The sequence below is a fragment of the Poecilia reticulata genome, chromosome 10, assembly GCF_904066995.2.
Source record: "Poecilia reticulata chromosome 10, P_reticulata-male-v2, whole genome shotgun sequence".
Classification (NCBI taxonomy): domain Eukaryota; kingdom Metazoa; phylum Chordata; class Actinopteri; order Cyprinodontiformes; family Poeciliidae; genus Poecilia; species Poecilia reticulata.
This window is the reverse complement of record NC_088839.1, coordinates 21,606,608-21,673,846: the sequence shown is the minus strand read 5'-3', so window position 1 is coordinate 21,673,846 and position 67,239 is coordinate 21,606,608. Positions and strand designations below refer to the sequence as shown.

Here is a 67,239-nt window from a genome sequence, read left to right as displayed (position 1 = left end):
TTTTTATTTTAAAGAAATATGTGTCGCTTAGCAATAGGGGAGCCAAAACAAACAAGAAGTCTGATCCATAGCGAAAACAACAAGACAACATCTGTTGCCTGCAACCCAAGTATGGATTTAATTACACTTTTATCATATTCTTCCCAGAAATTCTCCAAGCTCAATTTCCTCTGAAGCCTAAAATGAAAAAAAGTCTTTAATACATCAGGACACTGTCATGTAACCCCAGAAACATTTCTAAAGTGTCTATTGACATCATATCAATGTCTATTGACATCTATATGATATCTATTGACACTAGGGTCTAGTGGCCCCTAGTGCCCCTCAAATTAGGGCCACTAGGGGCCACTAGGGACACTAGCTTTATTCCCCTAAAGCTAGTGGCTGGCTTCCCTACCTTTAGGGAAAGCCAGCCACAATTATCATATTTACAGCCTTAATTCCAATTAAATTAATCAGTTTTCTTCTATAATTCAGACATCTACTTGGTAAAAAGTAAAAAAAAAAGAAGAAATCAAGGATTCCCTCTCCACTGCAATACACAGTGATCCTACCAAGGTGTTCCCAGGCCAGACAGTATGGCTTTTGGAAAGTTCCAGGTCTTTCCTGTGGTCTCACTAAAGCAGAACATAAAAAGTAGGTGTCCAGAAGAAATCCTGACTTCTTTCAATGTGGAGGCAGCAAGAGTTAACTCTGAGGTTCACAACCCATTTCGCTCTCTGTCATAAGAGACTGGGCCAACTCCCTACTGCAGACGAAGCATTAATCTGTCTATCCATCTCATCAATCGGTCTATCCATCTTCAGGTGGATAAAGACGAAGAGAGTCATGGAGGAATTGAGCCAATCTCCACCATTGAGTGGGACTGAGGTGCAGCACATCCTGCAAGATCTGCAGTCACATAGTAGGCAACCCAAATCGTAGAATCTCCAGAACAGGGCCTTTTTTGTTGTGCACAAAAGTACTGACAACTACACCACCATGCAACCCTGTGCTGATTTGTAGGGTCATTAGTAGTTTCAGTGTGAAATATGTATTGTTTGAGTTTTAGGTAACTCAAAAAGGCTGAAAACTATAAGGATTTAGATAGAAAAAAAATTAAACATCTATTTTCTGAATTAACAAATCAGATCAGGAACAAGTATTTACTAAAAATCTTTTCTTGGTTCAGTTTTTTATTTTTATTTAATTTTTTTTTATGACTGTCATTTGAAACCAAGAATATTTTTCCTGTCCTGAAAACATAGTTATTTGCTTTTGATCTATTGTATTGCGTTCCATGTTTTGAATTTGAGGTCAGTAACCAGGATTTGCTACACAGAAATGTGACCGTGACCAACTCCTTGTTTTCTGTGTCTGCAGAACCTAAAGTCTCCAGACTGTCAAAGTGGTTTAGACTGAGGTGGCCACTCAGGTTGAACTGTTTGGATTTTCTCACGCTGATCTGTAATCTGCTCCACAATGACCTGCAGACTATTTATAGAGCTGTCAGGGCCTGAGTTTATATTGGGATCTGCAGCCGGTCTGTACAGTACTGCACCCTGACAAAGTTTGAACATTATCGCCCCCCCGCCTCCCAAACTCCGCCTCTCCCACACACACTCGGACGGCATCAAGGCTGGAATGTGAATTTGTGTGTATTTTTAGCATGTTGTCGTCGTCGTGGCAGAATCAGGAGTAGCAGTTGTTGTTTTCAGCGTCACATGAAGTTTCCATCCAACAACAGCTGCTTCATTTTTTGTGATGGTTGCTGTAAAGCTCCACCCACACCGACCTCATCATCCAGGGTTTAACTGCCGTCTGCTTTACGTTAGAAACATCAAGCACAACTGCATCCAACTGCTTTCAAATCTAATAAAAATGTAACAAAATTGGTCTTGCAGTCTGACAAGAGCACTTTGGTAAGAAACTAGCAGATAAACATGAGATTATACGCAGATTTAATTGTCATGTTCGTGAGTGAAGATTACATAAGTATTCATGTGATAGTACCCACAATATCCCTGCTCTGTTGTCTATTTTAACACAAAAACATTTCCTGTGCTCAGAAAACTCTCCTGAAAATATTCAGTGTTCCTACTACTACCCAGTGTGGGATTGGGATTATATTGAAATAATATCATCCCAGGATAAAGACTGCTGGTCTAGACAGAGCTCATTGAGGGATTTTGCAATAAATAAGTTCCTATGCTAAACCAGGGCTGTTAGTTCAGGGTTCTTTGCCTGTGTTTCTAATTTGTTCCATATAAATATATCAAAAATATTAAATTAGTTCCCCAAATGGAGAGAACCAGCTCATTTGCATGCCATTTCACATCTTAAGAGAATCACAGTTCAAGGAGACAGAGATCACTGGATTTGTCTTCTAGAGTTTAGTTTTAAGTGGAAAGTGCTGTTTGTGAATGTTATCCCCTTCAGTATTTAAGCAGGAGTTCCCCATAGTGTTTTGGTCAGGATTTGTAAACACAAACCAGTGATACTATAATTACAAGTTCATTGGTACAGCTTAAAACAATAAATGGGAAGACAGCTAATCTGACTTGTTCATCAGTCTGAACAGTTTTTACTCTGAGCCTAAAAAAATTAAGCCAGAATATTATTTTGTGTGAAGTGACATCGCATCATCTTCTTCTACCTCTTCTACAGACTGTTCATAAATACTGTAACCAACATACTGGCCTAACTCATCATACGAAGAATTAACTGGGATTGATTTGGAAATCTTGGTTCAGTGGCCACACCCTGTTCTCATTGCTACCAAATGTTGATACCGGTGTGTATGAACGAGTGCATGTGTTTGCAAATGGAATGGAAGGCCTAGTGTAAAGCGCCTTGACTGAAAATGCGCCAGATAAGTCCTTACTATGGTAAGTGTTCCTAATCCAACAATAAGAAAGGACCAAAACAAAGAATGGTCATGATGATCGAGTTCCATGGCAAAACTATTGCTATCTAAAATGGCACAAAAGCCATTCACGCCCCAAAGAAAACCATCTTGGTAATCACTAAGACTTTATTCCCTAAGGACAAGAAAAAAGAGGAAGACTTTGGGTTGTGGAATAACAAGTGCAGCAAACAACAGCTTTGTCACGTAGAGGCAGGTTGATTTGCATAGTTTTTTTCCAACTTAATTAATAAAATGAAAGAGTATTTATACAATGGTCTGATATTAAAATGTGACACTGTGAAACATGTATATGTGACAAAAAAAGCAAATAATAATAAAAAAAAAAAACCTGGAATAAATCCATAAGTTTGAGTAGCTTTTTTCACAGCACTGTACTTGTTTGCACATGGAGTGGATGTGTTTAATCTGTTAGGTAGGTGCGTCATTCCTAGCGCTTTGATAAGCAAGAAGTAGCATATTTCTCTCTGTCTTATGTTGAGAGGGAGGCCAAGTATCCTGCAGTAACTGGGGTCAGCTGAGGAGCAGAACATCTGAGGGGAGCTGAAGACTCTTTCAGTCCAGTTCTATCAAACAAAACCTTTGTCTCAAGAGTCATATCTTTATAAAAGTGGGGAAAATCTGTAACAGATCCATGCCTCATTTAAAGTTCATAAATAAGCACTGTTTGCTTTAAAAATAATTATGTCTCTCCAAGGCAACAAGCCCTGAGGCTGAAGTAATATCACAAGGGAACTTTCAAGGTTCTGCTTCCTCCTCTATCTCCTCCGATAAAACTGAGTCCGAGATCAAGTACCAAGAATTGCGAAGATTATCTAGACAAATATTTTCACCAAAACATAAGAGGAATTTTACTGAGCATTTGCTGCAGCAGATAAACTTTAATCTGTTGATTGTGTCCCTTTAATGTTGTGATGTAATGATTGTATCTCATGAAACTGTGCAAAGGTTTGAGTTGGCAGAACAGCTGGAGATAAGGAAGTCAGAGAACGTGAGAAGAAACAGAGGGGAAACTGGTGGCCACTGTTTAAATGATCAGTCCCTTTTTCATTGGTATTTGAGACTGAATTTATATTCCATCCATCTAACGTACCAAGATATACTTAAACTCATTTGGCAGAAATTTATTACAAACATTTAGTGAGCATTTCACATTTTTACTGAATAGAACCATAAGAGAGGAACTCATGTAGACTCTTTGATTAACATCTGTAAAGTTGTTGGTATCAAAGCATTAGCTTAAAATGATCACTTTTAAACTAATACCTTTATCATTTTCAGTGGGCATTGATTTTTGATTTTGGTTATGTATATTTTTATGGCTATGGTAGTTAACCAATAAATCTGAGCACATCTATGGAAATTACATTTATCACGTAACGTCTACTGAATTGCAGTAAGGAAAACTGTTTCGAAATGCCTGTGACTTCAGCTGGTAGCCATGTGGTGAAGTCATTGTTTTCATGGAGCCAAGCAGAAAGATGTCCAACTTGACTGTGCAGCTGAAGCTGCACTTTCAGGCATCATTACTCAGGGCTGTGTGCTTGATTCACTCAGATATGCAGTATTTTTACGGCAATATTATTACAGTAAAGCCTCACAGGTGACTCATGAAGACAACTGCAGCTCAGGTGAAACTAAATGACAACCTGCTTTGATCTTTTTCCCAGAATCTCTGCACAATAGGTCTTTGAGAACTTTTCCACCAGGAAAGACTGGGATTTTCTGGCTGATTTCATTTTTTTAGGGTAATGATGATGTTAATTATTTTAGTAGGCAATAAAGTATGAAATTAATAAGTGCTGTTAAAGGCCACTAGAAAATTGATCTAAACTTTTAAAGGGCCTGTGAAGAAATATTTTAATTACAATAATCAACTTGATTATTGTTTAACTTTGTCGCTATGGCCACTGTTAGAAAAAGCCCCTAATTTCACAGAGTCCTATTGAAAATCACATGAGGCAGCTCAGATGCTTTTGATATCAGGGTAAATCAGGAATGTCTGCTGGATAAATAAGCTTTTTATTGTCTTGAACGTCACACCATCCCCACATGCTTTTATGATTAGTTTAAGGTTTGTAGGAAACAAACCGAACAACCTTCAGATGGGAGTTTTGAGGAGCGTTTTTAATCTCTAAGGACCGAAAAATTATGCTACTTTATCGTAACCGCTTTCACAGACAAAAGAGGCACGTTTGCGCATGCTCAATTTCAACATGCCACTTCAGGTGCTGTAAGAAATTAAACAACTTTCAAAGCAATTGTACTTCCCACAGTACATTACGACATTAGTACTGTGGGAAGAACTATGAACTTTTTATACCGATGTATTGGTAAAAGTTAAAGATTTTTTGTTTTGTTTTTTGTTTTTTTAAAACAAACAAAATACATTCTTCTAAAACTGGTCAAATACAAGAACTTAAGCTGAGTGAAAAGATAACAAAACTTTAACAAAAGATAACAAAAGCCTCTATCGAGGCTGGGGAGATAATAACCAAAATGGAATCAAAAACAGTTTGTGAGTAAAACAAACAAACATCAAATGAATTAGTCATGATTATAAATAAATAAATAAATAATATGCAAAGAAAAAAAATCTAATACCTATAAATTATGTAAAAACGTGAAAAAAATAAATTAATTCATACCATAAATAAAACTATTTTAAAAATAAAATAAACAGAACGAAAGACATTAGAATAAAGAAAAACTAGTAATAAAATATTAATGATATTAGTCTGGAAACAACAAAACAGCAAAGTAAATAATAAACTAAATAGGACTAAGAAGATATGCTTAAAAAATAACAGATATAAAAAATACAAATCAGACAAAATTTTATATAATAAATATCAAAAGGGTGGTGTTATGTAAATTCGACTTTTGTGAGCTTTATATCATGTTATAAAGTTATTCAATAATCAAAAACCTTGCCTTGATTTATTGATTTATGGATTTTTTTATGCATGTTTAAGAAATTCTTTAATCTATAGCAGCCAATGCATAATGTTGTGCAAAACGTTTGGGTGGACTGAGGCGCAGCTCTTCCTCACAGCTGGATCCTCAGCCTCACAGAGCAGTCCTCCTCCCTCATGACTTCTGCACTTAGCTTCTTCAGACTAGCCAGCAGCAATTAGCTAACACCTGGTGGAACTGCTCATCTTCTTGGCATATTTTAAGAGCTACTTAGTGCAATACAGGTGAAAACAAGTTAATAGAGGAGTGATGTGATGACTTCCTGAAGGCAGAGTTTCACAAAGAGCAGGAGTTTTTAGATAGACAGAAGTCAAATTTTAATTTGTTAAAGTATGAAGTCAAATTCATTTTAAATTGTATTTTACATATATAGCATTTTTATAACAACTGAAGGTAACATAGTTCCTTGATTGTGCTATTAAAATGACACTATGTCCCTGGAAAATCCGTGATACTTTCCCTTTAAATTAAGTAACATAATTCATTAAAAACATACATGAAAGAATCAGACTGAATGAAAGACAAAGTAAAGAAAGAAAGGATGGAGGAAAAAAATCAAACTCCGCTCGGCACGTAATATAAAAAGCACACAAAATAAATACGTAAATAAATGTATAATACTTAGATTTACCGAGTGTCTTTAAATGCACCACGATAAGCCCCACCCCTTGGTCAGTGTCTACCGCGCTGCGTTCAAGTTTTTTTTTCTTCAATTTGAAAGTTTGTCATCAGCAGATCCGGAGCACCGGGACGGAGCACCGGAGAGAAGCCAACAGCAGAGCTCCGAGGTGGTGGAGGAATGGGCTGCAGCCACAGCAAGGTGAGAAACTCCGCTGCAAAGGATTAAAGCACCGCGGAGAGTAACAGGGGGAAGTTCGGGTTGTTTGTCAGAAGGATGCTTCTTAGCGGGCGGTCAGCGGCTGCTGCAGCTCCCGGTAAGCGGCGTCCAGAGCTCGGTTTGAGCCAACATATGTCAACCTTCATTTGTACCAGAACCAGGCGGACATACCGGAGGCTTTGGTCGGTTTCTGTCCAGCAGATAAAATGTGGCATAAGATCTGTGAACATCTGTTTTCAATCAGCTTCGTGTTTGAATCTCAGGGTTTTCCCACGCCTGCCTCCCCCCAGTCTCCTCTCCATATCAGTACTCCAGACACAACAAGTACGCTAAAATCTGTAAAGACAGCATTTTTTTTGAGATGAGGTATTTTAAAAATGAGAAATAAAGATGTAAAATACATTGCATCAACCTCGGCTTTTTCCTGCCTTGTTTTTAGTCTATAAATCATAAAACAAACCAAAACTCAAGCTCTCACTTTGGACTACATGTGGCCAGAACCTGAATGATACTTAACTTGATCCTGGGTCTATGGAGGAGTGAAAAAGCTAGTTTTGAGCCAAACGTCGTCCTCTTCTTCAGATTTTAAAGACCTCTGAAGGATCTGTAGTGGTGATAACGTGCTCTCCAATCTCCTACCCTCATGCCAGACTCTTACAGGAAGTTGTCATGGTTTGCAGACCCTGGCCTGCAGGGCTCCTGGCAATAATTTCTCCTCTCAGAGGGAAAACATGAAGTTTGACAGCTGCTGTCCTCCTCTGGTTATTGATAGAAAGTGACTCCATGTGGTGTCCAAAACTAGGCCCGTGGACCTGTCGTTGTAGCAGAATCGGACTTTGATTTAGATTTATTTGGATCTTTTCTGATATTGAACAGCTTCCATCAATCTGTAGTACTGCATTGTTCCTTTAAACAGCTTCCTATCGGTTTCATTTTATTCAAAAGTATTTTTAGATCATGTTTACTTCCTTCTGGAGCCCAGTGGCCCAGCTATATGTGAGATTGGAGACCTGAGAAATCAGACCTTTGTTTTAGGAAATGTTTAGGGTTTGATACATTGATGCAAAACTGTGGACAAAGTTGCAATTTACTGTTGTATTCAAAACTGTAACTCCTATCAAAATATCTGTTGTCCTCATTTATTTAGTGGATAACAGTCCACAGAAACAAAAAAATAACGTTGTATGGGTCAAAACTGGAATCAGGATGTCGGACTTCAAGGAAAACTAGATTTTGTTACTAGCTAGTAAGACCTTGATTGCTACATCTCTAATAGCTTCTTGTATTTCTTTCCAGACAGGCCTTTCTCTCCAGCGTTTTACATAATAATGTCACAGTTCAGTCCACAGTCGATGCAAATTCACTAATTCTATATTTCTGTGGATTAGAGTGTATTGTTTTTCTTTACTGTCCAATATTTTTTAGCACAGTTGAAGTGATCCTGCTGGCTTCACAGCACAGAGCTCCAGCATGTACCAGAGATTTTTGCAGCAGAGTGTGAGGCAGCTGCAACGAAGATTAGCACCTTGGCAGTCTGAGCTCATCGTGTTCAGGTGGAAAAAAAATAAAAATAAAGTGTGTGTATTCTCCTCTTTGGGCTGTAATGAGTTACTGCTCCAAGTGGAGGAGTTTTAGTACCTCTGGGGCTTGTTTATGAGTGGAGGCAGAATGGAGCTGGGGATTGTTGTATTGAGGTTGTAGTGCTCGTCTATTGTGGTGAAGAGATAGCCGAGCAAAAACGCGAACCTTTAATTTGCTAGTAAATCAATATTTCAACTCTCTTCTGTGGTTAGGAGCTGTGGGTTATATCTTGAATACAAACAGCTAAAATGATCTTCCTCTGCTGGGTGGATCGACTCAACCCTTCAGGTTTATTGCTGATGGGCTCAGGGTGAAATCACTGAAATATCAACAGGAGGCAGTAAAATGGTCTCGTTCCTCGTGAACGGCGCCTTGTTGCAGACCCTGCTGGCATTCAGATCAAAAGGTCAGACATGGATGGAGAAATATTCTCTTCTGTTGGATGAAAATAATTGCTTTTCTGTGGAAAGGTAATAAACAGCTTTTGTTTTTGAAGCTTTAAGCATCTTTGAATGTTGCTCTGAGAGTAGTTGGAACACACACACCTGAACTCTTGTGTATTTCTCAACCAAATCTGGAAACGCTAAACAAACCGACGATTTTCCACAGTTTGTCCTAAAGGAGGAACAGACTTTGTTTGGATACCATATGGAAGCTTCTGTAGTCTGGATGAGAAATGACCACGCTTGTCAGATCAAGAATGTTTCCATGCAGACTAAATTGATAAGAGAGAGCAGGGGTAAGATTGGGAACAGCTGCTTGATTTGGAACAATGCATCAGAAATCTCAGGAGATCTCTTGAGGAAAGGCATTTTTCTGGAACAGAATTGTTTTTGGGCGGTGAATTGTGAGGATCTGTCTTCGAGTTCAAAAAGTTTAACTTTTGTCTCTGTCACTTTAAGGTTGCACTGATAGATGCTCTTTCTCCTTTTTTGATTTGTTGACATACTGATTTGGCCACTTGGAGGCTTTTGTGCACATCTGCTTCATGATGATAAGTTTGAGAGCTTCTGTGCCGAGTTTCCAGAATGTTATTCTGGAGCACGTTGATTAGAAGCTGGAATAAACAGAGAAAATGTTCAGAAACCAACACAACACTCTTTAAACTTGGGTAGTCTTATTTGAATGTGATTGATCAAAACAGCTGAAGTTTTTAACATTTTATAATCCAGTTATCTGACGTCTGGAATGATTGAGCATGAATGTTGACCTGCTCTAAAAATTCCCCAATAAATCAAAATCCATTGATTATTTTTTAATCATCACTGATCAATGAACAATTTAGGTCAAACACTGAGTGGAAAAAAAAAGGTTTTCTTATTTATTTAATGCATCAAAACTAACTATTCAGAGATGGCTGCTTTGTTGCATAAATGAAAATAATCTTGTAGTTTCCTAATCAATTCAACCTGTTGTAAATTAAAGAAAAGAGGAAATCAACGTCTTCCAGGGAAAGCCTCATCTTTTCAACACCTTAAGAGCCGACAATTAGCGGGAAGATTTCAGTTGAAGAGAACAAAAAGGGATAATTTAGCCCTTAGCCTCCCTCCAGACTTATTTCTTCATCAGAGAAGCCGTCTCCAGAAGCTGTTGTGTAACAGGAAAGCCGGGTAAATCCTTGATAAGCTGAGAACAGAAGCAGGTCGGTCCAACAGGCTGATCGTCCCACCCTGGTGGATTTAACGGGATTATTCTTTGAAACAGACCAAATAAGTTCTGACATATTGGATGTAAACACAGTGCACATCACTCCTGCTTTAAAAAGGTCAGGCCCCTGTGACCCTAAAGGTTTTGGTGCATTCAAGTCCAGTCAGGTCAGGGAGACTGACGTCCGCCTTGGGTTAGCAACCTGGACCACATTGGAAAACCATGTATTGATCAGACATGTTTACCTTTAGGTAACAGTTCCAGCCTGGAAGTTTAATCCCTCTTGGATTGCATTTATGTACAGTCTGTCTGGTTTCCAAACAGAAACAGAATGCAGAAATCTTACATGAATCTTGGCAGACTGTGGGTTGATTCAGACCTGTCCAGCTTTTGTTCCTTGAATGCGATTCTGTTGTCACTGTTCCCAACCTGAAAACTATCTCTTGTCTCTGTTTGGGTCGCTGCTCACCAAATTGTTTAAAGAGAAACAAGACTTGGGCTTGAAGAAGAAGCTTGAAAGCTTCAAAGTTAAACAGGATGAATAAGTTTGGAGTATTGGGCTTAATTGATGACCTTGAAACTCTTCAGTACAGGAAACAAACAAAACAGGAAGTTTGACATTTCTTAGAGAGAATACAGACTTAATCATCCAACATGGAGGAACTAAAAATATGTGGGTGTTTTAGTCAAAGTTTATGTCTTGCAGCCATGTTTAATTTTTTCAGTACTACTGACCCATCTTGTAATATTGTCCTTTGAGAAAAGGATATTTTGATGATGGAACCACTTCACTTGTCCTCATTAAAAGGATACGTGTCTAAAGGAAAGTCATTTTTTTCTGATTTATCATCAGAGAAGTCTCTTTGCTTTAAAAAGCCCTTCATTTCTAAAGGTGAACAAAAGCATTTTATTTCTCAACTCATGGATAAACAAAATTAAAAATAAGTGTTTAGTTGTGATAATTTATGCTTTTACCACAATTTACTCTTATTGTTTTTTTATTATTTGTTTAAACATTTTAAAGTGCATCTATCCAAATATTTATCCATCTGTTGTGTTCTGCTTGGATGAGGCCAGGTAACTGTAGCAACAGGTTCCAGAGATCCCTTTACATAATTCCTCCTGGTAAATCTGAAGGCGTTCCCTGACCACGAGGAATATATACAGTAGAAACCAAATGTTTACACAGACAGTATAAAAGACATGTTGTTTTTTCTCACTGTCTGATATTAAATGAGACTAAACTTCCCCTGTACTTGGTCATTTTAGGTTAATATGCATGTCTGGTTTGAACTTTAGTCAGTTCCTCCAGAAAGCCATGAATCTTTTCTGATGTCCTGTCTTTTTGGGTTCTGCTTGGGAAACATGCAAATGTAAGGACTTATGTTACATCCTGCTTAGATTAGCCACTTTAGCCAACTCCTCTTCATGTGGAGAAGCGGTAACTAGACAGGATCAATCTTCATCCATGAATATACCAAGCTTTGCCTTTCAGAGAACATACAGAACTACCAGTAAGTTTGAGGATATGGGTGGCTAAAGCAATAATCATGCAAATGTAGAATTTAAAGCAGCTGTCCTCTCAGAATAAAACAGAAACCAGAGTAGATGCACTGCTGCTCCCTGATGTGCTGATGTCTACATGTTGAAACGTGTCGCTCCCCCTCTTCGTTCTCCCTCAATGCAAGACGACAACTCTTCGGGTCCTCTGCACTCACTGAGAGCTCAGACGTTTGGGAACGTTGTGTTAAAACCAAGGATTTGATCCCCTCAAAAAAACTGCAAAAATTTGTTTCTGAAAACAGCCCCAATTTTAGCTTGCAGTGTTGCACATAACTGCTAAAACAGCGTCTGAATCCTACATAATATATTTGGGAAAAACGGGAACAAAACGTCTTTCATCTTTTGAAGTCACCTACTTCAAAATATGTTCTTACAGTGGATTTAATTGTGAGAACCTCTGACACCCGAACTGCTGATTGTGTACAGACAACCAGCAGGGAGATGTTGGTTAGTTTGTGATGATGCTGGCTCAGAAGCTCAAGTTGTGAACCAGAACATCTGTTGTTTAGCAGATGTTTAATAATCATGGAGCAGATAACTGCTAGTAAACTCTGAAAATAATCACACACAGATATTCTCTAAGTGCTGAGCTTCTGTTCGGTCATAACAGGGGACCTTGTAATTCTTCAAAAGGAGCTGTGAATGAAGCCAAGCTGCTGCTTGATCTGCTCCGATTTTAACTCACCCTTTGATATATTTGACTCATCTTACGATGAGCTCTTAATGACCCAACAGTAAAACCTCTCGCAGTGAGCTGAGCCAGAGTTTTTATTTCTTTGTGATACGTTTCCTCTGAGTCACTGAGCTAATGCATCAGATCTCAGCAGGATGCGGTTCAGACTTTAATTTAGCCTGGAAGTTCTGTTTACTGTTTTCATTTGACTAAGCCTGCCCTATTAACCAATTAATCAATTAATCACATGGTAAAATAAAATGAGCTCAATAATTTCTATTCTGATTATTTTTGAAGAGCGATTTTGTTTAGTGACATCATGGGTGGCGTCGACTAACTCGCTCTGTCCTTGGTTACCTAGCAACAACCTCTTGAGTCACTTTTGCAACAGCAGTTTACTGTTTTTCCCTCGTGCTTCATAACTGCTTAAAAATAGACAAGCTGAAGTGAAAACTGGATAAAACAGGAAAGCTCAAATCATTAGTTTGGCAATATATTTAAACAAAAAGACATAAATAATTATTGATATTGACTGATATGCTTATGTTGTGATAAGTTTATTAGCCATGTTGTTTCATTTCTAGTAGTTAACATGCATTGAGTTAAGTCAAGTTTAGATACTTTAAAGTCTAGTTTTTAGTAAGAAGCACAAGCTAGATCTTGTTTTTAATGACCACTACAGTTATATAATAGTCCAGACTAAGTGAATGGAAATGTTTCTCTGGTAGATTTATTACTTTTTAATTATTTTTTTATGTTGAATTTATTTGGATCTTTGACATCTTTAGCTTTTTCTAAAAGTATTATGGTTTTAATTTAGCCCCACCTATGGCTTTTAAACAAGCCAATCAGCTGACTGCTGGATGTTCTCCCAGCCTGGTTACTGCTCTTAGCTGTACATTTCTGTGTGGTGAGGTTTGTTCTTGAAGGCAAAGCTTTGCTGAAACAGAAGAGTCTCTGCTGAGATTTACGGCCTTTATGAAGGCCAGGGCCCCTGCAAGAACACATGCTTCTCCTCAGCACCACCTTCTCCCTCCGCCTCCTTCTCTTTCTCCATGTCGATGTGTTTGAGCCACAGATATTTATTGTTCCAGCTCAGTTTGAATAAAGTGTTTATGTAAGTGTGTGAGGGGAGCAGCAGGTTTAAGGTGTGATTGTTTGACCTCTCTGTGTTTGACTGGAGAGATGATTTCTGTGAGTGTTTGGATCCACGCCTCACTGTGTTTGTGTTACAAAGTGCAGAGCTGGATGGGTTCTAGTCATCAATATCTATCATGTTTATCTTCTTTTATTTCTTGAAGTAATCCAGATCAACAACGTCTTCATTGGAGTCTGGACTGGGAGACAGAGGAGCTGTCTAGATTTGCAACGTTGTGTAAACTTAAAATGGGTTAAAAATAGGAAATCAAACGTGGTATCTAGATAACAGTGCTATCACCATGTACAGTTGTTGCTTTTTTCCTGCTGATCCACTGACCTTTAGCTACTGAGAATATCTGGTAATGATCAGGAGCTTTAGGCGTTGATGTAATCCCCTGTTCAGCTGATGTGTTGATTTTCCCTGTTTCTACCCTGTAGTCGACAACCTTTTGCACATTTGTTTAAGATCAAATGGTTCAAAAACAAATAGTCCATCGTGGTATGATAGATTCTGAATCAGTTCATATAATGTTCATATAGGACTTATTATAATGGCTGATTGTTCAGAGACATTTTTTTTTCAAGAAACCTGCTACCCATCAGTGTCTCCTCAACATTTGGAGACGCCATGAGCATTATGGTAACATCCCAAAGGCAGATTATGACGAGGCCATTAAAAATACAAATACTAAATTATTCTCTCACTGAAATAATGGTTCATTAGTCCGATAAATTATGTAAAGATTCTTACAAAACATAAACTGGGCTATGTAATAAAAGATTCCAGGTCATTTTTGTAATAGAGTAATTATTTTTTTTAATATTGTGATTTCTATTGCATTTGTTAGACATAATCATTGAAAGCCAGCAGCTAGAACACAAACAGTGGTCTGTTGTCATGCAGCCACTGAGGTTACATAATGCTTCAGTAAAAGAGGGAAAGTTACAGCTTTATTCATGTGGAGCACAATTAGAAACCTCCTACTCTTGTTCTGAGGATCAGGGCTTATTCTGCTCATCCAGCTGAACATTAGTCTTTAGTTTGTTGGGGTTAAATGATTGAGAGCAGTTCTGTTCAGGTTCTCTTTGAGTGGATCATCCTGGATGCACTGTGATCAAATTACATTTCCATCCTGAAATACCTTTTTATGCTTAAATTAACTAAAACACATCTATGGGTGACTCTCTAACATGCTTCGTCAGTTCATAAAATGTATTTTGAACTCTTAGAATGTCAGTAATGGTAGTTCAGTTCAATGTCCAGTCATAACTGTATCACAGTAGATACAATGCCAGGTTTGCTGGAGTTGCTTTTACAGACCACTATACAGTATCTTCATAACTACAGAACTGTGTCTGCATTGTCCCCAAAATGAGGGAAGCTCAGTCATCTTGCAGATTTCCTCCAGGGCTGCTCCTGGTCTCAATTCTGTTTTGTATTTATGAGCAGGATTACATTAAGTGTTTTGTAGATGATGCAGTTCTGTTGATGTCTTTGAGCTATAACCTTTAGGATGTGCAGAGACCTTCCAAGTTGAAAGTTTAGTCTCTGCATTTAGAGTTAAAGAATCTTGGTGGACGATTCCTAGATTAATCATGGCTTCATCTGCAGTAATGAGCTCCTTGCTCTTCTCTATTTCTAGTTTTGAATCACCTCACAAAGATAAGACCCCCAGTTTCCAAACTGGATGCCTTCTTTTCCGCAATATGGAATCAGTGAGATTGATTGACGGATCAGAGCTTCATCTGCTCCTGAGGGGGTTGTTCTGATCTGTTGCTATGAAGAAGAAGGTATCTTGAAAGGTGAAGCTCTCAATTTATTGGTCAATCTATGTTCCAGCCCTTCATAGCGGACAAGCGACATGGATCATGACTGAAACAAGATCTTGGGTAGAAGTTACTAAAAGGAGCTCCATCATCCAGGTGGAGTTATGAATAAAGTTCCTTTACATGAAATGGACTGGAGTGAGTTATCTCTTCAGGATGGTTTTTATGTGCCTCCTTTTGAAAGTTTTCTAGTACTTTCTGAAAGCGGGAGACCAAAGGGAACACACAGAACTTTCTAGAAAGACTACATGTCCTTTCTTCCATGGGAACTCCTTGGGATCTCTGTTCCCTTTATATACCTATTAGCTCTGCAATCCAATGTCAGATAAGATCTTCTATAGTAATTTATGGATGGATGATTGCATTTCACCTTATATAACAGTATTTTTTGCACAACATTGTCCCCATTTTGGATCTGGGAATCCTGTATTTCTTAGGGCACAGTGGAAACATTTCGTCTTAGTGTAAAATGTGCCGGCTTCAATTGTGAAACACCAGCAGATTTGTATCTTGCTGACAGCACACTGCTGATGGTTATCTGATTTATGATCACTTTCTGTCAAAACTGGTCCATCTTTACATCTGTGAGCAGAAGACTTGTGGAAAGTAAAGAGTCTCAAAAGGGAAAAATAAATTTAACTTGGACATCTTCCATTTTTTTTCTCTGCAGAAAAAGAGCAAAGGCAAGAAAGGAGAGAAGAAGCAGAAGGACAGCAGCCGTCAAGATGAAGGAGGTGAGTTTCCATCTGGTAGGGGAGGTGTCGTATCCAAACACATGAGGTGTGAAATAAAGTATGCTCTTTAACTTCTGATGGTCTGATGTTTCAAGACGAAACAAAAGTCATCTGTTCTTCAGTAGGTGTTAAATTAAGCTTAGAGGAACATTACACTGCTTCATTATTTACAGAAGAAAAATCTCAACAAAAACAGGAAATTGGTGTGAGAAAAAATTAAGTTCATCCTATTATCCAGCAGCTTGTTGATTCTCACTGAGCAGCAATAATTTCCTGGATGACGTTTCCAGCCTCCCACATTCTTTCACGTTGTGAAAGAATTTTGGCCCACTCATCTTCTCGACATTTCTTCAGTTCTTTGTGTTTGCAGGAATTTGTTTATTCACAGCTCTTTTAAGGCTGAACATTGCATTTCGGACAGGTTGATGTCTGGAGTTTGACTAGGCTATTGCAACACCTCGATTCTTATGTGTTTTACTCATTCTGTTGATTGCACTTTATGCAGGACACTTACAAGCTTTTGCTGTTGGACAGACGGCCTTATATTTGACTGTAGAACACTGTGGTACACGGAGAATCCATGTTCGACTTTATGACACAAGGCATCCAAGTGCTGTTGCTTTAAGATAAACTCAAGTACACTGCCATCAGCATCCCTCAACCACCACTGTTCATGACAGCTTGGTTCAGGTTCAAAAATGTTTTTGAGCATTTTGGCTAAACATGATAATGACCTCATTATCCTTTCCAGCTAATTTAGAAGTTATTTTTCACTTCTCTCAGGATGTTTTCATACCTGATAGTCTGGTAGACTTGGTTTGACTGGGGACCTAAACAGCAACATTTCTTACATTTTCAGCTGCTCTGACACTGCACTGTCAAATAATCCAAACCCTTTGAAAAGCCTGTGTACTTCCATTTGCCTGTGGTGGCATTGCACCAAGAACCACTGAGAGAAATGATACAGAAACCTCTGAAGAAGACATAAGAGTGTAACGTCCTTCTTCACAAAATGTAAACAAAAAATGGCTTAGCATAAACTTTTAGTAGTTGTAGGATTTCTCTTTTGTTGTTTGTAGAAGACCACAAGCCATTTCTCCTTCTAGTGTTGGACGTGTGCATTTGTTTTGGTTGTATTTACCCAAAATGCCCTGCCCTATAGTCTGCTTTCTGATTTTGGAGCGGTCTTTGGTCCGCTTGACATTCACATATCTGAACCACGCCGGGTTTCACTTCAACAGAGCAGAGACCAAGGTTTTTAAGCAGATCAGAGTTGGATTTCTTGATCCACATCAGAGTTTGATTGTGCATTCTTACCTCTCCAAATTACTCAGACCTTATAGGCAAGCAAACTATTGATTAGAGTGGAATACACAGGGCTAGTGTGAATTGTGCCCTTGATTGCTAATGCTGTCTTCCTGGCATTGTGTAAGCTCACTTCCAAAATGTTTCTTGAGGTGAATACTGTGACTATATTACTAGCTCCTGGGTTTTGTTCTCACTTTGTCTGCATTCTGGTTTAGTTTTTTGGTAAATAAAAAAATGACGCTGTATATTATAGCCTAGAACTGACAGAGCGTGAATCTTCCTTCCACCAAGACTTCAATGTGATCGTTTCAGAATGTGGTTTCCTTCTGACTGTTTCACTTCGCTTACCTTCTTCACTTCCTGTTTCTTTGAGAACTCCCACGGTACATGTTTGTGTTTTAGTTTGACACACTTTTATACCAACTGTATCAAACTTGGTACCAAGTGTATCAGGTTTGACACATTTTAGTTAGTTATTTGAGTTGTAATCATCACAGGTATTGATATTTTGAAATTTATGTTTTAGGGATTTTATTGTGGGAAATAGATTCTTCTAAAAGAGTTAATGTACCTGTAAGACCAAGGCTTAAAGATGAACTGATATATTTAAAAACATGTAAATGCAAAGGTTGAAAATTGGAAGCCTTTGGACAACATTTGTTAAAAAAAAAATCCCTCTTATTAGTGAACAGTGAAAATGATTACCAAACAACCTGTGAGTGTTTTTTTTTTTTTCTTTCTTCTTTGTGTGTGTGTTTTAACTGGGCTGTGGGAGCCTGAACCATCTGTAGTGAAATGTGACTCACAGTCAGTTAAGCTTCTCTCGTTTCCTAACTTCCTGCTGTTTATGAGCAGTTTAGACGACAGCGCAGAAACCACTCATTTCAGACAGGACATTCTGTCGTCATGCCATGAATCAGCTGCTGCATGTTCGCAGAAAGAAACGGCTTGTATATCTGTTTCTACAGTACACCGTATTCCAGTTTAAACACAGATTTATTAGGAAGTGTTTTCTCTCCTATGTTCACATTAAAAGGAGCAACTCTTGGTCTGTATATCTTTCAGAATAAAGTCTACTGAGGCCATTAGCTCACTTGCAGACAGGCTCTGACCTGTTTCCACCTCACTTTGTTCTGGGATTATCAGAAAAATACTATTTAATTTAAATAGCAGTGGGAGTTTCCTCTGTTTAAATGCCATCTGAGATTCATGTTTTAGATTGAAGTCTTTTAAGTTTGCACGTATTTTAAATTAACTCTGCCAGTTCATGTTCAGCGTTGTACCGTCATAATAACAGCTCTACTTGAGTTTGTGACAGTTTTTGTTGGGCTTACTGGGTTCATCAAAACAGACGACGTCATTGGAAATGAATGATCTGTGTGTGTTTGTGTGTTTAAAGTCATGTCCCTTCATGTTCATAATGTAATCAATTACAGTCAGGATCCCTTCCTGAGTGATGTAGGGCTGAGCTGTTGGAAATTTTGATGACTGATTTGTAGGATGATAACTAGGCTTAGGTTAAAACTTGATTTCGATTTTTTTTTATTGTTGTTTAGTTTTCTGCAAATGATGGATAGCTTCTGCTAAAGCTTATATTTCTGCTTCAAGAAAGCTGATTTATAATAAATTATATGCATGTCTCAATATCTGATCTTGTCCTTCCTCTCTTATCCTGTAAATGTCAAACTTATGACAAGTATTTCTGCTATAACCGTTAGCCAGGTGACACATTACAGATTTTCAGTGGGGGAGTGTGCACATGAATGAGTGAATGACTGTTGTGAAACACGTCCTCTGGACTTCATAAGGTACAAAGCTGCTTACCGCTTACCATTTCACAGTCATCACAGATTTTGAAAAGACCAGGTGTTCACTCTAACAGACTGGTTTTAGTTTCATGACTGAGACCGAGAATTGTACCTGCTGAATACAGACTGCAGGATTTATCCAACCAACTGAAGCCAACAGAACTCGGTAAACATTCAGGAAACAAACATACCAGTTGGTGGCGCTAATAGAAGATTTTCTCAAAATTCAGACAAGCATGCATTTCCACCTTCCTATAAAACAAAAGTTTATCCCACAAGTGAACACGATTTAGATGGTGTTGACTGTATGGTGTACGACTGATGTTGAAAGTTTGGAACATTTAAGTTTTTTGTGTGTGTATGTGTGTGTGGTTGTTTGCAAGTTTATAATGACTTTTAATGTTGGCTTTAATCTAAAAATCTTATTATTCATATCTTAACTGATCATTTCATTGTTGAACTTGATGGTACCAAAAACATGAATAATGTTTTATAAACTGGTTTAGTATGTGGAAGATATTTCAAACTGAAGCTGCACTGCTTTCATATGTTTTTGTTTATTATGTCTTAATTTTACAAACATTTGTTTTTGTTTTTTAAAGTGGGCTAGTGGTTCTCTAATCCTGTAAGGACCGTGTATAAGCTGTGCATGGGAACAAGGTAGTAGCTTTGCTTATTTTTTATTTTTTTTCTTACTGGTTTTTTTTTCCTCGCAGGTAAACGTTCGTCTAGTGACCTGGATGTTTGTCTTGAGAAGCAGCTGGAGCGTTTCGAGTGGCAGCTGAAGATTTTAAAGGAAGTGCTCTCAGCCAATGGGAGTTCAGAGAGGGCGGAGCTACTGAAACACCACACTGACGAAGACGTGTGCGCACTTGTTCTGAGCATCCTCGATAAGGTGAGAAAACACTGATTGATACTGAAAATACTTGCTAATTGTTAGACCTGTTGAATCAAAAATATCTTAAACGGGACCTGTCTGACAGCATGCTTAAATAAATGTAGGAATATATCGTACCTCAATGAGAAGAAATGAAGAACAGCTGACAAACAACGTTGTGTGGTGTGACATTTTCAATCTGAAAAAGGAAAGTTTCTAAGGCTTCTGGGCCTCCCACCAACTACATCAATAGTCATTGTCTACAAATCTTGAGTCATCAAGAGTCATTGTCTACAAATGGATAACGGGTGTAATCAGTCCCGTTAGTAGCTACTAGATGGTGCATTAGCTAACTAACAAGTGGCGACTTATTCAGGTGGTCTCAAAACAACCGGAACATTTAAAGCACTGTAAGCCTCAGTCACAGTGGGAGATTTAACAAGAAACAAACTGTGGGGAAGTTCCTAGGCCAAAACCATGATTGAGCCCCTCTCCACACACCCTTCCCCCCAAATAAACAAGACCCTGTTTTTATGAGGGTAACATAAACATCTTTATGAGCCCCCTGCCCCCAAAATTCAGAACATTATTCTGTGGACTGATCAGAGCAAATCTAAACTTTTTGAAAGTTTTGGTCTCTCAAGAGCCTCTAAATGGCTCCAAAAAAATCAAAATGGGATCTATTTAAAGTCTGGATGTGAATCTAATTAATACCATTAATGCCCCAAAACTTTGGTGGTGTGACTTTCTTCCACATTGATTTAAAAAACGTAGCGACAGTTATCACAAATGTTTGATGGATGTTGTTGCAGCCAAGTATTGCACAACCAGCTACCAGGTATTGGAGGCAATTACTTTCTGCACTGGGCCACATTAGTTAGATCTTTACATGGAACAACCATTGGTTAACTGCGCTTTGTATTTATTCAGTTTATGTTTGTCTAATATAAAATAGTTTTTATTGAAGTGAAACATTTAAGTGTTGAGGGAAAAAAAAGCAAAAACTGAAGTCTTTTAGGAGGTAACTATTTTTTCTCGGCGCTACATTTTTTTATGGTCAGGTAAAGGTAACCCTGCATTACAAAGCTTTTATTTCAGATCTTTTATAATTTATAGGCAGAACTAATGCACCTTTGTTCCTTCTTTCAGCATGTTGGCTTTTTCCTGAATTTAAAAGATCCTTATCATTTCAACTGTTGTAGCGACTTCTGCTTCTCTAAACCTGTCATGACTGTCACGGTTTTCAGTTTTGCCTTTCATGGGATTGTTTGTATGCAAGAAAATAAGCTGGGAGCTCTTGACTCTGCTCCGTAATCAGAAGCTGCTGTAATCCTGCAGCTTAAGTCATGTGATCTTCTGAGTTAGCAGCCAGGAGTTTGTTTACTCTGCATGTGATTTATGTTGTCAGCCACGTTTTACTGTCTGCCTGCGTCCTCGCTCTGACCCGGACAAAAATAAAACCCTGATTCAGCAGTAATCACTGGGTCCGTTTTGTATTTTGTCACTTCATTTGTCCGCTTTTCTCAAGTTTTTAAATAACCCTTCTAGCAAAAAAGTTTAATGAAAAAGAACTATTAATCCAGATTGCTTTAAAAGATGCTTAGACGCCTTCTGCTGTGCAGTTTCATAGTATAACTCACAATTTTCCCCTCTTTTTTCCTCCCGTCTTTCATTCTGTCGTGGAACTGACTCATCTCCGGTTCTGCAGGTGAGAACAGAGACGACAGCGGATCTGAACGTTCTGCATGAACGCAAAAGTAAATCAGCCGTAGAAGAACACGAGAGGCATGTTGAAGGTAAACATTCACTGTGTCACGGTTTTTGTTTCATTCATTCATTTGTCCTGCTCTCCGTTTGCATTCCTCTCGGGGTGGATTTTTCACGTCTGGGCTGTCGGTTCACATTTTTTGGGAATACTTTGTGAAGCCGTCGTGTGGGTGGATGTTAACACTTCTTTGTGTTTATTTGAATTGTCTCGTGTAGGAATGCATGAGAATTCCTCCATAGTTCCTGCGTGACTTTCTTCCATCTCCGTCACTATTTGTGGTTCACTACTCATCACACAGCAGAAACAAAAAATATATACATGATAAATGAGAAAAAACATGCATCAATAATTTTCTTTGTGGACTGTAATTGAAGATTAGTCACACCACTGAAAAAAGCGCAGCTTCCTTTGGACCACACATCACAGGAGAAATGGCAATTAACCTGTAAACAGACCTGCCAGAGAAAGATGGGCTTTTTTTTTTTTTTTTTTGCATAAATGTACATTTTTTTTCGCTTTTTTTTTTTTTTTTTCATTTGACCATTAAATGTTCATTCAAGAGTAATGCCACAAATAGTTTTTGATCACTTGAACTATTCAGACACTACTTTCATATCCACCGTTTAATCTTTAAATGGAAACCCTCTGCATTGACTCAAAGGTGTTTTGTCTGTTGTTACCTCAGCGCCTCTCGTGGCTTTGGTAGTTTGTTTTGTCTGTCTCACAATACAGAGTATTTAATCCCAAACTCTAGTTCACAGCAAGTATATTTCAACTCTTGAGTTTTTTTTTTTCCAAACTGAGATTGAATTGTCTTTTTAAGACATTTCAGGTCTCAGCTGCTCCCACCTGGAGCAGCTTTAGAGATAAATATGTACTTGCGTCGCTGCCAGAAGGCTTTTCCACCCTTGGTTAAGAAATATGTTTCTTATAATTTGTAGTTTTCAGGCAGGGACTGTTTGAGGCGTGACGTTTATTCTCTCTTCTTGCCTGATAAAGTGATGACACACGCTCCCCCGATTCCTAAAAGGAGAGAATCACCATAGAAACCAGGCCCTCTAACATTACTCAGCAGCATATTCATTCTTATATAAATTCATCATCACATAATTTTTTTTTTTTTGTGGAACTAACAAAAGGAAGTTGATTTTGGATTTTCAGAGAGTTGCTGCATTGACACCCTTCAAATTTCTATCTGAAAAGTTTCTGCTTGGAGTTTTTTTTTCTTTTCCCACACCCCTTCACGTCTGTGAAAATAGTACGGAAACCCATTTTACAGTACAATGTTTGCATGGTGTATTTTATCATGTGATGCTGCTGAAAATAAACGTCTTGTTGTTTCTTGCAGAGCTGCAGACCAAACATGAACAGGAGAAAACTGAACTGACAAAAAGGTTTCATGCGGCTGAAGAGATCCTCAAGGTAACTGTGTGAATACAAAAGGCACAAAGCCTCTTTGATATTGAGGTTTTAGTAAAGCTAAATGTCAGAATATGAAAAAAAATAAAGATGGTAGTGTTTATAACCCACTATCAGTGGTTTTCAAAGATTAAATAAAATCTTGTAGCTTTTTAATTGAAATTATTCTATCTTAAATATGAATTCTTACTTTCCATTAATTACATTAACTTGCAAAACAGAAAAGATTGAAGAATTGACATGGAACATTGTTTTGTTTAGTTTTTTTTCTAATTAATAAAAAGATAGAAATTATTAGAAGAATAAAATAAAAAAGGGACAGTCAAGATTTTGATTTAAAGGGAATACTGTTAGTATTCAGATATGACCTCGATTCAGATATGAATATGAATGAAGTCATTATGATTTTTAGGGAGATTTGTTGTGACTGAATCATAACACCCACCAGGCCAGTTAAAGAGGCAGGACAGCAAAATATCTCTGGAGATGACTGTGTATTATCACGTGAAACCGTGTCTGTTCTCACTAACTTTCTCTACTTGTGTTTGTAATGGTTCTCTACCTGAAGGCTGAAGTGGAGCAGTTAACGGCTGAGCTGCAGGTCTACAACGAGTTGAAGAAACGAGTTGAAGAGTCGACCTTTAAAAAGAATTTGCAAAGAAATATTCAGGTAGTTTTGAACACAGCAGGAGGAAATAAAGCACAGAATTCTTAAGGTTTTACTTAAAAATATTCAATATTGCTCAGGAACATGGCAGCCCAGGTGCATTCTGGGAGTCTGAGCAGGAGTCTTTGCTGTTTGTGATTGAGATGAAGGCTGAGCGTGTGCAGGAGCAAAACAGGAAGCTGCAGCAGATGGATGAGCTGGTAGGTTCGAAGAGTTATAAGACTGGAACTCCTTGAGCTCTTGAAGGTCCCACTGAAGATGTTTGGTTTTCCTCTGTTCAGGTGGAGAAGAATCTGTCTCTGGAGGACCAGATCGTCCACGTCCTGCAGCAGAACGAGGACCTGAAGGTCCGGATAGACAACTGCCAGACCCTCATTCAGTAAGTGTAAATATGGGGCCATCTGCTGGCCAGGCCAACTTCCAACTAAAGTAACAAGAACATTTGTATTGAAGAGGATTCAACAGCTTTGTCTCTTGTCAGTTAATAATCACAGTTTCATATTGGCAACCTTAATTTATTTATTTGGAACACAAAGGCTCTTTTTTGTGTAAATTTTATATTTGTTCCACTTTGCTCTCAAGGTAGACATTTAAATATAAATATGTAAATACATTAGGAAATAAAAAGAAATTCTTCTGCAGTTTTGTCTACCACAGTTTTTCCTTCCTTTTGATTTTCCATTAAAATACTTTGATCCAGCTCTGTGAACGGCCAAATGCTTTAGCAATTTTCATTTGTGGTTTCCCCTCTTTGTGTTTGCTGTCACTAACTTTCTGCTGACCAGATGTTGAGTCAGTCTTAGCATAACATTTATGTATTATACATCATTTTTTTATTAGTTTTGTGTAACATTTTGAGGACACTAAATTTTGGGTTTTCTGTAGTAGTACTTTGCACCGAATGTAAAGAATCTATAACAGATGAGTTTCAATTTTTTCTAAGTTTATTAACTTCACTAATTTTTATCAAGGAGAAGTTTATCAAAATAGACTTTGTGCAAAAATGATCAGAATACAACCAAAAATAATAATTTTAAACAGTTGGTAATTTTCCTTTATCTGTTTTCTAGGCAGTTTTCAAGGGAGCAGCAGGACCTGAAGGTGGCGCTAGAGAGACAGATGGCAGTAAACCAGAATCTTTCTCAGGAAAAAGAGCAGCTGATGTTCAAACTGAGACACAGAGATTCATGTCCAGGGATCCACCTGCCCGCCATGATGCAGGAGATCGCCCCCAGATGACCCTGACCACACACACACGAGTCTCGAGGCGGGACTCTGAATTATCTGACCTGGTTTACTGCTCGGGGTGTGAGACTCGGACTGAGCTGTCAACCGTCTGGGATCCGGTTTAAAGTCTCTGGAGCAGCACAGCAAACGGATCAGGGCAGGATGTTAAAAATGGGACACAATTTGTCCGTCTGGCTGAATGTGTGTGCCGTCACACAGGCTGGTGGATTTGAGACTGTGAGCACATTCTGCTTAGAGTTGTACAGGTGTTTTTTTTTTTGTTGTTGTTGTTTTTGTATTTCATTGCATTGTAGTGGTTTCTTTAACTGAGAAAGGAGAAAGCCAATCAGTCTCTGATACGAGCTGACAGGTAAAGGGGATTCAATGCCTTAAAATATCAGGTCATCCTGGATTAAACTTAGTTTTCTAATGTTTCCAGCAGGGTAACATCTCCGAACTCATAACCAGCACAAAGCTAAAACTCGCAGCTTTATTTCTTATGTTTTTGCAAAACATTGTTTCATACTTCAAATACTTCATAAACGGTGGTAAAACTCAACAAAAATTATACTATATGAGAAGCTAAAACCAGTTTCTCAAATCCAATTTTGATGTCAGTTAGCTTTAAGCTTTGGGAATTCTATATTATACATTTTCACTTTTTCTTTTCTGCCAAAACGTAACCTGATCAATGTGCTCTTTGAAATGTCTGATATACTGATCGTAATATGTTTTTTTTCTGATGGAATAAATGCTGTTACTTACAGACTTATTTCACAGTAATGACTTAGAGACTGAATCATCTATTGAATCTTTATCTAAATGTATTGGTCCATCTTCTGGGCTTGGAAATAAAGTGCCTTGTTTGTTAACGTACAGACTTTCTGCTTTAGTTTCTCACCGGTGGACGTGCCTCTTCCCTGCAGAGCTCTGACGGTTTTGAAGGAATCTGTTGCCGCATAAATTTGTTGCACAGCTCTTGTTCATGTTAGAAAGTAGTTCAGGATTTTGGTTGTAAAAGAGTAACAGATTTCTTTCACTCAGGCATGGCAGATTGTTGATGGTCATAAAATATAAGCAATCAGCCTTTGACCCACTGCAGATCTGCCATGTTGGATCCAGTTTTTGGACTCTAATCTGTGCCTTCATGCCATGCTGGAAGGTTTGATACCGTGAATTGAATAACTGTACCTTTTCATCTTTTTTTTTTTTTTCCCCCTGCAAAGCCATCCTTATTCCCTAGCACAACATGACACCAATGTCCCAAATCCCTCTTGTGCCTCTGGGATATATTCTTATTTTTTGTTATTTTACTGGATGTTTAAATTTGTTGCATTTCTATTCAAAGTATTTTACGTGATTTTGGATAGCAAATTGCAACATTTTGTGCTTCACGTTGATCAATATTTTTCTTTACTTGCTTCATTGAACCACCTTAAGTTATGCTAATGTGCTAGCTGTGCTGCTTATGGATGGTAATGTGGAGTTTTGAATGAAATGCATGCTAATATTACAGCAGCAGTTTGTTTCAGAGCTGAGGTCAGTAATGCTTCTGTTTGTTTACCAGTTTACTCAATTAATTACATTTAGTTAGATGGCACATCTGCTTAATGGTAGCTTGCTAGCCTTGTTTTGTTTGTTTTTTTGCTTTTATTTAATGCATATTATTAGCATTTACTATCCCAGTTTATGATCAGGACATACTTGTTAGCTATCATAAAACAATCACTGTATTATGCTGCATTTGTATTTTTTTTAAACCATTTAGGTTTTTGTATTTGACATATTTGTTGCCTAAAAAAAAAAGATAAAGTTGTCAGTGTTTTGTCAGCTCTGTCAATATGCACCAGCACTTTGACCAGGTTTCTACAGGAATTTGTACTATAGACTTGTTTTTTGGTGTGTTGTACAGCCTTGAATAATATTTCTGCTTGTTACAAAAGTGCTTTTTATCTTTTCTCAGCAGATAGTGCAGCTGATTGTTTTCATGTAGATACTTGTACTTTTTTTGGCTTTCAAAAAAAATAAAAAATGAAACTAAGTTTGATTTTATCCATTGCTGTTGAGGTCCAGTCATCATGAACATCATGAACTATAAAGTCTGACCTTTTATGTAGATTTATATGTTCTTGGAATTATACTTATAATTACTTATTATAATTTTGGACATACAAAATTAGACATTTCTATATCCTACATCCCTAGTCTTCAAAATGCATCCACGTTTTAACCCTGAAGTTTTATTCTTAAAGAAGTTGCCTGAATGTCTGTCAGTGGATGTCAAAATGCCCATATGGATGACCTTATTTTGCTAAATTTGTAATTCAAGAACAGTTTCTCAAATGACTCATTAATTGTAAAATCAATGTTCCAGAGCTGTTTGAAAATGTTTAACACCACTTTTGTTTCTCATTTCATTCTCAAAAGTTAATGTTGGATAATAAAACTCAAATTTAGGGAATGAAATCTTTCTTTCAAAATTCAGAAAAAGGCCCAAAGCACTTTGTCAAATGTTAATCCTTTAATGAGTCTAGATATTTCCGGAAAGCTGTTTCTTCCCAGGGATACATCCCAGTTAGTTAGAAAATACATTCTGATGTTTGTCAAATAAAAACATGGACATTAATTTAGTGAGAGTATATAAAGGACAGGATTACATAATTTGCTGTGGTGACCCCTGTATTGAAAAGTCAAACAAGAAAAAGTTGATCTCGTATTTTGCGTTCAATTATACTTCAATAAATCTTTATAAAATGCAATAGAATCCTTGATCATGTTTGTCTTGATAGATAAATATACATTTTGATCATGATTTATAATCCTCTATTAAACAATTGTAAGAGGGATCATTTACTCATTTTTAGTGAAACTCACTGGCTCCTGTATGTTGATATAAATTGACTACAAAACAAAGAAAATGTGATTTCCACTTTAAATGCCTCTGATTATCATAAGGAAAAGGCAAGATTGTCAGCAGGGATCCACAGAGGACAAGGACTATGGGGAGAAAGTGTTGTAAGTGTTTAAAGGACCAAAAAGTAACTCAAAATTCACCAAATAAGACAAGTACTTCGAGCTAAGAATATCCTGAGTAAGGTTTAGCTAAACTTAAAACAAATACTCATCTTCAATGCCAGACTTCAAAAATATGTAATATACAGTCTTGACCGCTAGGTGGCGGCAGGTGGCAGTTAATTTGTTGAGTGTTTAGTTTCATGCTGATAATTTTGCCTAGATCAGCTATTTCAGTTCCCCAGCCGCTTTGTAGTAAAGAGACAGATCCTCCGGCAGCCTGACGGGGACAGTGCAGGTTCTATTTGTCTTAAACAAGAAAACAAAGGATGAAGCCTGGCTTTTTATCTGGTGTCTGTCAGAGAAACAATGTTTGGTTGCTATTTTTGCAAAGTAGTTGTGCTTTTGTTCAGTTAATTTTATACTATGTTTACGGATGAAAATGAATCAAAGCATGAGATAATTCTACCTGTTTTTGGTCAGATTAGCTTAATTTTGTCTCCAGGGGGCGCTGCACTGCACAAGCAGGCTGTTTTAACAGGCTGCTTTACATCAGACTAATAAAGATTTAGAAAACTGAAATGTTGGGATTACAAAAGGTATGTTCAGGTACTGTACAGTATTTGGACTCAGTCCTTAAGCTGGAGGTCTTTACTGCGTCAGTGGAACATGGCCTGAAGGTAGAAAGCCAGTGGTTCTGCTGGGGTGTCAAGGTAACTCACGTTTCTTTCATTGTGGCCTTGATCTCATCTGCATTGTTGGTTCTGGTGTCCCTCTTCACCTTGACAATGGATCAGGTTGGTTTGCTGGTCAGTTAAAAAAAAATTATACTGTGATCAGGATTGTATTGGCAATTTGGTCATGGGTCAAGACCAATTGGATAAAATCAGAATTGCTGTAAAGTTTGGGAAGCACAAAATGCTATTTCCGTTTTTACAGTTGCACTGAATTTAAACGGCTGACAAACAAAAACACATGCTGTAATCTCCCGCCCTTCTCCCGCAGTCGTAACTGATTGTGGAAACTTCACAGCTTATTCTGTAGCTCTCCACTGTTCCCCAAAATCGGTTACCTCTGTTGCTTGTACACCTTTCAATTCTCTCACTTTTTTTCTTCCACCAAATTTTATTTATGCTAAGAGCCCCGTACCATCCACTGCTTTTAGGAATGACCTGCTGTTGCTTACTCTCCTCATAGAAGGTGCAATTGACTAATGGACACAGCCTACATGACCATGTAGGATGCAGAACAATATTTCTGTGATAAATAAATAAATAACTTTTCTTATTGGGTATGAGAAGCTAACTTCTGAGTTTTCAACAGCTGAATTAAATAAACATAATGAAACATTCAGAATATGCATATCTAGGTGTAATCCATGTATATGATACATGAATTCAATTCAGTTTCTAAAACAATTTAACTTTTTGGTAGTATTCTGATTCACTGGATGCACCTGCAAAGAAATGCAGCTGAACAGCTTGAACTGAAAAACCCATTTCAAATAAGCTTAAGTCAGCAGGAAGTTGGTCTAATGTCCACCGAGGTGTTTGTGTTTTTGCAGCTATGGGTCAAAGCCTCTGCTGTCATGTCACAGCTTTCCCATGACTCCACACAGACACCTGGAAACACCTGAAGAGCAGACAAAGTGCTGCTCAGATGAGCGAAACAAGCTGAAATCCTCACAGTTCTCCTTTCAGTTCGTCCGTGTCAATCTAATTACATTTTTAGTGCTAAATTTGACTTCATTAATTTTGCTGTGTTGTAATCAGGATCAGAACTACATTTTCTAAAATGTCACGTGGTACAACAGTAACCACCTTATTTAGATTTAAGTCTTAAATGTTTTGCTGTTTGTGCCAAATGTGAAATATAAATCCTCCAAAACCCAGCAGTCATAAACATTATCTTCTCAAACATCTTTGAGATTTATGTTTTACCTCCTGACATGAAGAACATGATTCATTGAGATGCAGTTGGATAACAAATGCAGTAACTCTGGTTCTGTGCATCAGCAACATAAGCTGCCTTGTAAAACCTTTTTCAGTTTGGGTCCAAACATTTCTGGTCATGAGTGTCGATCCACTCATGATCTACATGATTTGCGTCTTAACTACATTTTTAAGGACATCATCTATCAGTCCTTTTTCCAGCATGGAATGGCAATTTTGCCAAACAAGAATTGTGAATAACTTTTAATTTGTTGGAGGGACAAATTTACACATCCGCAAATATCCACTTAACATTTGATGAAACGTCTCTCAGGAAGGTGCACCTCAATTACAGTCTTTCTGTAAACATTAACAAACTCATGTCATATTTCTGGATATTTGATTAATTTTAAAACCCCATCTGGAACCACATCTGTATTTAATGTGATTCTAAGCCTAGTATTTTAGGGGTTGAAGTTGGTGCTTTGAAAAAGCCTCCCTAGAAAACATGCATCCCAAAGCTAGGTTGAATGAAAACTGTCCTGCTAGAGCATCCAGTCATGTCCAAGTTTCAGGCATCTAAGCTGTTAGTTTGTGATGAAGCTGAACAATTATTTGGTAAATGTGACAAAAATTAACCCATCCACATTTTACAAGACCCCCAGTCCAACTAGACGCAAAATAGCCCCACATCTTGATGCTGCCACCACCGCTGTAGTTCACAGTTGAGGCATTCCTTTTTAGCACAACAGTTTTCTTGCTTGGCTTATAAAACGGTTTGCAGAGGAGATTTAGCTTTGAAAATCAAAACTGCAGTCTGACAACCAGCAGCTGGACTACAGTATCATCACAGCAGCAGTTTGCCCTCAGCACTTGTGCTCCAGCTCGCGTCTTTACATTTTTAAGTGCCCTTTTCACGAGGAAGGATTAAAATGTGGAAGAAAGAAATTTGCAGCTATTTCCTGTTAATATCTTTCCGTTGTTGGGCACTAATGAGGAGGAGTCGCCCCTTCACTTTCAAGAGGGCTTAGCAGCAGTTAGCAACAGCTCCAGGCTGCAGGACAATAATCGCACTTTAACTCAGCCTCACAATGACTCACACCGCTTAATTCTCCTTTTCAGAGCCGCCGGTGGAACGCCAGAGGCAAAATTAATAGATGCTAATGGCTGCCTTCCATCAAAGCAGAGCAGGATCCAAATATGCAAGTAAGGCCTATTAATTAACATGTGGAGCGGGCGGGGGAGATGGGGGAAGCGGGACGGGGAGGCAAAAGGGGCACTGTGGTTCACACGGGCCTCTGCAGGGCAGCCCATTCAGACCGGAGGCAGGGGGCCTTTGAGGGGCTTCCCGGGCCACAATTAGCGGCTCCTGAATGGGCTGGCATTTGTCCTGCAGGTCCCAAAGCTGCAGAGGAAGAGACAGGTCCGGGCCAAGCCTGGGCCTGGACTGGGCAGCGTAGGCTGAAACCAACATCTGGGCCTGGACTGCACGGCCGAACCAGGCACCAGAAACGATGAATCCAAACTGTATGTTTGAATCCAGGCAGGGTGGATGGACCAAATCAGGTTTTCTCACCTAGGCTGTACTCAGGCAAAATAAGAGCTTCATCTTTGTTCTGACAAAATTTCAACATTTAAAATCTCATATTTTTGTAGCAACATTTAATAAAACTAGGTTTTCGGAACCAAGAGCCATTCAGTCGTTACCAAAACTTCAAGTTTCATCAGACATCAGTTTTTAAGTCAAGCTCTTTAACTCATCAGTGGTAAATCCTCTGCACTGCATTGTTCCCCTGCACCTCAGTAACAGGTGCAAAAGCTGAATAACTTATTTACAGCATGCAGCCCTTATTAATACTCTGTTTCTGTAAAATAAGCTTTTCAGATATAAACTACAGAATTTCAACTAATATTGACAGATTTCAGTGTTTAACATTTGAGAGTCAAGGGAATTTTATTTGTTTATAGAAAAATCTGTTCAAAGAGGTATTCCCTTTTGTCTAGTTTTTACATAAAACTCCTCTCAGGGAACTTTTCACAACAAATAAAGTTCCCTTCTGAGAAAAAAACCAAGACTATTTTAACAAAGTTGACTTGTTTCTCTGACAACTTGGGATCAACATATAGTGTGTGAAACATTTTTTTTCCTGCTGGTACAGAAAGGATATGTGGGATAATCTAAATCCATAAATCCGTCCTAAAGACCCAAAATATGTTTTCATGATGGTTTTATAAAACAAGAAACTCTTTCCTCTGCCATTTGATTTGTTTTCATGTTACTTATTTATTGTTGTCTTTTTTCTTTGCATTAGCATTTTTATTTTATTTACGTATTTAATTATTTATTAGTTGGTACTATATATACAGCTGTATTGTAAGATGGGCTGGTTTTTGGTACTCAGATAGTTGCCGTTACACACTAGTGTTGCACTTTAGGGAAGTTTTAACAACTTATGATGGTAAAATGAAATACATTAAGTAGTCCGACTGATCTTAACTTCTGACATGCTGTGGGACATTAAGAGAGAAAGGTTCTGCTTGGTGATGTTAATCTAAACCAGTTTAATACTGCAAATATGTTTTGTGGTTTCCTGCTGGATCTTATTCAACACTTTTCCTCTGAGTTTTGTTTCATTTTAATTGTTTTTATTTGTTTTCTGTTACTTTTATTGGAATTAACAACCCAACTGCAAAAATAAATAATTTGATATAATTTTATTTCTTGTATGCCTTTTTATTATTATTATTTTTAAATGGTTTACATTTGTATTATTTTCATGACTGAAGCCTCGGATAAGTTCCAGCTGAGTTTGTCGGAATCAATTTTGACGGATGTGAAGTTAATTTGTCGACATTAGTCACAACACCAGGCTCTAACAAGACAACAAGAACAGGAAGAGGAAATGGATCTGACCTTTGACCTGCAGGGTCACTGAGAGATGCACAGACATGTTCAGAGTTCTTCTGTTGTATGTATACAACTTTGACACGGCATTACAGCAAATTCAAATTAAAATGCAATGACTCAGATGGATCTCTGTGAGTTTAACAATTTAGTTAAAAAGTATAAATACACAAAATAGAAATATGCTGAAGAAAACAGTTAAAAACATGAAACAGAAGTAGGTATAGAAAAATTTAAACCAGAATTGGACAAAATTTTGAACAAAAGTATAATCAAATTAATTCCTTATTAGGAGTAGAAAGTAAGATTATAATCCAGTAGCGGTCAAATTGAGGTTAATTTACTTTCGTTATTGTTTTTTAGTAAGCAAAAAGTCAAAGATCATAATTGGGGAAATAAAAAACTGATTAACCACATAACAAATGGAGACAAAAACAACAACTAAACATCACAACATTGATGCAAAATAACTAGGAAATGTCCCAAAGAACGAGGAAGGTCTGTCAGAAGTGCAGCAAAAAAGTAAAAAGGAAATAAAAATACAAATAACCACAAAAATCAGAGACGGAAATAAAACTCACTAAAGAGGCACGGAAGATTAAACTAAAAGAAACACAGAATTGAAAAAAAAAAAAAAAAAACGAAACTACATGAAAACAAAATTATTTTTTGAAAGAACAAACGTTGAAAAAATATTATTTACAGTAAGTAAAACTATTGAAAAGAAAACTAACGAAGCTACAAAATCAACAACAATAAATAGAAATATAACATACAAACTAAAACTTTATTTGTAATAAATACGACTTTCATTAACCACAAAAAATGTTAGTGCTCTAATTAATTAAACAAAACCAAAACAATATTTAGAGAAGAAGCAAATACGCGCTGTGGTGACTGATATATTCAGCGGTCAAAAATGACACAAACTGAGAGAATAAAACAAGACACATCATAACATGGCAGCAAAGCAAAACCGCACTTTTTTTTTTGTTGTTGTTTTGTTTGAAAACCCGAATATTTTTCAGCACTTTAAATCGAACATGAGCCACTCATTGCTGATGAGTTTTAATTAGCGTGCCTATTAATAATATTTGTTATGACCTCACATTAATCATCCTCATCATCACTGTCAGTCATTATCATCACCACCTTTGACATCCTCCTCCTCCTCCTCATCCACCCAGTCGACAAAATGGCTGTGGCAGTGGCCGCCTCTGCGCATGCTCACAGCACACCTCCGGCAGGTATGTGCGCTCGTGCAGGCTCTCCCGGTTCATCAGACTCCAGCATGAGGCGGCAGCAGGTTCGTGGAGACACCCACTGATCCGAGGCTCACACGCTCAAACTCGGCTGCAGCAGCTCGGAGACTCCGCGCGGTTCCCCAAATCCGGATCAAGTTTGCGATTTTTGCTGACGTTCTGCAGCGGAGAGAGGAAACTCTCGGGAGCTCAAATCTGGAATTTACGCACGGCTGGTGCGCACAGGCCGACAATCGGGAAGAGTTATGGGGGGACTGGGAATCTGAACCCCAAGAGTCCGAAGGACTGGACTAACTGGACGCGAATAATTGAAATTCTTCTTCATCCTCTCCGCTCAGGTGCTCACCATGTTCCAACACAGTAATAACAAGAAATGTTTCACCATAGAGTCTCTGGTGGGGAAGGATGCGAGCAGCCACAGCGGCGGCGGCGGCGGCGGCGGGGGCAGCTCCGGGGATGAGCCCATCCGGCCCACTGCGCTCCGGTTCCCGGACTCTCTGCACCCGGCTTCAGCCACCGGGGTCTTCGGCTCCTGCTTCCAGGGGGGCAGCGGGAGGACTTTGTTCTCTGCCGGGCCGGACATGATGTTGCAGGAGACCGGGACGCACACGCAGAGCCCCGGCGGGCTCCCGCTGCACCCGCTGCAGATCCCCCCTCAGAGCTTCTTCAGCCCGCAGCATCGGGACGCGCTCAGCTTCTACCCCTGGGTGCTGCGGAGCCGCTTCCTGGGTCACCGCTTCCAAGGTGAGCCGAGGGCGCTCCGCCGCCGCTTCACTCAACTTTTCCTCCTCCGTATTCAGTTTGTCGTTGCTTTATCTCTGCTGATTTTCTAAAATTCATCCATTCCAGAAACATGTTTTTTTTTTGACACTGACTAAACACAACTTTGCTTCACGTGTACAGATTAAAGCTCAGTTTGTTGCATTTCTTATTATTTGGAAACTTCCCTCCCTCTCGCAGAATTGAACTATGCTACATATAAAGTGTATCTCTGGTCTTTCCCAAGCTTGGATGTTTTCTTGGCTTTATGAGGTAGAATGGAGCTGAATGGCGTTTATCATTAGCGCTGCATCACAGATCAATGACAACTATAAATAGATCATTTTGTTTTATTCATTAAAATAATTGTCTTGTTTCTGGTCGAAAAGCAGTGGAAGCTTTCAGCAAACATTTTGTGGGTTTGTTTCTTTTATTTTCTTTTTCTCTTCTTTTTTTTTGCTTTAATTGATAACCAGTTGAAGGTACGTTCGGGGCACGTGCAGCTGATCATATCAGTGATCAGAAAGTGTGTGTAAAGCAAAGCAGCTGAAGGTCCGGCCCAGATCAGAAGTTCAGAACGCAGATAGGATTTTCACTAAATGATGGTTCATATATTTTTATCATAAGCGGTGAATTTATTTTAGCCGTAAAATAATATAAGTGAGTAAATACAGTAAAGCGGTTATTAACATAATTAGGGAAAAAACAATGTTTTTTTCCCTAATTATTTGTGGGACTATATTGAACTTAGAATTTAAAAAAACTAAATCGTAAATCAACGTCTTAGAAAAAACCCCCCAGCGTACTAAACCAATTAAAAAAAAAAGAACGGAATGAAGGGAAAAATTAAAGCAATAAATAAATAAATACATTTATTTATTTAAGTTTTCTAGTTTAAACTAGAAAACTTTTGCAAATTAATTTCTACAAATAAAGTGTTATAATTTTGTCAGACTGTTTCAGACTATTTTTAATTGTATTTTTCGTTTTCGACACAAAAAACAAACATCTACACTTAAAAAGAAGTGTTTATTAAAAATATAAATAAAATAAAATTACAAAATGACGGGGTTATCTTTTTTTCTCCCATTTTAAAATCCTACAAGTTTGAGTAAAGTTTTCTGACTCCCCGTGAACTCATGTCACACCTGCGCCGTTTCATCACGGCTTGAACAAAATTTGTGCTCAGTTATTCAATTCATTTATTGGTTGATTAAAAGGGTCACAGTTTTTCTACTTGTTTGTTTAAACTCTTTACTGCAACGTCTATCATTTTTTTAAAATAGTTTCTCTTTTCGAAACCTAATTGTCAATGTGTATACAATTCTAAATCAGTCATGAAATAAAGCTTTATTTCAAATGCTTGTCCATATATTTATTTAATTAAACGTTTAGAAACGATCAAACTGTCAGAGCAAATAAATCACATTTAAACACAACTTGAAGCCAGAAGGAGAAATCATTTTAAACCATTATGATTCATCATCATCATCATCATCATCATTTTATTCGACCTTAATTGAGACATTATTCAAATTCCTACTTGGTTAAAATTTTATTGAAGTAATTTATGATTGCAAAAAAGATTTCATAATAAACATTGTAATTAAAAAACAAACAAAAAAAATACAGTCATACATTTTTTAAAATTTTTATTTTTCAATAAAAATAGCAAAAAAGTATATATTCATACGTTTCAGAAAATAATAATTAATACAATCTCAGATTTTAAATAAAACACATTATGCAATAACTATAAAATCATAAAATCTTATGTAGCATTCTATATCAGGCTGCCCAGTGCCACATGATGTGATTTCAATAAAAAGTTAGAAAAGAGGCAAAATTAGCACAATTAAGTTTTTTAGAAGAATTTCTAAAATACCATTTGAACATCCTAAAGTTCAGACTTTTTTAGCGTCTTTTAGTTTGAATTACCAATTAAATTTTTTCAAATGGATTTTTAAATATATTTTAATCCCAGCAGCTCCTTTGATGACTTATAATTAACGTTATTATTTTAAGGGTTTGATTAAAAAAAACAACAACAAAAAAAAAACAGAAATGCAGATTTGAACATTTACAAAGGGAACATTTGTCACTGTTTTATTTGACATTTATTCATTACATTTTATCTTAGGAGAACATTTCTGCTGCAGATAACTTCAGCCTTGCAACACAGGCAGCCAAAAGAACTACTTTCAGAAGCGGATGAATCTGAGTCTCAGAGTGGGTTTGAGGTGTCTCTACCTGTCCCACTCAGGTGGTCCCATTAACCCTTTCTCGTCCACCTCCTCTTCCTCTGTCTACTCCACCTCCTCTCATACAGATGCATTTTTCTTCATTATGCGGAAGCAGCTGACAGCCTCACTTCTCTTGCAGCTCCTGCTTCTCCGGCTCCAGTTTACAGCATGGAACAGTTTCACTGTCCTTGTCCTCGCTTCTGCGTGACATGAAACATTAGCACTCACTAAATATAAAAACACATCACATATTACACTGTAATGCTTTTATTTAACAAGAACTAAATCAAAACAGAAAATCAATGTGTAAAAAGAGTCATTTCTCATGATCTAACTGCTTGTAGAATCAACTTTACCGCAATAAATCCAGTCATTTTCGAATTGAATCTACTTGGTTCTCATGTGAAAGTCGGGAAATTGTGGCCCAGTCGTCTTTCCAGCACTGCTTTAGTTTATTGAACTTTGTTTCTACAAAGCTATCTTAAGGTCCAGCCACAGACTGAGGTTGGGATGTTGGTTTTTTTCTTCTTCAGTCGTTCTGCTGTGTTTCTGATCATCGTCCTGTCGATGACCCAGTTTTATCGAGTTTCCTACAGAAGAGTTTACATTCAAGTTTGTGTGGTTGTAAAACCAGCCCAGATCATCAGCTCTCCAACACTGTGCTTTGCGGTTTATACACTCAGTCTTTAGTAATGATCATGTCTTGCACCGGGGTTGAGCATTTAACACGCTAACTTGCAGAGTCTGAGATGAAGCTCTTGCATGTTTTGTTATTAATTGATGGAGTTCAGATCATTCAGTTTGATGGACAGATATGTTTCTCTTAAATTGCTGATGTTTTTATTCCTTTGCATTGTGCTAACTCACTTCAGTGTGCCCCAGAGCCAGGAAGTGCCAAAGAGTCATCATTTAATAGATTAACAAGAGTGGACTTTCACTCAGATTTTTTTCTTTCTTTCAGTTTTTGTCAAAAAAAAAAAAGTATGTTGAAAGCATATGTGTAGCTTAGTCAGGATCATTCATACTTCCCCAGATTAAAAAAAATAAAATAAAAACATCTGTCAGGTTTTATTCACAACCTATGAAGCTGTTTTAAAAAGTTCACTTCATCTGTTTTACATTCTGGTTTTAGAGCAAAGTGTCTTTGTTTGGATGCTACCATGTGTTTTGAAAGTAACTGCAAGGAAGTAAAAGTTATAATTTGCTTGTGAATGACACACTAGCAGCCATAGTGGTGTTTTTTAAATGTATTTATTTATTTAGGAAATTTGTCACTGTTCTTTCTGCAAAAAAAAGCATAATCAGAGAGTCGATGTGGCAAAGCTTGTTTTTATGTAGTTTGTTGTTAAATCATTGCTGGAGTTGTTTAGTTTTCTGCTTTGAGCAAAGCTTTATGTTTGCACAGATTAGGCCTTTCTTTACTGATATCCTATTTCTTTGAGGTCAGGCCTGTTAATACTGATCTTAACCAGTTCCATGAAATAAACTCAATTTTTTGATAGCTCCAAGAGATTTAAACCTAAATGAAAGAATTAATTTACGTGTCAGGGTAACTTCAGCTGCTCAGAAAGACAAATGCTTAAATGTCTCAGAACTATAACTGAGAAACGCTTTCCTATATAGAGGTGACTGATGAGACATTAACCTGATGAAAGCTGAGAATGTATTCTAAGAAAGGACAGAAGCTGTGGCTTAGCTGCAGGCTGTGTTAAAGTGCAGCGGGGTTTAATATCTAGCCCAATCAGCTGCTTCATCTGCTCAGCACAATGCATCAAGTGAGTTCTGGGGTTACTACTGAAGGCTCCAAGTTAAACATTTCTATTCCTTTAGCCGAGGAATAGAAATGACAGTAATCTCAAGATCGCCGGCTGTTTCTCCTGAAGTTTTATTTATCCTGATTCAGCGATGCCTCTCTGTTGTCCTCTGAGTTTCTGCTGTTGCTCATCCTTGTTCTGCATCTCTGATGAAGGTTCATTCAGAGTTTATTGAGTTCCATGGCCTCCCTATTTGAACGGCTTAATTTAAAAAGGGATACTGCAGCGGCGTCTGTAGGAGACTAAATGCTAATTTATAATAAACATGCGTCTTAAAATTTAAATAAATAAATAGACATGCATCTTATCAACATTAATAAAAACAAAAACAAACTGTTCTCTGTTTGTGCTGCACAACGAAGTGTATTTTACAGATGGTAAAATAAAAAGGACCAGAAATCTGGTCCTGAAGATTTTTCTGTTCTTGTTCATATCAAAATCAAAGATGTCACTTTACTTCCCAAATACGCTGTTAGCTGCTGATTAAACTTTTCAAATATCTCAATATCCATTTTAATCTCTTTAATTTGGTTAAAACCGGAAAATGAGGAGAAAATTAGAAGTAGATGTTGAATTCTTCAGTTTTGCGAATAAATTTTTAGCGATTCGAGCAGTTGCTACATTAAAGCATCATTTGACGTTGAACAGAAATATTTGCAAACCATGACGGCCACTAGTCACGGCTCTGAATTTGCATGTGAATAAGACGGCTAACGCCAGATAAAAGGTGCCCGGTACGTGCCGGCTCTCCGCCCGCCATCATTGTCGCGCAGCCCGCTCTTTTGCGTAGAGCGTGATGGCGGCCGCAACTCCTTTTCAGCGTGCTAAAAGGAACCCGAGCGTATATTTGTTTGTATGTAAAAACGTATTGATGAATTTACGTGCAATTTCAATAAACATTCAGGAAAAATAAAAGCAGAAGCTGCGGGTCGGTTTGGAGCGAAGAAACAAAGAAACCGTTTCAGCGTCGCTGTCACACGGATTTTTCAACCACTTAGCCTCGTAAACAAATGAGACTCGAGTTCGCCCCGAAAGTGAGAAGGCTAGCTTTAGCACCTCAGTAAAATTAGAGAAACCGAGATGGAAAAACGCAAAAAACGATCTGCATGGAAACGAAGTCGGTTAGCGCCTTAAAGAGACGGATTTTATGGCTTGAGTTAGCAATGCTGCAGCTGGTTAAAATGTTTTTCATTTGTGGTTTGAACATCGAAACGTAAGTTTGCTTCTTGGCTACAACAAAACAAATATCGGTCCCTCATGAAAAATAGATTGTCGATCTCAATGAAGTTTTTATTTGGTTAAATAAAGGTTATTATTGGTTTCAAATATGGTTTGAAATGCTAAAACATATTCTTTTGATAAAAATACATTATAAACCCATAACTTATATATAAATATTTCTCGTTTAAAATTAAAACCTTATCTTTTTAGTTGTTTTTGCAACTTATTTTCTTCAAAGGATTTAAAAATATATATTTTTGAATTTCTGAATTTAAATATTTCTACGCCCCGATTGAGATGCTGACTTTTTTATTTTTAGATTCTAATTTAAGATATATCAAAACACAAGAGTCATGTCAGGAGCTCCATAGGATTTATTTTCTGTCAGTCAATCAGAGTCTCCCCAGCATCTGTGTTTTCGTTCATTTGCACTCACTGACTGACTTTAAATCACAGAACATTATAGATATTTAAAATGGGCGTTCATCTCTTCTGTTTTAAACATCTTCCTCACAGACTGAATCATGTTAATCTAAAGAACAAACAGCAATAGTTTCTAAATGTTTCACATGCAAAAAAAAAAAAAGAAAAAAAGAAACTTCCTCACTGAGGTTCTGAAATATTATCAGAACCTTTTTTGTTTCTGCACCAGAAATGAAACCCAGCAGAGCAACAGGATCCACAACCAGAACTCTGGGATCTGAGCAAACCCTTCCACGATTCTCCTGGTCTTTTTTTATATTTCCTGATGAGCGTTTCAATTTCAGTTTGCGGCTCAACTCCTGATTCAGATGCAAATGTCAAACAGACAAGGTGTTTGTTCAGATTAGGCAGAACAAATAGACACACAAAGGCGTGTTGCAACAACTGGGAGCTCTGCAGCTTCTGATTTTAGCTCAGTTCAGAAATAAAACCGAAGAAGTGATCAGCGCATGTCTAGAAATGGTGAATTTGGCTTTTAGGGACATTTCCGTGTTGGAATAATGTGGAAAAGGACTTCCTCCATGTTCATATCCTCACCATGCAGGGCAAAGAGAGAGACATCAGTCAGTCTGACTGTTCAGTTCTCAGAAGTTTTGGAGTTTTGGACTTTCTTGACTTTCTTTCAGTTCCAGTTTTGTTTTGATGGGAAAAAAAGTAACTGATTGCAGCTGAAATGTTTGAATCTTGAAAGACAGGTTAATCTGAATAAATCCAGTAAAACGTCTATTTATATCAGCACTTCAAATCAAAAAGTGAAACTCTTCCAAAAACACAGTACACACAGTGTTCATTTCTATTCATTTTGAAAACTCTGGCTTAACGCTATCAAAAAACAAGAATTCAGTTTTTCAGAAAATTAGATATAAGACCAATAAAATAAATGATTTTCAACACTTTTAGGTATGAATTTAAAAACCATGCTGACCCATGGGAACTGAAGTTCAAGGGCTCTTTTAGACACTTAGTATAAGCTCATGTGAAATGTTACACTTAAACTACCGAAAAGTTATCACCATCATATTTATCAAACACTAGCCAGTTTCTCTAAAGAAGTTAAAGAAATTAGTACATGATCTATTCACTAAATGTGTAAATATCTGACTCCTGACTATAGTAATATTTATAGTTGTGGTAAAAATGACACTATTTTTAGAGTCTAGATTTTCATGTACTTTATAAGTATCTACATGCATGACCTTATTTTTTCAAATTTTTTTTGCATTTATTTATCACAGTCAGCTCGTGTCTCTGCTTTAATAGACCTGACTTAAATAACTGTAAAACCTGTGTAGAACTTGATTCACATTTATTGGACCAGAGGAAAATTTCAAAGTTTGTGGAACAGTCGAACTCAAGGACGAATCTGAAACCGCACTTCTGCTCAGCTACACTATCAGCTAAACACTATTTTTAAAATTATGTTACTGAAATAAATGAACCTTTCAATGACACTCTAATTTATCAACAATAAAAGGCGCTGACTTCAGCCTTTCAGGCTGCATGCAGGGCGGTCTTTAGCCTCCAGATAAGATTCAGGACCAAATACGGCATTCCAACTTTTCTTCTCATCAAAGAATGAAAAAGGAGGATGTCAGGCCACTGCAGATGAGAAAAACATCAGAATGTGATTTTGAACATGCCTTTGGATTTGCATCATAAGTTGTCTGGTTAAATAAGCTCTTGATTTAGTGTAGCTTTTTGTTTCCAATCTACTTTTTATTTTTTACTTTTTCACAATTTTATTTTCATTAATCATTACCTAGTGGTCCTGCAGATACATTATATTTTACTGCAGAGTGGCAAGAAAAGAAGTCAACTGAATATCTGGAGTTAAGACTGATTGACTTTCGTTTGTTTTTCAGGAGAGGACAGCAGTCCAGAGAACCTGTTGCTTCACGGTCCGTTCTCCAGAAAGCCCAAACGGATCCGGACGGCTTTCTCACCTTCCCAGCTGCTGCGCTTAGAGCGAGCTTTTGAAAAAAACCATTACGTAGTCGGAGCTGAGAGGAAGCAACTGGCGAGTGGGCTGTGCTTGACTGAGACACAGGTGAGGCATCTTGGAAATAGAGGCAGAGGTGCATGATGGGACGGTTCAGACAAGATGTTTGTTATGGTAAATACTAAAGTTAGACAAGAAAAGCTGACAGTGCTGAGTTAAAGTCCTGAAGCAACAGATCTGCCTTAAAGCAGCCACATCTTTTTTATAATAATCTTGTATTTTTAATTTTTTTAGTTTGATGTTTCTTTGTTACTGACAGTCTATCCAAAAGAAACAACTGGATCCCATTTCTGGAGCTGAATATGTTAAGAATAGGACAGTTTCTGACAGATGGTAAATGAGATTTCAGTTTTAACAGTTACTGACAACTCTGGAAATAATGAACCAGTGGGACACAGAAATCACTGCAGATATGACTGATATTTTTTCAGAACAGATAAAGAAATGAGTTTTGGCAAATCAGTTCAGCTTACAGAGTCTTGCCTTAAGCTCCGCCTGAGTTTGACTTCTACCTGAATAATTATTTTTAAAAGCAGAGTAAAGCAACCAGGTTTACCAAAGTATACCAAGGAAGATTTTTCTTCTTTTGTAATTCACCTGATATATTGGATACCAACCTTTGATTCAAATACAGACTGACGGGGATCTATTCTTATCTTATCACATTATACATTTCTTTGCAGAAAATTTTGGTAAAGCTACACTGCAGCTGTTGCTTAGTCAAGATTGATCAATAAACAGATCCACATGGTTAAAAAATAAAAAGCTGATTAATCAAAGACACTGAAGTGATTTTAACCGCTCAGCCTGGACTCTTGTTGCACATTTATGTCATGCCGCTTGTACAGTATGCCTCTCATGTGTGTTGATGCATTTTCAGGGCACACCACCAATCATACTATAAATACTTGGCTGTCATCTAGAGGATAGAACTATGCCAAATCATGACTAAATTAATAATCTGCACACTAAATGCACACACACACACGTATATATGCTGCATTGCTCAGTGGCATGCATTGTTAGCTGTGATGTCAGTGTGTGTTCTTTGCGTTGTGAGGAATGCTGAGTAGGCAATTAGTCAGCGAACTCCTCCTTTTCTCAGGATGGTCTTTGTCATCAAGTCGGCGTGGTGGTTGGACTCCTGACGCCAGTGAAACGACGTGATTCATAAATTATGAGCTCATTTCACAACAACAGACAGGAAGAGAAGGACGCAGCTCTGCCAGTCACTTGCCAGCAGCGGTTATTAATCACTCATAAATCACAGCTTTGTGCAATCAGAGCGCCTTTACAGGCATTAATGATCAAGTGATCAACGTTCCTGCGGGACATCTCAGGGCTAGGATCCAAGTAAGCGCCAATAAATTTTTAATTCTTACTGCTGGGGGCCACAAGGGGCCCTGCAGAGAAAAAGTGACTCAGGTCTTATATAAATCTACCTAATTTATGTTAGTTTTCGTAAGAATCATCACTATTGCGTTAAACAATTGAATCTTTACACTAAGAGTGGAAAATTCTGGTGCTGTGCATGTTTTAGATGTTTGATTTTGATGTGTGAACAGAACTGCTCACCAGGAAAGCATGTCATTTTTGGATCTGACTGATCCAAAGTGTTCATGCAAAATGTTGCAAAACAATTTCGATTCTACCATCCTGCACAACTCTGCTCTCAGTGCTCCATCTGACATTTCTCCCATTGATCTAGATTTTTCTGGTAGGATTTCTAAGATCAGTGAGCAGAAGGATAATTTGTGAACAACTATGCACTGTTTTAAAATTGTGGTCCGCTTGTAGTTTTAGCAGTGGCAGCACATGAAGCTGTTCAGTACATGCTCTTGCAAATATTGAGTTAACATTAACGACCATCTCATTCAGCTCAACACTTCTCTTTTCGCAGTGCCACATTATTTTTTTTACCCTGCAGGCAATTTCTGGTAAGCTTCATAGCATCATAGTCAAATATGATCAACTGCTTAAAATTTAAAGCTTCAACAGGGCCCACGACTCCAGCAAGCAATTGTTTCTCAATAGCTGAGGGTCTGGACTTTGCAGAGCAACACAGAAAAAAAAGACAGTGGTTTTTATCAGGCTATGTCTTTAAGACTGGGTATAAATCTTTCTTTCCTCACCACAAATAGCGTTTAAAGTGAGGCAGGCTTGCTGCACGATGCTCGCAAAAGAGTTTTTTCCCCGGTCATTTTTGCACCACAGAGATGCTTCCTTTCATGCTAATAATTTCCTAGATGTTAGCAGCCTAGTCGCATTTCCTTTCCTTGGCATGGGACCATGCATGAGACCATGCATGGGACCATGACCCAGTCCAGAAACTGACACAGCTCTCTCAGATTGTATCATTGGTATCATCAACCTTTGGGTCGTTATCTGTGCCAGGATGTTTTCAATGATCCTGTTTGATTTGTGACTCTTCCTTTATATGGGGCAGGTTAGGCTATATGGTGGACCAATGGGAGTCCCTGGTTCTCTCTGGCCATGTCTCCGCACCCTGAGTGGATTAGGCAGGTACAGAAATATTTGGGTTTCTGGGTCTACAGTATCAGTTTTGAAAAAGTGCCTTTTCTTTATCATCCAGTGGGAAAATGAAGAGCAACTAAGCATGGGCCAGTATTTATGGCCATATGAGAAATGAATTGGTCATTACAGCTGGACAGAGTGTTGCAGTCTCTTACACAAAGTGCTGTCAGTGTAGCAAGGTTTTAGCCTTGGTACGACGCTGGCATGGTCAGTCAAACTTGAAGTTTTCCATTACAAATCATGCCAGTGTGCGTGGGCTCTACATCGTGGATGTGCTCCCTCTTGATGCTGAGCAGCAGAAGTTTGTCTGTTGGGTAATCCTTCTCAAAACAAACTCAGCCAGCTTTCATTAGAGTATTTTTTTATTAAATTATGTTTCATATTTATCCAAAAAGCCTGTGTTTTCAGCTACACAGAAATTAGATTGCAGAAACAAGGAATTTATTATCTTTCTTTAAAAATTACTTGATGATTGCTCTTAGATTAACTGAATATATCAGAAAAACATCTTTCACTTAATGTAATTTCTTCTGTCTTGTCTTTGTCTTTTTCTTCACCGTAAAGAAGAAGCGTTTGCTTTGAATCCTCGGTTGAATCTGTGGTAAACCTATCTGATGTTTGAAGGTAATTTGAGCATCTATCGTGCTGATCCAGAGTTTACAGCCTCTGACAGATTGCGCAACAAGATCTTGGAGCCAGCTCAGCGAGTTTGAACAGCTCTACATGTCATGGTCGTGTTTTACCAGCGAAAAGGTCTTAAATCACCGAGTTGCTCTCACACAATCATTCCTATCAGTGACAGAATCACAGCTTGTTGTGGTTGTGGCTGGTAGCTGTGTGAAGGTTTCCAAATGGCTCGTCATTGTTCTCAGGCATGTTTGCAGTTGGTGGAAACAGCTTCTGTGTTTTAACTACCCAAAACAAAGTGGATTCTGTGGGTTCCAGCTTATTTATTTGACAGATTCTGATCAGACGGAACTTAATTAGTTTAATATCATTGGAATCGGGAAGAAATTAAAGCATGCCTCAATGTCTGTAAATCATTTGTGAAAAGATACATCTTCATATGTGAACACAAGACACATTTACTCGACTGCATTGCTGAGAACATCATTAGATCTAAACTGCTGGAACACCTCTGGAAAACGTCAAAATCATAACACCTGCAAGCAGTAGAAATCTTCACTGGTTACTGACTGTCACATCTTCACACTTCATAATGTTTTTTTTTTCTAAAATCCTGCAGAGTTGAAACTTTTCAGAGCTTTTCTCTCTGATACAAAACTAGCATTTGGGAATATGGAAAGAGCTAAAATAAATTGGTTTAGGGTGCTGCTGTGGCGCAGGGGCAAAGCACAACCCACATATTGAGGCCTTAGTCCTTGTGGTTGTGGTCGCAGGTTCGATTCCTGGCCTGGTGACATTTTGCCGCATGTCTTCCCCCTCTCTCATTACCCACTTTCCTGTTAAACTACTTTCAAATAAAGGCAACTATTGCCAACAACACCTTTAAAAATAAGTAAATTGGTTTGAAATCATGCTTAACCCAATTTATTTATCAAAACGTGAAAATAAACTTTTTTTTTTATTTTGCTTTGTAATAAAATGAAGTAAATCTAATGTTAGACATAGAGTACCTGTACCATTTCCTTAAAAATGAAAACAGCAGCTTATAGAATCACCTTTAGCATCAGCAGTTCTGACCAGCATGTCAGAGACTGCTTTTATCAATCTCAGGTTAGACATTCCAAGAGTAATTTTGGATTATTCAGAGCTTAGTAAACCATAGAAAACCATAGAAAACCAAAAACAGTAAGCGTAAGCAGACATTTTCAACATCCAACCTTCATATGAACCTTTTATTCTGATGTGACTGTGTGTGTCTGCGTGTGCAGGTGAAGGTGTGGTTCCAGAACCGCAGGACGAAGCACAAACGGCAGAAGTTGGAGGAAGAGTCTCCTGAAGCTCAGCAGAAGAGGAAGGGCAGCCAACACGTCAGCCGCTGGAGAGCAGCGACGCAGCAGGCTGGCAGCGAGGACGTGGATGTCATCAGCGACGACTAGACTACAGCTGCCTCTGCGCCATCTCATATATATACACACACACAAAACACATCAATTTGAATTTAAAAAATTAAATAAATACATTAAAATTAAGGAATTGAGGCCTGCATTACTCAGAACAGCGACCTTTAGTCAAAAACAAGGTTTAACCCTTTTCACTGCAAGTTTACATATACACTGCAGAGTAAAACCGAACACAAACACAGACACACACACACACACACACACGCACGCACGCACGCGCGCACACACACACACACACACACGCACACACGCACGCACACGCACACACACACACACACACACACACACACACACACACACATATATAGACACTGACAGCATTTATTGCTATGGACTGAGGGATGGACAATGAACCTTTATTCTGGACAATTGAAAAGAAAAAGAAGAACGGGGGGTTGTTTTCCTAGGAAAAAAAGAAAACTTTCTGTCAGATTTGGACTGACAAGGCTGCGATGCTTCCAAGAGGCAAAAGAGGATGACAACCCGACTTTGGTTCTGGTGCCAAACAAAGACCGTGTCCTGAAAATTAAACAGAAAAAAAAGACTTTCAAAGCTGCTGGGCTGCAGGTTTCTGAACCACCTCCCAGGCATTCTGGGAGAAACAACGTTCCTTCAACAGAGAGGAAGGAACCTTCCTGGAGTTTCTTCAAAAGCATTAGTCTGTGAGATTCTTGACAATCCAGACTGAAGGTGTTTGAGGCAAAGCTGCTTCCAAAACCCACAAACTGAGAAATTTTGAGTCTATTGCTTTCCCCTCAATTTTCAAATGCAGTCGATGACATGTGACGGATGACAGTTTTGCTCAAAACTTATTGCAAAAATAAAGAAAGTCAGCTAAAAAATTTTGTAAGTTGGTATTTTGCTATCCTGTGTTCCCATGTGCAGTTAAATGAAAGCTGATAGAAACAGGCTGCCGTCACACTGGATGAAGAACCTGCAATTTCTTAGGAAGCCTGCAAGAATGTAGATGGGTCTTGGGCAGGTTTTTAGACGGTAATTAAGAATCAATGTGCTCCCTCATTACAGATAATAAATCATAAAAGTTCTCTGAGAGTTACAAGGATGCGCAAAACTTCCTTATCAAAGTGGTCTATCCGTTTAACAACAGCATCACTAGTACCGGTCTTAGTCTGAGGTGGTTGTATCATTGTAGGAGGGTCCTGAACTCACACCATGAATGCACACTGTGAGTTCAGCTGCTTAGGCAGTAGGAAGAGTGAACCATCGCCTCACACTGAACGAGGTTCTCCAAACTTGCTGCAATCCAACCACATTCTTATAAACCGATAAAAAAGCATAAATGGCTCTTCATTTCATGAGGAATGTAAACTAAAATGGATCTGCACAAACGTGCATGAAATACACTGAGCAACACTGACAGATGACTTTTCAATTACACTCTCTCTAAACCCCGAACTTGTAGAACCTGGTATCTCCTCTTAGTGTTGACTCAGCTGTTAGTTTCTGAATGCAAAATCAGAGCTGAGCTCACATTTTTAGGCCTGCTGTTGCATCCTGTCTCGAAATCCTGTGGATTGTTCAGGTTCCTTTACGGAGAACTGATTCAGCAGCTTTTGTTTTCCTCACCAACAGACAAAAAAATCTGGAATGCCAATCTTTGTTTGATGTAATTATGTAAGCAAAATCTGACTTATGAAAATTACGCACAAAAACAAAAAATGCAAGAAAATGCAGGTTTTCATTTCAAAACACAGCAGCAGGTACAGAAACTAGCAGGATCCCAGATCAGTTGTTTTTTTTGGGGGGTGGGGGGAGAATATTGGTATTTATGTAAAAACTGGATGAGAAAGTATTCTATGCATCTAATGTGTGTATATAATGATGATAATATTATTAATGATGATGTGTGTTTGTTTTTTTCTCTGCATCAGTACATTAGTTTGTTTCTTCCATCTGGACAGATTTACCTCATCTTCTCCTCATGTAGCACTTCTTCTTCTTCTTCTACTTAGTCAGATCTATTTTTTCATTCTTTTAGGACCGAATGCACTAACTGTACAACCTCTGAGAAGATGAAAGGAGCTTTGTACTCCCTGTGCTCAGTTTGGAGAGAAAAAAAAAGTAAATAAAATAAATACAATTAAAATGTTTTTTTGTTTGCTTAATTCGTTTTTTATAGTTGATTTTCTTTTCTAATTTAGATTTTTCTCTTTAGGTTAATTTCTTATTTATTGACAAATGGAGTGATTCACAATGTTGAAAATAAAACCAATTTAACAACATCATCATTTCCAATTAAGTAAATAAAATTACGTGTTCCCCTTAAAATGTTGCATTCGTTATTAATGTATTTTTCTAAACCATGCTCATTTGAATCTAATTACATTAGAATTTACAACAATTAATATTTTTAATTTATTAATACTTTTGCGGTTTTTTTTTTCAAATTTGGCTGCCATGTCGCAGTTTAGTACTTGCAGGCAAACTATAAGTTTCTAAAACTGCAATAAAAAAAAATAGAATATAAGTAATAAAAACAATTTCATTACTTAATACAATTATTATTGAATTATTAAAAAAACGTATATTGATGCTAAAATATATTTTGTTTTGTCCATTTCCAATAGTTCCGCAGGACATATGACAAATGAAGATTTTGGATTTATTTAATTACGCCTTAGTTTTGAGTAGTTTCTTACGACATGGGTCCGTCCTCTGTTGGCCGCTCCACCCAACAGAGGACGGAGCGGCTGGATTTTTTTATTTTTTATTTTATCCTCAGGATGCAGCTGATCTGCGGCAGCTGTTGCGGTTCTCGGCCTGGTGTCCGGCTGCACCTGCAGCCTGCGGCCTTTGTCGGCTTCAGTAAATCCCTCAACCCCGCCTGGCGGATCATGGAGGTGACAAAAAGCATGCCATCCTTACGGTGATGTTTAGGTCATGCTTGGTTCCTGTCCTGAAAAAGGAAACAGAGACTAAATAATAATAGTAATAATAAAAATACACAAAACCAAAAAGTTCGATCTACTATAATGCAAGTTGGTAACAGCGCACCAGTTTTATCCATAAAATTGTTGATGAGACAGAAGAAACAATCGACGTTTTTAGTCCGAGGTTTAGTGAAGGCGTCATGAAAAAAAGTTAAAGAAACAGAAAAAAGATCGAGAGGCTAAATGAGCTTCGGATCAGAACCGACTGCAGAAGATGAAATTGTATGACTGAAGACACTTTTTTTGTTGTTGTTGCCTCTAGAAACACTCGTAAGTGTTTGATTAGAGGGGCATGGGGGTCACTAATAATCTTAGTGGAATAGCAAAATCAAAACTCATGACAGAATCTCAGGGTCTTTCATATTCAGGCAAAAATACATTACAAAGTGAAGCCATCTGCAATAAGGGACAGAGTTGACTGACTTTCTAGGAGCAGGTTATTCAGTGTCTTCAAGATGATGCATATTCTCTGCATCATCTTGCACAAGAAGATGATGCACAGACTCCCCAGTGAGATTCTGTAGTCTGAAGCTGAGGAAAAATTCATTCTTTCCTTGGATGCAGCAGCATCAGAACCAGGGACTTAAACAGGCTAAATAACCTGATAAAAAAGGCTGATTCTGTTCTGGGGAGTACTGTTCTGTGGACGATGCTGCGATGAAGGATTCTTCATAAAATCAAGAAAATTATGGACAAAAATTTAAACTGAATTTACTTGAATGAGGGACAAAAAAGAAAGTGCATTAACACAATTAGATAAACAGATTAAATTACATTTTGTAAAATATTCAAACTGAGTAGTACTGATGTTTGCTTTGTGTTGTAAGCCATTATTTTATTCAATATAGTTGAACAAAGTGCCCTTGATTCATTTTTATTGTCTTTTAACTGTGGTATTCTCCTTCTCCTTTGTTTTCATCCTACTTGATTTGGGAAGTTTGCGACTGCAGCTAAGAGCAGGTGTCACTTTGACTGATCTTAACCACTGAGCCATGATTTTCTGGAGCTCTTCCAGAGTTACGGTGGGCCTCTGCCTGACCTGACCTGGCAGTCTAGATGGACAGCCATGCCTTGGTAGGCTTGCTGTGGTGAAATAATCCTGTTATTCTTGGGTGACAGACTGAACAGTACTCTGTGACATCATCAAAACTCGCAATGTTATTTTGCAATCAGAACACAATTTTATCCTTAACCAGGGGAGTGTACTGAAAGTAGTAAAAGAAGTGATGGCAAAATGGCGGCCATACTCTTGGGATCATCAAAAATATGAAGGGTTGGATTGTTGGGAGAGACATTTATTCATTTCAGCTGCATATAAATAAATTAATATACGTTAATTTAATTCATCTCATCTTAATTCACAGCCCTCCAGAAAAGCAAAAATACTATCAAATATATGACCAGCAGGGATGGTAAGATCAGTGACAGTTTTTTTTTACTGAGGGAAAAATATACACAAGTATTTATTCATTAGATGGCTTCAGAAGATAATTGGCTGTTCTGGATTTTAGGGGCATCAGAGTAAAGGAGGTGGACTAAATACATGCCAAAGTTTCTATTTGTAAAAGGAAATCCATGCATTAGTTTCTTTCCAATTCAAAATGTCATGCAATTTTGCTCAGTCTATCACTTAAAATCCCATTAAAATACACTGAAGTCTACAACTGAAATGTGAAAAAATGTAGAAAAACTCAAGGTGTATATAGCTTTGCACGGTGCTGTGCAGATCCTGCTAACACCTCTAAGCTTTCAGGTGAACTGAGTGAAGATTTAACACAGTTCCTTAGGGATTTATAATATAAATACTCTAGAGAAAATACCACTAATTAACAATGAAACAGAAGATATTGACACTGCATATTAATCATGAAGATGCTTTTGAAGTCACAAAGAAAGTTTAAAAACAAGTTTCAGTCACTAATCTGCCCAAAATCTTTCACTTTTGTCCCCTAAATGTGTATTTATGTTGCTATTAAAAGTAAAACTTTCCCAATTTTCTCCAAATCAGTGGTAAGGAGCCCTTGAGTAATTTGAAAATGATCCGCAAGAAAAGCATTTTACAAGTGTTTATGTCCTGGTGAGTGTTTTTTTTTTTTTTCACAGTTGAACATTTTGCTCTGTTGTTCACTGAAGTTTGCAACACACTTGTTGTGCTTGTCGACCGCCAATCAGCTGAGAGCCACAATTACCATCAATCTTCTTCTCAGTGTGTGTTAGATCAGTGGGGCTCAGCAGCTCGGACGTATTAATCAAAGTATTTATCCAAACAAGACAAATTAACTTAACTGCTCATTATCAAACCCCCGTCATCAGTCAAATCAGCCGAATTACAACAAATTAAAGCGATCAACATCAGTGTGGGCCACTTTGCTGCAGCTAGAAATCTGCTCCTTTTGAGAAACAGTTTAGACTCATGAAAGCACCTTGGTATACTCACCAGGGAACACAAATCAGGCTGAAGAAAGATGTGGAGAACAAGCAGTTTTCAATATGGTTTGTAGTTTTAAAAAACTAAATGTATTGCCAGGATAGAAAATTAAAAGGGAAGTCTTAAAGCTTTCTAAACATCTAAACAGTCACACGCTATCACTTCTTTTTGAAATATACATCAACAATTTGGTTTAAAGACACTGGGATTGTTTTGATTCTTAACATTTGTGGTTTAGGATTTAATTTACATTTCTACAAGACATGGTTGAGAAGACATAGGAGGAGGATTTTGAGAGTATGTTTTCAGAAAGTCTTTTTTTTTGCAGAACCCTTTAAAATATAATATTTTAATTTATATATATATATATATATATATATATATATATATATATATATATATATATATATAGTCACAGCCTCATACACAAATTAGCATAGGATTTTATTCATTTTATTCCCTCCTGTTGTCTTTTCTTACATGAACTATACTTTAGAATGACTGACATTCCAAAATTGCTGCTCTCATTTACGTAGCTTAATAGATTCTTCAGCAAAAATGAAACATTTGATAGGTTGGAGTCTGTGCTTTCTCTTACTATTCATACAATCGTATAAGTTAAAAGCAAATTATGGACCTAAATTACCGGTATGGGCCTCACAGGACTGAACTGAGTCTCTACTGCCTCCAGGCATGCAGACACTCAGCAGACACTGAGATTGTGCCTTGAGGAGAAATACTGTGACTCTTTCCCTGTGAACTTTCCAAAGTTTGCTCCTAAAGCATACACTGTAAATCTTTCATTCACCCAGACAGTGTTGGTCGATGTGTGACACTAAAAAACCTGCATTTCTCAAAGTTCAAAGTTTTCCAAATATTTTACATGTTAGCTTTATGGAGAAATTATATATTTGACGTTAAAATTTGTTTGATACACTGAGGAATTTTACAGACAATCTGTAGTTAACACACTGAAGCTAAAAGGAATTAAACAAGATTAAAAGCATAACCAAAACTCATTTGGCTGAAATTACTGGTAAAGATGTGTCACTGCTGTCATTTGAATCCATTTGTTTATATAACAGCTTTAATGACGTGATAAAGGATTAACTCACACAAGCACAAACAAGATCCACGTTATGCTTGCGATAACCTCCAAACCTCCCTCAAGTCTGGAAATGAAAAGTATCTGCAAAGGGAAAAGACGAGAACGTAATTCTTCAAATTTGCGGTGCAGCATCTAATGTTTCTTAAGTATCATTTTAGGGGTGTGAACAGCTCAACAATGCAAGAGAAAGAGTAGCGTGCAGTTTGGTCTCCCTGAAAACGTCATAAAAAATAAAAAAAGAAACAGAACATCTATAAAAGTCAGTGATTCATGACTGTTGATTATCAACCTGTATTTATTGACTGCTGCACCTCACTAACTGCCGTTTATGAGCGCAGAGATGATGGATGGGTTAATGTTCCTCCCTCCTCAGCTGCACAGCGGAATAAATGTCAAATTAACACAAAATGCGATGGCTTGTCCTGAATGCCGTAAACTGAACCCCGTCCAACTTTGTCTGAAAAAATAAAAAAAGTCCCTGCCAAGGAGCTGACAGTTAAAACATCCTGACAATTTGTTGCTGTGACAACAGAGCCAGTGGGTGTGGCTCATGTCACCTGTGATGAGTTAATGACGGGTTTTCAAGTGCCGAGCTGCGTTTATAGACTGGAAGAGCTGGTCGGGCTGGAGGAGGCACTGCTCCCAGATCAGCTTCAGGCCTCGGCGGAGGAAGGAGAGCAGTGGGAGGAAGAGCTGGTCCTGAATCAGAGCCTGCGGGCCACCTCACCTCTCAGGATCCACCACCTGGACCAGCTGCTGTGATTGGCTGAGAGGAACTCATGGGAGAGTGATTGGCTGCCTCCAGCAGTGCAGCTTGGCCTGTAAAATATGAATCACTAAAGAATCTCTAATTAAGAGTAATGACTCCTGAGTAACGAGAAGTGAGGGCTGGTGTGAGTGTGCAGAACAATGATTGTGATGATTACAGGTAATCGCAAAGAAAATAAGGTTTTATTCTGAAGTTAAAGCTCCGCTGCAGACTGAGCGCTCTGTCATTTAATTTTCTGCTTAATTTCCGTGGTGCTTATTACCTGAGAAATGGCTTATTGCTTTAAGAGGTGGTAAATGAGCAATTTCATAGTTACACACAACAAGCCCAGATTGAAAAGTGTTTGACTTCAACTTGTTGGGTTAAACAACAACACGTACTCACACACACTAAGTTCTCCAAGTTCACCAAGTTACACACTGTTAAGAAGTTAAGGCTTTTTGGGGGGTTTTTGTTGTACTGATTACTTTAATTATGCTGTATTGCAGTTGTTCTCGGAACTGGGAAATTCCAACTTCCCAGTCGTAAAAATCAAATGGAACGCCCTCAGATTTCTCACTGGGAAAAACTCCAACTACCTCCAGGTACGACTTGAAAGGCCAACTCTGTGTTCCAATATGACCGCTTCTCACATCAGCAGTAAAATGTGATGGAAACATACTTATTTTTCAAGATACGCATGTAAGAGTACATCTAAGATCAATTTTAAATGTAGTGACTGCAACTCTAAACTGAACAAATTAAACGTTGTATTTGCTTATGGAAAGTAAAGCTTAAAATGATGTTTGTAAGAGGTACTGCAAACAATTTTTTACGAGCGTCGCCATGTAGAAATTCCTTCTTAATGACAATGTTCTTACCTCGGGTCTGACGTCAAACCCAGCTCCGACTTCCGACTTCCGAGGTACCTATAATGCAGCTTTGTTACTGAGTAACACAATAAAGTTATGTGTTGTGTTGAAGGGTGAACTGTGTTGAAGTTCACCCTCCTTTGGTTCATCACTTCGTTCGGTCCATATTTCAGACATGGACCGAAGAATGGACCGTGGATTTTAAGGATTGATGAAGCACCAAGTACTGTCAATGATTCTTCACCTTGCAGAACGACCTTTAGCACTATTTACTCTTTCATGTCATGGTGAAGGTCTTCTTTGCACTTGCTTATACATGGGTCTCTTACGGTCCCACGGAAGCTGTTTGGATTCTTTTCTTCTTTCAGAAATTCTGATGCAGATTTGCTGTTGTATGAGATCATGTTGCAGTAAATGAGAACATTTTCTGATGATCCAGTTTGGGTCAAGGTAAGCGGATCTCTTTGCCTCCTATTTGACTTTAGAATACTCGGTGACAATAAAGTACCCATTGCAGAAAATAATCCCAAATCATAAACCCTCCACCACTGCGGTTGACAGTTTGGAGAAAATCCCAGTACTTAGCTTTTCTTGTTTTGCAAATTTTCAAAGCGAGACAGTCTAACTGTGGATGGAATATGCTGAAGTGTGGAAACGTAGAGTTTATTTCTATCGTTTTTTTATTTATTTATACAACTTGAGGTTGTAAAAGTAACAAGCAATAGGGAATCCAATATAATTCTCCCTTTGGGAATATCCTACAGCTTCCCAGTGGCGATACCAAGGTGTTTGTGGGCCAGTTAGTCAATAGTCTAAGCTATGAGCTCCTCCTGGCTTTGCCCTGTCTTATTTCTAAAACCACTCAATCTTAAAAATTAATTTTAGCTGCTTGTTGTAGCTTCCCATCTATAATCAACATAAAAGAGAGTTTGAATATAGACACTTTTGTATCTGGTAGACAGCAGATACAAAAACATTTAGAGTTTATGATTGCTTCATAGCCAATCAATATGCAACCATCCATGCTGATGCTGTTGTAATTACTTATACTACGGTAATAAAAACTGCCTTAATGGGATTCGAGACAGTAATTGCTAGAAGGCTTAGACAAACATAAAATAAGTGTTTGGCAATCAACAAAATGGTTTAAGAAAGAAAAACATGACAGACACATCGGCATCAGACAAGTGAATGTCACATCTCAGGACAATCTGACTCTACCTGTCATTCAGGTAAGCAGCAGACAGCTTCATAAAAAAAAGCTATTTGAATGTTTGGTACACAAACAGTCGCCTGACGTGCCGATCAGACATGGACGTCAGCTTTCAGCGACCACCATCGCATGACCCGCCTCCATCTGTCTGCAGCCAGCACCTGCTCGCCAAACGGCTGAGTCGGCCGCTTTCAGACACGGCGTCTGGCTGGAAACGATAACCAAAAACAAAAATCTGCCACCGTCCGCAAACGCAAGAGTTAGAACTGAACAGACGATTGATGTCTAATAATCATCATTACACTGAAAGTCAGCTTTTGTACCTTTGCTCGAAAGATGTGATAGTAATTTGCACTTAAACTTTCGACTTGAGGATTTTCTCCTCTGTTGGGATGCAGAGGCAGTAAAGTTCCATAAATGGCAGTAAATATTCCTTCATTACACGCTTCCTCCGCTTCTCTCCCCATGCCTGCTCCCCATAAACGGGACAATTTTTATTCAAATTAGCTCCTTTTTGCTCGTTAGTGCACCTGTGCTCTCCTCCAGCTAATTAAGAGCTGAATCCTGCAAATTTCAGCATCCGCCTACGGTTGTTCTGTTACCAAATATTGAGCAAGGTAGTGCCGTGCTAATTAATGTTAGATGGAGGGGTGGAGTGCATGTGAGGGGAGAGGAGCAGCGGCTCATTGACTTACATGTGAGGTAAAAAAAACAACAGGACCTGCAGCCGTTGGTGGCTGTGGATTTGCTGAAGGCCCTCAAGCTCTTTTGACACCCAGAGTGGGCTCCTCATCTTTTTCGCTGGTAGCAGGAGGGAGCCGAGACAATAACTCGTTATACTTTTTAATCTATTCTAAGTTGAGAGCAGAAACTAAAGTGTTAGATTCGGGAGGAAAAAGGATCCTGCAGCTTGTAAGGTGAGTTTTCAGTTTTTTCGTGCCCAGAGTGAACGTGTAAATAATGTTTGATTTCATTGATGCCAGCTGGGTGCTAATCACATTCCAGACAAAGGAAAATTGAATATTGCAACAATTAGCAAGTTTGATGGAGACAGTCACACAACCTTACTGCTGTGCTTATATTTAACTCTAATAAATGACTAAAACAGTGTCAGAGGAATTGCAATTAGGTACCAAAAGAGGTGTTGAAGATGCCAAACACTGCTGGAAACTAAAACAGCGATGAAAGAAGATTAGGAAGGCAGAAAGAATGCTTTATAAGAGATAATGTCAAACCGTTAGGCTCATAGAGAGCAGACAGAATGTTCTGGAGATCCAGGTGAACACCAGAAGAGAATACAGTGAAAATCCCATAAAGCCATAGCAGTTTGTCTAATGATCCAAAACTTCAGTTTTTGTATTGACCTTTCACATTGTTTTTATTAATTGCTATGTAGATGTGTGAAAAGTTTAGTTTGACAAATACCCATTTTTAGTATTCTATCTCCTCCTGAGATACAGAAAAAAAATCATGTTTGAACAGAATTGACACTATGTGTATGAGGGAATTTTCACGCACAATGACTGAAAAACTTTTGGACACATCTACATTATCCAAGAACAACATCAATGATTTGATCAATGTTTTGATGTAATTTCCTTCAGAGTTCCTTCTTAGTGTAGCGCCCCTACAGGATAGGGGGGAAATATACTGCGTGTGAAAACATCCTAAGTCATGCACATAATTGTATATATATATATAAAAAAAAACTATTTTCCAAATATCTACTCCATATGTGTAACAACATGCAGAACAAATATTCATATTAAATAAATGAAAATTTGTATTCTGATGAGGCTCATTGTCATATTAATAAAAGTACCTTTTGAAAATAACCTCAAGTAGGTCCATCCGTCCATTTTCTTTACACCCTTGTCCCTTAGTGGGGTTGGGAGGGTTGCTGGTGCCTATCTCCAGCTAACGTTCCGGCGAGATGCAGGGTCACCCTGGACAGGTCGCCAGTCTGTCGCAGGGCAACACAGAGACACACAGGACAAACAACCATGCAAACACACACTCACACCTAGGGGCAATTTGGAGAGGCCAATTAACCTGACAGTCATGTTTTTGGACTGTGGGAGGAAACTGGAGTACCCGTGCAGGGAGACCGGGCCGGGAATTGAACCCAGAACCTTCTTGCTGCAAGGCAACAGCCCTGCCAACTGTGCCACTGTGCAGCCTCCTCAAGTAGGTATCAAATATAATTTTTATTAATTATATTAGCAGAAACAGAGGCTTGAAAATGTAGTTCACATAAAGTTCATCTATAAAATGTTTTTTTTACTCAGTGAAAACACATGAATGAGTCAATAATCAGGATTTTGTCAGAAATGTATATCAAAGTCAAAGTTCTTTTAGAGTGCTTTTATATAAAACAGCATTTTCATAACACTGGAGGTAATATAATGAAGTATATTATAGAGTTTTTAGTTCTGATTCAGAGATTTCCTGCTCTCAGCATGCTGCTAAACATGACTAACAGCATCAGATGAAGTCATGAACACACCTGGATTCTGCATGAGTCAAAATGAGTCATCTGAGACATTTTGCTGTATTTTCAGTATGAGGCTATTTCATGCCTGTCATCATGTTTATTCATTTCTTCATTCAAACCCTCTCACACTTGGTTGTTATTTACCTTCCGGAGCCCTCCGCCCGCAGGTTTCCCAGCCTCTGTGGAGACATTTGTTCAGATCATTTGTTTAAAAGGTGCAGGCAGGTTAAGAGGAGGCCTCGTTACCCGGCTCTGTCTTTTCAAACCCTGAAAGCGAACCCTTTTCTCTGAGCCCCCTCCTCCTTCACTCTGCTTGTTCAGCAGCAGCCATGCATGCTTAAATCGAGGGAGGAGGACGACGCATCCTGCAAATTAGCAGGCTGATTTCCCTCGCTGGGTTTGAACAGAGGATCCTGCGGCTCATTGCCAGGCCCCAAACATGGGGCCAGTGTCACCGAAGGCGATTCAAAACGTTTCAGCCAGTGTTGTTACAGGCGGGCTTTACCCAAATGTCCTGTGCATGGTCTGTTTAGCTCCAGAAGCAGCAGCAGATCAGCAAATCATCGTCACGAGAAACACGGCAAGGATACTGACGTGGATCTCAGCTCATTTCAAAGCTTTATTTCACTATTTATATCTGTGCTTTTAGATTAAATCAGGAAAACAAAGTTGCCTTCAGTCTAACCCAGACTTCTTAGGGTGTTAGCATTAATTAAGAAAGGAATGAAGTCAGTCAGATTATTCTCCGAAAGAAAAATCTGGTCACAATGATTAATCAGTAATATTATCAATCCAGTGCAATATGCAAACAATAAACGTGCAGTAAAAGTACAGAAAATCCCAGAGCCTTTTAATCAAAATAATCAAATCAATGTCTGTCCATTACAAATGAATTTAGGTTTAAATTGCAAAAACAAAACAAAAAACACAAGTAATTGTTTTGTGAGTAATTACATATTTCCAAAGGTTATAGTCACCCTGTCATAAAAATAATTTAATGTTCCATTGTAAGAATTATTTAGAACACAAAACAGGTTAGTCAGGAGCTGGAGACGCTGCCCAACGTAACTTTACTTTCCACTTGTTGCTCTGAACAGTAGGCCAGCTGCACACAATGGTGAAGGTAACTTGTCAATAAAGGCATAAAGGGCTTTCAGGATTTTTTTCTTATTATTGAGGTATTTGACAATTGCTTGTAACTTGTTGCAAAATTTTGATTCAAAACAAAAAAATTGTTAATGTTAGCATGACTGTGTTTGTGTAAAAAAACATGACTCCATAAACAATTTTCTCAGTTCAACAAAAATTTGAATATTGGACAAAGGCATTGCAAATCAGATTTCAACTGTCTTAGAAAACACAATTAAAGATTAGTAGAGGTGTTTTATGGTCTATCGTAAAAGTTACGATGGATCATAACAAATTGTTAGTGTAGCCATGCAAGATGTGTCAGCATTAACATCTACATGTATCATTGTTATTATTTTTTTTAACTTATTGGAATCAATCAGATAAGCTGGCATTTGTGTGGGTTTCCGGATGGGGTGAAGGGTTAAGGTATGGGTGTGTGGAGTCAATGACCAGCAGTCAAAGGGAGAGAGGCAGGGATGAACCGCCTAGGCATGCTAGCCTCTAGCCTTTTCAATGCTAACATGCATGTGTAGTCTCCTCATTTTACCAGTGCCAGCTCTTCAGGTACTGGTGCCGGCCTATCATTGATCAAATCAGAATGCATATAGCCTCCTGCAACAAGAAAGTAGCCAACTTTGGTTGCATAATAGTCATAAATCTGACCCTAATATTGCTCCTTAAAATAGCACCTTTGTGATCAGGTTGGCCACTGATGTAACTCGGAACACTAGGACTCATTATTGTGCTGCAGAATTTGAATGATCTTACCTCTAATGAAAGAATTATTTCTGTTTACCATCAGAGGTTTTATGGATTAGAATGGAAATAATCCGCCCTTCTCCATGTAAATGTGTGAAGCTGACTGGAACAAGGAGGGTAATAATGGAATGCATGTTTTACATAAGTTCAATGAGGCAGTAAACTGTTCAGGGTTGGCCTTCCAGTCAGTGAGCAGAAGCACAATGAATTACCCACTCTAAAGAAGCTTCATACTGATTATAAATTGGAACCTTAAACGGTAATTAGTCTGTAATTTATGAACTAAACACTTCTGATGCTGTCAGCTTCTTGTTTTGCACAGAGTTTATTTTGAGAAGGCTGCTTTCCCCTTCGTTATGGGTTAACATCTCAGACTTTTCTCTGCAGCCATCTGGATGATTGTGAAGAGCAGAAATATCTCCATAGTGACTGTTTGTCAAAGCTGTAGATTGATCAGCTGTCTTCCCACAACTGCGTTTTCTCTCATCCGTGGACCCATGGAGATTTTCCAGCTCTGCCCATCACCAGGTTCCGCTCTTTGCAACAGAAGACCATCAGACTAAAATGACCTGGGACCATCTGTGTAATGGTCCTCCAACTAATCAGCGGGCGAATTTAATTTGCAGTGACAGTGAGCATGTAAACATGCTCACAGGGCTGAGCTCTCAGTGTGGTGGACTCTCCTCCAGGTCATGTTTTGGTTCACAAATTGTTTAATTTTTGACTGACCCCGAGCCATTAAAGTTGTCATTTGTAATTATGTGCTCTCCAGTGCGATCTCTAAGTGGCATCAGTTTCTGAACACACAGTGTAAGCAGTTAAATGTAGGTATATTTCAACACAACTTACTGTTTAGTTTAAAATCATTCATGCACCTGGTAGGTTTGTGTTTAAAGTTGCATTCTAATATCGATATGTTTTATAATGATTACAAGTACACTAATGATTTGTGACTTCTTCCTGATTTGGTGCTTCTCACCAAAGATAAATCATTAAAATTTTATTTTTAGAATTTGTAAAAGATAAAGTTTTGGTTTTGTTTTGGTTTTTCTTCTGAAATTGAGCTGAATGATGTTTGCTTGAGGATTTTGCTTTAAACTGATTAAGTACCCTGGTTTTGAGAATGTTAAGGTTATGCTTTGGGACATAATTTTTCATTTAGTTTTCAAACAGGTCAAAGGTTGGTTTGAGAATAGTTTTGGTCTTGTTTTTGCCATTCCCTGGTCTTTGATTCGTAAGGATTTTGATGTTAGTTTGGAGAAAGATTTTGACCTTTACCTAATGATGATTTTGGACATTGGTTTGCAACTGGTTGCCATCTTGTATTGGGTTCAATTTAATCAGTCCCAATTTGTGACTGACTCCTACATTTTTTGTTTTTACAAGAGATTGGATCTGAATCTGTTTAAACGTTAAAGCTTTGGTTTCTGTGTTTGTTTTAAGTGTTTGAAGTAGTTTTCAGTTTAATTTTAAAGGTCAACGTTTTAATTTGAGATTGATCTATGACTTGGGATTGAAAAATGTTTGTTCTTGGATTTAAAATGGTTTTGATCTTGATATTTGTCTAATTGGTAGAATTGTGTTTTACACCTCATTTGAATCTGGGTTTACTGACAGAGTAGATTTAGGACTCACTTATGATTCAGTTTTAGGGAACTTTTGGCTTTGATGTTGAATTAACTTAAGTATTAATTTCTTTGTTTTTTTGTGTTGTTTTTTTTGCAAATGGTTTCAGATTTAGAATTTGGAATAGTTATATTTTTGTTAAGGTTTTGATTTTACACTTCACAAGAGAAACTTGAGCTGTTAATTCATGAGTTTCCTTGCAGCTCTCACCCTAATATCATCAGGGTGAGACGTCATTTCTAGGATCAGAAAAAAGGCACAATAATGGTTGTAATTAGTGAGGAAATGTTAAAACTTCTGCATATGCCCCAGTACCTTCTGCTGAAGCTCAAAGACACACATAAACCTTCCGTTGATTTTCATTTGATTCAATTGGAACAGCTTTATTTCCCATGTTTTAAACACTCTCCTGCACTAGGAGTCATTTTGCAGCCGTTCAGCTCGCAAGCAGTAAAAGCTGCGAGGACAACAATCAGCTTTCCTGTAACACAGTATAATAATAGTTCACATTTGGTGAGAATTGCACAGAGAGCCTCAGAAGGGAACAAAAAAACTGACTGGCTGTTGGTACAGAAACCTCTTGCCAGCACTAGACAGTCGGTGTGAGTTTAAAGTGTTGGTTTAAAAGTTGTAATCGTAAGCATATGCACCACAATCTGTTCTGTTATTTATTGGTGCGCTAATCACCGAGCACGGCAACATTTCTCTCCCTCAAGTCTGCCTGCACAAGAGGCTCGAATGAATCTGGAACAAATTCACAAGTAATAATTCATAGGCTAATCTCACTCCATGACTCTAATTAACGCATCATTAAAAGCATAATTCAGATAATTATAATTTCTCACTTTTTAAATGAGAGATGTGGAAGAAGGGGAAGGGTGTCTGAGGAGCCAATTTAGTGAGTGAAACAGATTCTGAGGCAGCACAGAGCCGAGTGGGTGTGTGGGGAGAGAAACACAGCAAGATGAGAAATAAATAAATAACTAAAAAAAAAATAAAGATGGAAAAACAAACAGCTCCACACAAAACAAGTCATAGAGAAGGTGACACTGCATCACACATTGAAACATGTCCAGGACCATGTGGTTGTCAAGGTTATTCAGAAAACTGCAGAAAACTTATCATCAGGGCCAGAATTACATTCATGTGGCTATTGACTCTATGACCTGATGGTGAAATATATACATTCTTTTGTTTTCAGTTTTCATCATTATTATCATAGCATGTCATCAATACATTCCTAACAATGAGACGAAACAGGACGGATGCTTGTAAATAAGAATGTAAAAACAACAGAGTTCAAGTTGACTGTTCAACACTTCCAAGGATTTATTGCTTTCCTTCTGCTATAGCTACAGACCTTTATAATGATGTTAAGACAAATTCATAATAAATATGAATTACTTACTGGAATTTGTTTCTGGACTTCATTTGGGATTTTCTTTGTGGCATTGCAAAAACTGATCCTTTTAGGAAAATAAGCTATTGAAAATACAAACGCTACTTGGTCAGTCTTTGTTTTGTTGTCCCACCCATTGTACACAGTTTATCTGTTAGTATTAAAACCTCACACCCATCCCCTCTTTCATTCATTCTCACCTAATTCCAACTTATCTACTCTACATACTCGTCTCATCATCTCATCTCTTCTTCAAACATTTTTATAATCCTGATATTCCTTGTTCTTTGTAATTCTTCTCATCTTTCTTTATGATATGTTTTCATTCAGAAATACACCAGTTCCGGTCTGAAATAACCAATCAGAGACAAGACGGGGGTCTTAACAATGTCAATCAGCTTGTGTATGCGCTTCTCACATCCTTTCCCTTGCTCTCTGCTTTGCTACAACTTCTTACCCACAACAAATGAAAGGACTAGTTAGCATGATGATGATGATGGGCAAACAGTTTTCCTCTAATGGTAAGTTGTTTTTCTACCACTAGCACAATGGGAGCAGTACATTTCTGCAGATGGCAGCAGGACCACAGGGAGTAATCAGAGGAGCTTTATTTTTTCTCAGATTATCTATCTCATCTTAACTATTATACTTCCATTTGACAGTTTTAAGAAAACATTTCTATAAAACATACACCCTTAATAAATGAGTAATCCCAGTTCCCACAATCCTTTTACCTCAGGCACTATATGTGGAGAATAGTTTGAGCTTGGACATATGATTTGCTACAAAAGTCAAAGATTACTGTTCTTCCTTGTTTGGAATACCTTAGCTGTATCTTTAAACAAAGCTGGCTATGTGTGGGTCTCTCATGTCAGCAGTGAACCTTTTACTGTAGAGTTTGTTGCCTTTATGTTACAAATGACGTTCACAAGGAAGCAGATCAACTACCTTTCAGGTTTGTAGGGTGAAGTCATCAGGAGACGCAGCAGATGTTCCTGCTTCCTGGCAACTGTCCAAATTAATTATCCCACCTTCAAACACACCTCAGCTCTCTTTTCAGAGGTGTGAACAAGGTAAGCAGATCTCTCCTCCATATTTCCAAAATAATTTCCAACACTTGAAAAAAAAAAAAAAAAAAAAACTGTCTTATGAAATATGTAACTCCTCTGTGAAACTACAGTAATTCTGGGCTATACATTTGAAAGAAGCATCAATTTGTGATCATAAAACCTGTAGAACATGGACATTTTTGAAGCTTAAATCTCTGTGAACCATCTTCGTTTTTAGTTTCTTTCCTGCAGCAAAACAAGGATAGTTCTAATTAAATGAATCATATAAAAAAATCAGCAAATAAAAATTTAAAATAAATAAATAACTGTAAGTATGTACAGGCTAATTGTGTTGTTGTATTCCCATAAATTAAAGGGAGGTTCAGGCATGTAGCTTAAAAACTAAAAGCTATTCTGCTCATTTTAATCTTGGAAAATTTAATGGATTGTAGATCAAGGTCGTTTTATTTTAAAAAAATGCAGATCTACTTACTAAGTATTATTTATACTTCTGTACTAAGGCAATATGTATACATATTCACTATTAAAAACACCAAAGAGAGAAAAAAAGCATGTTAGCTAAACAGATCATTAGACACTGGGAAAGGTTATGGGTCAGGTTATGTATAGTGAATTACAAAGTTGGCTTTAATCAAATTAATTGAGTGGTTTTAGCTTATTGTTTATGTAGATATACCAAACAGTTGAGGCCCAGTTGAGGTAAAAACATTTTAAAAGCTAATCTAATAAAGCAGTACGGCTCTTGGCTATTTTATGGCATGTTCATTTGCACACAGAAATCTGCACCATGAGGAAGTTGTATGTTCATATTCACGACAACCGAACTCTGCCTTACGAGGCAGCTTTGCATATGACTGTATTGCATTTGCTGAAATAGGTGAGCAAAATATCACTGCTTTCTATATTCCATGTTAAATTTTGAGTAGAAAAATAAATAAAAAGCCATTCAGAAAGCTTTGGGGTTTATTTACATATAAAAGAAAAAAACAAGCTTTGGGTACTGTTTAAGCAACTACAACATAGATTTAAGCTATGCTCACTAAAATTGCACAAGTTACTATTACTCAATCAATTAATTTGATGAAAACAAAAATATTTTGAGGCAACTAGTTTGCATATATTTTTTCTAAGTAAGGAGAACTAACTAGGTTTTGCAGTGTTCTGACAACAACAGTCTGGATTAAGATTACATGGAGGACCTGTCTACTCCAAACTCAAGGATGTTTTTAAAAACTTTTTTCCAAAATAGGGCCATCATAGTATATTTGTGCAGAGTTTTGAGGAAAAGATTAATTGAATACAATTAAATTGCTGTGAGCTAATATATTCCTATGCAATATGTGACAAACCATATTTGTTTTGTCTTGTAGTCTTTACATTTTGATATAGACGTTTTGATATATAGCTGTAACCTATATATTATGCAAAAACAGACCATCTTTGTGGCAGTAAATGATAATTAACCTTTAGTTCTTAATTTTTACACTTAATCTGTTTAAAGACCCAACCTGAACAGAACCCAGCGTCTCAGTGCAGATGTGTCAGGGTGGGACCAGCAGTCGTCCTCATTATGAGCTCTGGATTGTCTGTACCTTCTCACCTGCCTGAGAGCTGGAGGTGTCAGCTCCGCTGTCTTAAATGTGGAAATAATTTCACCTTCCTTCCTCCTCCTAAACAACAAAGAACCTGAACAAGCAGCAGCTGCTGCACACTGCGATCTGTACACACACACACACACACACACAAACACACACTCACGCACACACACACACCCGCACCCCCCCTCCACACACACATACATACACAAGAGAGTTACCTGAAGCTAGAAAAAAAATATAAAGATGCAGGAAATTCACATTAAGACTGAAAAGGCTGTTTTTTGTCACACTTTTTTTTAGCTGAACAGGTACTAATTAAAGGATCTGTTTGCTGAAAATGTTTATAAGGTTCTCCTTATAAACATTTAATTCTGAACTCCTTAAGGAGTTCAGGATTAAAACATTCAGTTTCAGTCTAGTATTTGACCATTTTTAAAGCAGTATTTCTGTTTTGGTTGTTTTTTAAGGTACTACACTGGAATTCAGTTAGGAACAAACAAGCTCCTAAGGAAAAAGAGGATGAGTCAGCGAGTACCGTTTCGATCAAAGGTTGTATGTGTCTTCCAGCAGTGCTTAGGGAGGCGAATGTGTCAGATGTGTAACATCTACATAGATGGCAGAACCCCAGGTTTC

General features: G+C 37.9%; 2 protein-coding genes and 1 long non-coding RNA gene across 3 annotated transcripts; all 3 read left to right on the top strand.

Annotated features, from left to right (window-relative positions):
* The first annotated feature begins 445 nt into the window (after nucleotides 1–445).
* Nucleotides 446–1,877, top strand: LOC103471476 (uncharacterized). Its single transcript, XR_534649.2, has 3 exons — nucleotides 446–636; nucleotides 730–904; nucleotides 1,363–1,877. It is a non-coding gene; the product is annotated as an uncharacterized LOC103471476 (long non-coding RNA).
* Nucleotides 1,878–6,545: 4,668 nt separating this feature from the next.
* Nucleotides 6,546–26,999, top strand: ccdc69 (coiled-coil domain containing 69). Its single transcript, XM_008420505.3, has 9 exons — nucleotides 6,546–6,701; nucleotides 15,821–15,884; nucleotides 19,717–19,895; nucleotides 21,586–21,673; nucleotides 22,994–23,067; nucleotides 23,633–23,734; nucleotides 23,812–23,931; nucleotides 24,013–24,110; nucleotides 24,802–26,999. The coding sequence occupies exons 1-9, from the start codon at nucleotides 6,681–6,683 to the stop codon at nucleotides 24,968–24,970; spliced, it is 915 nt and encodes a 304-aa protein (XP_008418727.1). The 5' UTR covers nucleotides 6,546–6,680; the 3' UTR covers nucleotides 24,971–26,999.
* A 6,506-nt stretch (nucleotides 27,000–33,505) lies between these two features.
* On the top strand, nucleotides 33,506–49,320 carry emx3 (empty spiracles homeobox 3). The gene is made up of 3 exons (XM_008420504.3): nucleotides 33,506–34,812; nucleotides 42,451–42,635; nucleotides 47,018–49,320. Exons 1-3 carry the CDS (start codon nucleotides 34,416–34,418, stop codon nucleotides 47,183–47,185), a joined length of 750 nt encoding a protein of 249 aa, XP_008418726.2. The 5' UTR covers nucleotides 33,506–34,415; the 3' UTR covers nucleotides 47,186–49,320.
* The last annotated feature ends 17,919 nt before the right edge of the window (nucleotides 49,321–67,239 follow it).

Bases quoted from the DNA above. Each gene is read 5' to 3' on its own strand.
- ccdc69 (XM_008420505.3), top strand. From the start codon at position 6,681: ATGGGCTGCAGCCACAGCAAG. The intron at 6,702-15,820 runs GTGAGAAACTCC...TTTTCTCTGCAG, and splicing joins TGGGCTGCAGCCACAGCAAG to AAAAAGAGCAAAGGCAAGAA. The intron at 23,068-23,632 runs GTAACTGTGTGA...CTCTACCTGAAG, and splicing joins CGGCTGAAGAGATCCTCAAG to GCTGAAGTGGAGCAGTTAAC.
- emx3 (XM_008420504.3), top strand. From the start codon at position 34,416: ATGTTCCAACACAGTAATAACAAGAAATGTTTCACCATAGAGTCTCTG. The intron at 34,813-42,450 runs GTGAGCCGAGGG...TTTGTTTTTCAG, and splicing joins CCTGGGTCACCGCTTCCAAG to GAGAGGACAGCAGTCCAGAG. The intron at 42,636-47,017 runs GTGAGGCATCTT...CTGCGTGTGCAG, and splicing joins TGTGCTTGACTGAGACACAG to GTGAAGGTGTGGTTCCAGAA.